Below are 72089 nucleotides of genomic sequence, written 5' to 3' on the forward strand. Positions count from 1 at the left end.
AATTATCTAACATATCTTTTGTTGCGTTGGTGGCATGTTTTGGGTCATTGCCATTCTGGAAGACCCAACTATCTTCAGTGTTCTGGCTGAGGAAAGGAGTTTCTCGTCCAAGGTTTTACAATACATAGCTTCGCCCATCACCCGAGGTAAAGTCCTCCTATACGCTTAGCAGATAAAAAGCCCCAATCATAATGTCTCCAACTCTGTGCTTGACTGTGGGGATGGTGTTCTTTGGGTCATAGTCATCATTTCTCTTCCTCCAAACACGGCAGGTAGAGCTGATGCCAAAATACTCAGTTTTGGTTTCATCTGACCACAGCAGTGTCTCGAAAATCTTCTCAAAATCATTTAGAGATTAAAAATTATGAAAGGCCTGTACCATGTTTAACCTATGTGGTCTAAAGAAGCAGAGAGCGTAGCATGTAAACTATGAAGTTGCTTCTTCTATCTCCAACAGATCAGTATTTTGCACAGCACCTGCTGCACCATCTGTGTTTTTACACGAGTTGAGAAAAGTCTGTTGCAAGACCGGATAAAAAAACATCTACTGAAGAATTGTTATAGATGTACAGTAAAAACACTGCTTTCTCGAGCCAAGTCAACCAAACACATCACATATACAGTAGAGTTGCGAGGATGTTCAGTCACAGACGCAAAACAATGACTCACTTCCTGTTTAGTGTACGGCCTGATCTGGTTCAGGGTTGTTGGTCAAACGGAAAGCAAGCCGTGAAAGTCAAAGTGGATATTTCTGGAAAAGTGAGTTTTTATGTTCCAAGAGGTTTTGATCAGTAAGTTAGGTTTGCATAGTAGAATGGCATAACTTTGGTATAATAGTCCATGAACCTAGTGAATCTAATGAAGGTGAGCCTCAAACAGTAAATATTTTATTCTAACCCTTGAGCTCAGGTGGATGTTCATGCCTTTGCCTACCTTCAAGTGTAACATTTCATATGTCTTATTACAGACAGGAAACTGTAGGTGATTGAAAACTATAGACATTCTGCCACTGTCATGGTATATAGAGAGAGTTGATTTTCTGGTCAGTTTATGTTCCTACTTTCATCTCAAGCCATGGGTGTTAACCGAAAGAAAAAGAGGAGTGTAACTGAGTTTTCTCTGAAGGCTTTCTAGGCTCTCCTTTAGGGATGGGTGGGGAACTTAGCCATTCAGAGTCACTGCTCCTCTACATCAGAAGGAGAAAGCTGAGGTGATCTGACTACGATGTTTCCTGGATGTTTCACTATTACATCATGTGAGAAGACCTCTGGGACATGTTAGAGAAATTCCGTCTCTTGGCTGGGCCAAGAATCCGTCTGTGTCAACACAGAGAGGAGATCTACCTAGACTACTGTTGCTACTCCTGGAACCTGTAAAAGTGGATGAAATGAATGGAGAGATAATTAGTCTTTTTTTAGTTTGTTTGCATTTAGAAACAATAATGAGTGGACAGATCAACAAGCCACAATTCAGATTCAGATCCAGTATCCATAATCCTGATTGACCAGAATCCATGTGCTAGCAGACCAGCCAATGGTTTTCCAGACTGTGGCCGACCTGGTTTAGAAATGATGCAGTTAATTCACTTTTTTGACAAATATCTTTAGGATTATGATTTCAGTTTTAAAGTTTAGCCTCCCATTAAGCCTTTCTATGTGTATTTGCCATGCTGAGTTTCTCTTTTATTAACTTAATTAAACATCATTATTCTACAATTCATGTAAGTTACAACTTTAATGCACAAAGGCACTTGTGCTCAGACAAATGTTGGCTATTTGGAACAAAGCTTGCCCTGGGATGAACTGTGATCTCTCCGGGGTGTACCCTCCCTCACCGTATGACAGCTGGGATGGACTCAAGTAATCTTTGACTAGATAAGCTGTTAAGAAAAACTATGGCTGGATGGATGAAATAAAGCCATTTTTTTTTACAATAACTCACACTCTTTAGTTTTGCACATGAAAAAAACTTGGATTTGCTCACTGATCCTCTAACGGGATGGTCAGATTATTTGGAAAAAGAAAAAAAAACAAACCTCTGATGTAATGTTTCAGAGCAGTGAAAGCTGAGGTCAGTCAGCTTTCCTGGAAGTTGCTCAGTGGAACCAAACCAGAGTGAAATATAATCTCCCAGTGTCTCGACCAGTGAGGTTCCCCAGCTAAGATTTTCCAAAAAAAAGCTCCTCCCACAAATGGAAACATACAGGCCAACATTCAGTCTGTCAAAATTATTATAAAGCTCTTCTTCTGCACTGACTGTACCAAATATTCACAATAATTTTATCAAACGCTTTGATCCTAAATTGAACCAAAAATCTCTCTAATGTAACTGAAATAATTGCTGATGTTTGCATTTTTTTTATCAACTTGCTATATATGATTTCCTAAGTAACCTATGAGAAGCAACAAAGGCTCCTCTCCTCCAGATTTGTTCATGTGCAGCTCTGTGTTCAAATGTTGCATAATGCATAATAAAAAGATGCTTGGAGACCAGACCAGTGTGAACATGCCCACACCTCACTGCCTCATCGGTTTTACCCAGTCAGAGCTGCTGTGGAAAGTGCCCACAAATTTCTTAGTTCTCTTTTTCAGTGGTCAGTCTTTTGCTTCATAATTCACCTTTACAAAGCAAAAGTTACATTGCAGGAAAGATTTTACAGATGAGCAGGATATTGATCCAGAATTTGTTTGGTTTCTTCCAGTATGTAGGTTTCTTTTTTTTGTTTTTTAATGTCTTAGTCTAACTTTGGTCTCAGTTACTTTCCCGGTCGGGTTTGTTCCAGTTCAGTTTAGTTTTTCTTGTTGAAAAAAAAAAGTTTTGTTTAGCTTTTTTAGGTTCAGGGGTTATTTCTTGTTGTTAAAAATGTATATGGTGTTTGTCAGGGGGTAACTTACAATACTAACCATACAATACTGTCTTGAGTCACCCCGTCCCATTTCTCCCTCACAGTGGAACACTCCCCAAAACCTGAAAATCAGCATTATTGTAGCAGTGAGGGATCTTCTTGACAGAGAACAAAACAAAAGGCAGCCAACAGTTAAAGAAGAACTTTGGGATATCATTAGGAAGCCTGGAGAACTATTCCTGAAGACTACATCAAGTAATTACAAGCAAGCAAAGAAAGATTGAGGACTTGAGGTGTGGCTCGTGACGTTTACACAGTGCTGTAGATGAAAAGACAAACACTTATTATTATGTCATGTGTCAGTAATCATCTAAATCAAAGCTTCCTCTGGCTTGTTGTCTACACTCTTTTGACCTGTGTTTGTTCAAAAGACAAAGTTTTTCCAGTTATTTGCTTCCAAAACAGGCTCGACGTCTGAGGTCAGCATTTATTGAACATTTCTAAATTAGTTCTAACTGAAATTCCAGCAGATCAGCTTATCTCAGCACCAGCTGATATATTTCTATACACCCTACTTGTATATAAGGTACGACATAAACTGCTTTAGCCTGCCTACAGTTGCTGTGTATCTATAAGCCACTGCTCCTTGGTGTTGTGTCTCAGTATATCTATTGCCATTAATGCCTGCTCTAATCTTTGGCTTCAATGTCTTTCCATTAAAGGTCCTTCAAGGAAAACAAGATTCCCATAACAGAACCGTGCCAACATCTATAACTCTGTGATTTTTTGTGTGAAGAATTTTGACCTGAGCTCTAAAAATAGTTGTGGAAAAGTGGAGCCAAGGTCAGAAGAGTTCTGTTTACCCACCAAAGTATGACTTTATGTCTGAACTTGCAGCCTGATAAGACACTGACTTATGACATAGTTTCATATCAAGTTTTGCCATTTACTGGTTGCAGCTCTTTCCCCTGTTTAACTATGGTAAACCGTTAAAGTCACTGATGATGAAGGACGATGGATGGTCCAACTTTAAGTGTTATCTATTAAACATTAAATAAATAAAACTCAATTCTTTGTTCTCTAAATAATAGCCTAGAACGAGGTGCACTCTGGAGTCAGTGCCCGAGGTTCATTTATAAATGAGTCTGAGTGCGTGACTTATTTCCCTGAAGTGGTAGGTAGTTGAGCTACATCTCTGACAACGTGAAGCAAGCTGCTCAGGATCATCGGGATTAAACAATTGTAGATTTGTGACAGTTGACAGTTAGGCAGTCCTGTAGCTGCAGTAACACTCTGCTCTTGGCCAGATGACAACCTTCAGTTCGATTTAGAGCAAGCTACAATAACGGTCACTAAAAATGTAATATGAGGAAAAAGAGACACTAACACCTGGCGCTCCATTGTCTGTTCCTTTCATGAATGACCAAACTCCTCACCATGTTTCTAAAAGCTGCTTGTGTCATAGATGTAGACAGAAGTGTAGTTGACAGATAAATCATCAGCTGGCATTCACACCTTCTCACCTGTCAACCACAACAGCCCAGTATAGCATTCAATACATTTTAAAAGCCTAAAAGTTTTTAAATATCCTATGAAATGTTCGATTGCATTAACATTAGTACTGCAATATCTATAAAACTAACAAAGTCTCAAAACTAAAAAAAAAGTTTGTTTTAGGCATTGATGCAAGAAAGAAATGACGAAAATGAAAAGATTCCTGAAAGTAAATATCAAAAAGAAGATTAAAACTTTCCATGAGATGCTTGCAAATGACGTGTGACATCTCTATGACCAGCTGAATGAGCACATATGGAAGAACTGCATGTAAACGGATCTACTGAGAGCTGTTTTGTTATTTTCAGCTGAGTCATCGTGATGTATTGTTACTCCTGCTGTGGTTCTTATTGCAGTTCTTCTGACTGGGGACTGTCTGACTAATGGGTTGTATCTGCTGAGGTTCACCCACATAAGATAACAACTCAATCGCATTGCATGTCTCCACAAAATCTACTGTTTACATCTCTGCAGACGCTCACACGCACACATTTGCCAACAGCCCACGTGCAATAAATGTGCAATAAACAGCAGCACAGACACACACATACAAATACATACAATGACACACGTGGATGAAGCATTGGCCTCAGTGGAAACTCTGCACTCTGCTTAACTGCGTGATCACTCCATAAACAACCAAACACACTTTATCCATCTCATTTCAGCGGCAGTCAGCGAGACCGTTTCATCTCGTGCTTGAAAACTTTTGTCTTTTCTTTTTTTTTTTTTTTTTTTTACAGAAATCTTTACAGGAAATCTTTATTTGCAGGATAAATAAAGCATGTTTAAAGTTTTGAGAGTTTTCAGCTGTTTAGCATAGTCTCGTGGCACTTCGTGAAATACTCCTGAGATGTAATCTGTTGAGAAAAATAGACCTATACCCCCTTAAAAACAACAGCTTTCACACAGTCTGAAGATGCTTCATGATATACTGCTGAAACTATCCATTCACTTAAGACTTTGCATTATTTAGAGCATTTCCCGCCAAATTTATGTAATATCCTGTAATGTCCAATGGGTTTCACCAAGAAGAATGTCTTCCTGATGGAAACCACTTAGCAATTACAGAAATTATACCCAAAGAAATCACCCTAATATACATAAATGTAAACTTGTGCATCAGTTGCTGCAACTCTAATATATTATTTTTGTATTGATTTTGTTCATTTTGCCATTTTTTCTTGACTTGTGTCATAATTTCACCCTCTAAATGAGTTACTGTTTACTTCAAGGAAGGAGCTGAGCGTGATTACAAGGGTTAAAGAAAAGAAGGCTGTCCTCCTACACTTCCCTTTTTTTCCCTCCATACCAACACAATGAGTCACAGTGGTAGGAAGTATCGAGAAACCTACCGGTTTGTACTGGAGTGGAGCAGAAAGGAGGGGCAGGGTGAGCACTGAGATCTTACAGAGAGAGAAGAGTGGAGGAAAGGACAGGGTAGGGTAAAGAAGAAAAAGGGAAGACAAGTATTCAGTGGGAGATTCCCCGGCTGTATCAGAGCGGAAGCAGAAGACCAAGTCAGGATTTCTCAACAAACTTTGGTCAATAGTGACGTTTCAACCGGAAAGAAAAATCTTACTAAGTAGATTTCAATATCACGCGATGGGTCAGCCTTAGGGTGAAGAAGCATCATGAAAGGGAAAGTCCTTAATACTTCTTTTATTGCAAAAGGTGTCTTCAACACCAGCAGTATAAAACAAAAGTAGTTCTCTATGTGGAGAGCTTGGGAGAGTTATATCATCAAGTAAACTTAAAAGGGACCAGACACCAAAGAGGTTAATAATTCTTTCAAAAAATACTACTTGTAAAATGATACAAATACATCAGGACCAGTGATGGGAATAAAGGCGTTACAAGTAACGGCAGCGTTACAAGTAACGGCGTTACTTTTTTCAGTAACGAGTAATCTAACTAATTACTATTTCTATTGTTACAACGCCGTTACTGTTACTAACAAGGGAATGCAATATGGTCGCGTTGCTATTTTTCAACAAACAGACGGTTGCAGCTGTGTTCAGCTTACCGCATTTTAGATCAGTTGCCGGAAGTATCTGTAAGTAATCTGGGCACTACAGCTTTAAGCAGCTGTGCGCGCTCCCGCGGACGGCAATCACTTTCTACCCGACAATCACTTTTTGGCACAACACCTGGAGCTAAGGGGGCAAAACAATGGCATGAGTGCTGCTGTTTGACTGAGGAAAAATATAGCAGTCGTGGTAAGCCAATCACACGACCACTTCAAGATGACCAAACAACAAGGTGATATATACCAGTTTTTGAATTGTGTCAATAGGCCACATAAAAACAGAGTCATGATAAACAATATATATTCCTCAATAGTTTCGTCACGTTTACTGGGGCGATCGTGGCTCAAGAGTTGGGAGTTCGCCTTGTAATCGGAAGGTTGCCGGTTCGAGCCCCGGCTTGGACAGTCTTGGTCGTTGTGTCCTTGGGCAAGACACTTCACCCGTTGCCTACTGGTGGTGGTCAGAGGGCCCGGTGGCGCCAGTGTCCGGCAGCCTCGCCTCTGTCAGTGCGCCCCAGGGTGGCTGTGGCTACAATGTAGCTTGCCATCACCAGTGTGTGAATGTGTGGATGACTGGATATGTAAAGCGCTTTGGGGTCCTTAGGGACTAGTAAAAGCGCTATATAAATACAGGCCATTTACCATTTACTGTCTAAGGACAGCGCTAGCAAGCACTCTCTGCTTATGACCAAAAAATTAAAAAACAAAACAAAAACCAGCCCGTTCGTGTTGATGGAAAAATGCACCATGTCGACCAATCAAAAACTGATATGGCAACATGACATTCGGTTGTTTAGGAAGAGGGGGAAGTTTTAGGAGTGACGACGAGAGGGAGAGCAGAAAAAGAGAGAGAGCGAGTTTTGAGATTTGTGACGTTTAGCATGTTTGTAGTGTGTAGTTAATGTGTTGTCTTGTGTAGTTAGTGTGTAGTGTTGTGGATAGTTTTGTGTTGTGTGTCAGAACAATAAGGTGACTGCTGTCTCCAGGTAGAAACAGGAGTGATACACCTGCTGCTGTCAGACCTGCAGGTATCAGGCTTGTGATGTTCTCCTTTATAATGGACAGAAATCTTTAGAGTGCGGCATCTTATTGAATGCAGAACACCTGATTGGGGTAAAAGGTAAATGGCTGCAAATAACTTTGTTGTTTGCAAAACTTGTGCCTATGATTGTAAAATTGACAATTTATATTTGAATAAAATTTATGAAATATGATGATGATTAAACATGTTTGTGGTTGTTACAGTAAAAAATATTACTTTTTCTACTCGGATTTAATGTCTCTGTAAAGCACTTTGAATCACCTTGTTGTTGAATTGTGCTATACAAATAAACTTGCCTTGCCTTGCCTTGCCTTTATGTTTTTTGACTGATTTTAGATCAATTGTGTTAATACAGTATGTCAAAATGAAAACATAACAGTAAATTAAGACACGTGAGGTTGTGCTGAAAAGAATGATACCAAACAAGGCAAATAAACAGTTTTTAAAGGTGAAACGTAGAGGAAACATCAAAAGTAGTTAAAAATGGCAAATTATAACCTAGACCCCAGAGGGTTAAACTTTTTTTTTTTAAATAACACAATAGTTACTTTTCAAGTAGTTAATTACTTTTAGAATCTTGTAACTCAGTTACTAACTCAGTTACTTTTTTGAAGTAACTAGTAACTATAAATAATTACTTTTTCAAAGTAACTTGCCCAACACTGATCAGGACACATTTTTGTCTTATAATTTACCTTTTTCCCTTTCTAAGAACATGCTAAAGTACACATACTTTCATTACAGTGTTTTGTTCAATGATGTTATGATGGGGGTTGGCTGTAGGGGTGTAGGAGGTGGGGTGGCAGCGGCCCTGGCATGCCCAGGCCCTATTTGTATTAAAAATGGATTGATGGGTGCCTGGAGCCTTCAGTGGTGTATACGTGCTCTCTGCATGATTGCTTGCATGACATCTAGGGGGTTAGGTGTGGCAAGGTCTGTAATTCCATTCACTTGCGTGTCACAGATAATTTGCTATTGGAGGGAGTTAACGTACTATGAAGGGGGGACAATAGAGGAGAGTGGGTTGCAAATTACTTCCACAGCAGAGAAGGTGTGGAGCAACACAAAGTGCTTTGCTTTTTCACAGTGAGTCTTTGTTCGCAGGTTTTTTGTCAGGGTTTATGTCACTGCACAACCTTTGTCGTGATCAAGGCTCAGTTTATTGTCCAGAGTGACTCACAGGCATTCAAAGCACTCACCTGTAAATGTCACAGGTACAAGAAACACTCAGCTATAAATAGTTACTGATGCAAGTAAGGCCTCCATAATTATTCCGAGTTATATTTAGCTGCAGGTAAAAGAAACAGAAAACGCCTCTAAAAAAATAAACTGTATTCTTAATTATATTTTGATGATGTTTTACTAGGTGATATTTATTATGCTTAACAAGTACATTTGACCCTGCTGCATTAAGAATAATACAGCAGGTCCCACACGTGGGAAATTTGTTGTGTTGCAGCAGAAAGTGGACAATACAAAGTTACAGCAGCAAAAATAAGGAAAACTAGAATAAGATCAAAAGAATAACATACTATATAAAATAGAATAAAATACTATATACAGTAGAATGTGTGTGGTCAATTTTGTTGAGGAGTCTGACAGCAGATGGAAGGAATCACCTGCGGAGTCTCTCTGTCCCACATCGTGGGTGCTGCAGCCTGCAGCTGAAGGAGCTGCTCAGTTCTCTCAGAGTCTTCTGCATTGGGTGGGAGATGCTGTCCAGCAGGGATGACAGCTTGTTTATGTACAGAGTGTATTTATGTACAAAGACCAAATATCTTCACCGAGGCTGAAAACTATCCTGACACTATCCCCAAAAGTTGATTCTATTCATCTGGACGCGACGTTTTCAGTGGGAGAAACATTTCGTCCCTCATCCAAGTGACTTCTTCAGTCTCAGCTTACTGCAGATATCCTGACACTATGCTCTGAACTGAATCCTGATTCGTTTGTGATATTTTCTGGAGAACATCAAGATAATTTCTCACAATTTTCCTTCTTTCAATTTTACTTTTGTAAAGATATGATCCAAAATAACTAATACCAGGCTAACTCACAATGATAGAGCTTACTCTAAAATTTCAGGAAGAAAAATTAAATCCAAAAACTATTTTTCTTTTCTTCTTTCTGGTGGAAATTTCTGTCATTGTTAGTTAAAACTTTTACTGTTTTATGCATGATGACATTGTATTCTTAAGCAGCAATCCTTCATGTTGAGTAACCGCTCCTTTAAATCCTTCGTTTATTTTTAAAGCTCATAACTAATTTTGCCTCAGAGCTTCATAAATCCAAGATTAGAAAACAATTTGAGGCATTTCCGAGGTGGGGAACGCCCACAGTCCATCTGACAGGCCCCTGGAAGTATGACTCTGCACTTAAATGCAGCTCCACCTGGTTTAGGTGGGGCTGCAGGGTGCAGAATCATACATCGGACACCTGTACTGTGGACTTTGGGATGTTGCTAATTTGATATTTCCCACACCTCCCACTTTCTCACCAATATCATTTGACAGTATAACTGACCAGTCAGGCAAGAGATTTAATCTGCACCCCATTCAATCCGAAATGTCACCATCATACCTCAGTCAATAGGTAGCAATGCTGCACATTCTGTGCCACCATGATGGTGCGGCGGCATTTATGAAACAACAAAAGAGGGTGCGGCCTGATGTCATTCAGTGCAACATACCTGAACGCAACAGCGACTGGTTTCACAGGATTACAGCAGCTTTCTTTGGTTTGTTTTTTGTTCTGTAGGACCAGTTCATGTGTGTGTTGTGCGTTAGTATTTAAAACGCTTCAGTTAATGTGCCTCCAATTTACGTGGTTGAAAAAAACGTGAGGGACAGAATTGTCTCAGTATTGCGTCACTGCACCGACATCAAAGGACAGCTTGGGTGTGTCTGCGAGATTCTAGCAGCTATGACGTAAGCGCAGCATTTGATGCAGCAGGAATTAGAATGAGCTTGGAATACCTATTCCACATCTCCCACTTCTTTATGCAGGCTTTATCACCCTCTCAAACAGGCTTGGTCTTGATATCTGCCAAAGCATCATGGTTTTGACTGGGATGAACAATTATACATTGTTAGGTACTGAAAACTGAGTAACCACAACAGTAGGATATACCTAGCAACATGGTTATGAATCCTGAAACTTGAGCTTCGTGCATCTGAATATCCCATGCGACCAACTCCCTTGCTTTTCTGTGTTGCACAAGAGAGTCACGCCTCTTGTAATCTCAAAAAAAAGAAAAGAAAAAAAGGGCACTGCATTAAAGAAATATTGCTCTAACGGTGTTTCCCACATTTAAAATATCATATTTGAGTCTTATATGATCAATAATAATGTAATATTGAAGCAAAGCCCCATGGCCTTTAATACACAAAAAAGCGTAGAAATGTGCTGTATAAAAATATCAGTCATGTGATTCAGGGCACATGACTCTTTTTTTGTCTTCCTCACACAGTTCAGCTCTGTGATCTTCCTCCAGGAAAACTTGTCAGAAATGTATCCACATTTAGAAAAGAGGGATGTTTCATTGTTAATTGTATTTAATTTAAAGTTGTTACAAAATATACTGCATGTTACCTTGAAGTAACATTGTATCTTTATCAATTTCCTCTGTATAATTTTGTTATTGTATATTTTTACAGAGGTCAGAAACATAAGAGGGGATGGGAACTGACAACTGTGCCAGTTTAGAGCTTTTCTCAGTTGCTCAGGTGAATCATGCATTTCCAGGTGGTTCGATTCCTTTATCCTGCCATATCTTTCTTGTGGAGTTGCAGTTCCAAAAGCATGACGTCAGACTGATGCATCTTTTCACACACCTGAGTCACATCCAAGCCTTTTATCTGCTCCATTTCTTTCCGGTTTTCAGCCATAAAATTTTTCATGTACAGACTTTCTTTTCTTCCACAGAGAAGTGACCAGAATTTGATAACAAAGGTACAAAGAAGATAACATGCATTAAATACAAAATTTAAAAAAACACACTGTTATCAATAGAATAATTACAAAACCCTAACATCATAATATTCATACTATCCCTACAAATCATATGATAATGTTAGCTGTAAAATGTCCATGCTAATGTACAGTCTACTGCAGTAGGGTATAGTACCAAAAATGGTCATGTTTTCTAAAACCTCATGTTAAAATGCACGTGTTTAACATGTAGAACAAAAAATGACTTTAGTCCATCCATCCAACCAGTTCAGTTCAATTTAATTCAATGAAATTTTATTTATAAAAGATTAAGAACAAACTTTATTATCCCACATGGGAAATTTGTTTTGGACAAGCTGTGCTAAGCAATATTTGCATAATAAAGCAATGCCAAAAAGCAATCAATAAATAAGTTAACTAATTAATAAAAATTTGTTTCCCATAATAAAACTCAATTTTTAAAAATTGTGATAAATCCTTTTTTTAAAAGTGCCATAGGGGAGGAAGACAGGACAAAAGATAGACTAGAGAGTGATTAAAAAAAGGTGAAGAAATATTCAGTGCATCATGGGAAGCGATTAGCAGCCCAGGCCTATTGAAGCATAACTAACGTAGGATTCAGTGTCTCTTGATCCAGCCCTAACTATATTCTTTATCAAAAAGGAAACTTTAAGCCTAATCTTAAATGAAGAGAGGGTGTCAGTCTCCCAAATCCAAACTGGGAGCTGGGTCCACAGAAGAAGGGCCTAAAATCTGAAGGCTCTGCCTCCCATTCTACTCTTAAACACACTAGGAACCACAAGGAAGCGAACAGTCTTAGAGCGAAGAGCTCTAAGGTCTTTAATATAACAAAAGTCATAGGATGAGTTTATTTAAGACCTTGCATGTGAGGAGAATGATTTTAAATGTGATTCTGGGTTTAACAGGGAGCCAGTGAAGAGAAGGCAATATGATGAATCCAGCCATCTTTTTTATTGTCACTTATCCAATCCAGAGAGTTAAAGCCTCTCACAAATGTCATAGGTCAAAGGACACGATACACCCTGAACAGGTCGCCAGTCTATCCATGCCTCACATCATCATTTAACCTTTGAACTGTGGCAGGAAGCTGGAGTGCTCGGAGACTAGCCCTCTCTGCACAGGAGGAACAAACTGTGCACACTTAGTTTGTTTCTTAGCACTAATTAGCAGACATGTGTCTTGCCAATCAAGTTTGCTAGTATTAGCAGCTAGCTTAGCCGTCAAGCTTTTTATCTAAATATGGTCATTGGCAACTCCAAAAAAGCAGTGGTGAAAATGCCAACAATGACGTTAACATTTTCTCAGAGCAGTGGGGAGCACTACAGTGTTTCTGTCATATGGCAGCACCTATTGTAAGGAGAAAAGTGCTGAAATGTGATTCGCTGATCTTGCTATGGCTATGATAACATTATTCAGTTCATTGTTATGTAAAATATGTTTAGACTATTTAAGGTATTCATTGCAATGGGTGGTTCCACACTGCAATCTCTAATCTTGCAAGGTAAGAGAGGAGCTTCCCTCTGTAATGGAAGGACATTTTGAAATAAAGACGGCTGCAACTCTTCCTTCTCTTTTTTTGACCTCCAGCGCACCTTTAGCGAACAAAGAAAAGCACAAATGAAAACAGGAATAAAATAAAATCTTTTGAACAAGTGTCTATTTGTGAATCACTGTATTATTTCATTTATTTGTTTCTGTTTATCTATGTTTTGAACTATCATAATATTTTCTCCAAACTTCTGATGATAGTAGAATTTGGATGTGAATCCAAAATATGACTATCCAATAAAACTAGTAAATGTGTATTTGTATCAGACATCATTTGGGTTCATTGCAATTTCAGAACAAATTCTTATTATTATTATTATTAGTAGTAGTAGTAGTAATAGTAGCAGTATAAACCTCTATTACAAATGTATTCTTTACCTGTCATTATAAATTTGCCATTGTATTGATTTGATTTATAAAATAAGCCAAATAAATTATTAATTTTACAACTGAGAGTCCTATGTGTATGTTTTGCCACCATCATGGCTCTCGTCAATGAACTATTTTTAGACATGCTGTAACTGTCATGTGCTCAAACGACTTTCTGTAAACACAATGAAGATTTCTATCCTTCCTGGTAAACTATTTGTGAAGTTTCAAGAACTTTGCTCCTCTGAAAAAACATCACTCAGAGGAATGTTGGCAGTGACTCAGAGAGACGATCCGACATGTAGAGCACCATATTTCATTCACCAGCAACAGCAGACAGCTGAATGGAAAAGTTCAAAGGTTTAAAACCACAACATTTGGAAATCCGGAGGATGTCATTTAATGTTGTGTCAGAGATAATTCCCCCCAAGTTATTAGTGAATATTTCATAATAGAAATGACCAGGTTTCCCTATTGACAAGGGTGTCATATTTGATACATGGGTTTTTGAGACCCTAACCTACTTATATGTTTTGTTTTGTTTTTTGCAGTTATTTAATTTTTTTTATATGACCGTCCTTGATTATTTTACTATCTTGTGTATTTTAAAATTTAAAAAAACTGACAGTGTAAGAGTCAAGGCAGGGATTACTGTCATAGAGCTTTGAAATTATTTAAACTAAGAAGGAAGGATCATAGTAAAATACACATTTAGAAGATGAAATGTTGAAATGTAAATCTGTAAATAACAATTTGTAATACCTTTATTATATTATCTTCTACATTTCCAGTTAATATTTAAAGCTCGGCTTGAATTTTGTCAAATTTATTTTTAACGTAAGTGACCTCTTGGGGGATTTTAAGGGTTCCAAGGAAGACAAGTAACTCGCTTAAACTGACATAATTATTGCATGTTTGCTGGAGTCAGCAAGCTGAAGACAAATTTGGATCTTACTGGAATCAGATCAGAGACATAACATCAGAAGTGGTGGGGAGGTTGGGAAATTCAGGAGACAGGAGGATAAAAACAAGCTCAGACATATCTGACGTTCAGTTCAAAGAACTCAATAAAACAGAAAAACTCTTTGGTGCAGTTCTTAGAAGCAAACGTGGGATGGGTTTCATCAGCAGGCAGGTTTCTTTCAAAATGAAACTACAGTTCAGATCAGACTCAGATCCATCTGTTCATTCACTTTCTACTGCTTTATTCAATTCAGGGTTGTGGTGGAGCTGGAGCCTGTCCCAGTTTCACAGGACGAGATGCAGGGGACACACCCTGAACAGGGTTGCCAGTCTGCCACAGGGCCAACAAAGAGAGACAGAGTCCTGCAGGAATGTGGGTTACTCGGTTTTGCCAAGAGAAAAGTATAGAATAGCCTGCCAGTCAGCAATTAACATATAACCACTCCAAGGTTCACCCAGTGCTATTTGAATATTAAATTTGCGCCAGAGGCTTTACAAAGCATTTCAAACAAACACTTAAAGTACCATATGCACAAAAATGGTAAAAGTTGAGTAAAAGTTAGGATATTGTATGTTAGAGAAGGATATTGTATGTTAGCATCGACTGCTATTTTAAGGTTAGCTAGCTATTTAGCTTAACTGTGCTCAAACTCAGAACTTCTCAAATAAAAATAATCTTTCTAAAAACTCCAAGTTTCCACAAAGCTGACATATTTTCATTACATTAAGCTAAGCTAGTAACGAATACTTACTGTAGGGTCTGAGAGTATTCCAGGCGAAGAAAGACCGCCACCTTCCCGCCACTAGTATTTCATGTTGCTGAACAGAATTTGATTCATTTTCCACCACGTGTATAATTTAGTTGACTAAAAACAGGCCAATACATAAATACTGAACTGCTTTTTAGGTTTTTAAAAATAACACACAAAATATGTCGAACTGTGTAACATATCAAGTGTGTTGACTTTTTTACACGTTTTAAATATTTACGCTGTTTTTTTTACACATGATACGTTAAATTAACTCATTAATGATTAATTAACACATGTTTTGTGTCATTTTTTAAACATCCTTTCTAAGAGTGCATGCGTCTGCATGTATCTCCTTAGCTAACCCGAACCACACTTTGTACAAACATTGATAATTTATTCTTATGATTTCTGTATTTTAATTTTATCATCCCCCTGCAAAGGTAATATTTTATTTTCCATTTGTTTTAGCACTGTAGGGTCACATAATGACACACATTTTCTAATTGTGTTCTTTACCATTTTATCTCTCTTCACACGTGTGGATCTTATTATAGTGTAAGAATAACAAAGCTATTTGGCCTTTCGTGTCTGATGAATGTTTTGGATGTTTTTTATTTGCCCTTTTTTTGACATTTTGACAGTCCTCTGTTACATTTGTCTCTGATCTACTCAACACAGCCTAGAAAATGTTTAAACCAAGCAGTCTGCCATGGCCTGTGTCTAGGGACCAAGGGCTCATGTATTTCTGTATTTATGTTTATGTTCCATGTGCAGGGCTTTGGTTGCTCTCTGTCCTTTTTCCTCTTGTCTCCCTGTGTGTATTCATTTACGTTCGTACTCCCAGATGTTTTGGGTCGCAGAGGGATTGCAACCCGGAAGTGTTCCTGCGCTGGAAGCTGCCACACCTGCCGCTCATCAGCCATCACCAGCTGCAGCTGATGGCCTCGTTTAGAGCGCCCTATTTAAGAGTGTGGTTGAGTCAAGCTCATTAGGACTGCCGTGGTAGCTGTCATAAAAGTGACATCACATGATATGAGGCAAAGTGTATTCTCATTGTTAATGATATACGTAGGTTTAGGGTTTAATTCATACAGGTAGCGTCATTTAAGAGTTTCTTTCTCATGCCTTAGCATAGACAGACAATGGGATTAGGCTGTGGACAATAGCTTATCTAATCTTTATAATACCTTTTGTACCTAAATGAGAATAGGGTGTGTTTTTTTTAACCATGTGAACGTAACTGTTATTAGGAGGAGAAGTTCTAAAGGTATAAAAAGTGAATTACATCAGTTTTACAAAACAGATAAAACCCACTCAAAATTATGATTATGCAAACGTTTTGAACTCTTGTTTGAACTTATTGTTTGTTTGTTTGTTTGTTTTTCGGTTTCTAATCCATCACATTGTTTTATGGATCATCTTATGCTTTTGATATTAACTGATGTTATTAAGCCACATGCTTCATGTGTGACAGCAGCCAACTGGAATGTGTCCAGATAGCTTTTGTCTGACCTCCTACTCCTCCTCCACTCTGCTTCTGTTTTTCTGAATGAATCACAATAAGTTTGTTTTCACGAGGATAAGAGTGTGTCGTAATTCAGTCAATGAAACCACAGGAAGCTCTCATGCATCCATTAGTGACGACTACTGCTCGGAGTCTCCTGGCTGATAACCCAAAAATAAGCACTCTGTCCTCCTCCTTGTTTTTATCAGGAGATATGGGGGTGACTAAACTGATTTTTTTTTTTAAATAGACACTTTGTGGGTGGCTGCATCTTGGAAAATCCAAAGGTGAATGTAATCACGCTTTTTGTGTCTCACTTTTAAAGTTGGAATTTTGTTTTATTGAAAGATACTCAACAATGTTTTAAAAAAATCAGTAATCTTCAGTTATTTGGAGTAAGCTGAATTTAATTGAAAGTAAGCAGTAGAGTAAATTAATCAGGTCGCCATGAATGAATCCGTATTTAATTTCTACTTGCAACTCCATTAAGGCAAATAAAACACTGGTTTCAGTGTGACACTTTCATGTGTTTCCTCTTCTAACACTGAAATAACTTCAACATATAGGCAGCATCCTCTTGTCTGTCTTGGCTGATCTGATTGCTGAGGTTTCTGTTAATATTATAGAGTCTTACCTCACAATAAAAAGCGTCTTGAGGGATAACATAAAAAACTGACTTATATCTTGCTGAAATTGAAGACTTCTTTTGAATCAGCTGTTGGGTGATCTGTGACAATTGGGGTTTTCCTGCATGCTTAGTTAGACTGGCATATTGGGAACTTAAAGACTGGGTTAATGCATTGGCCCCTTAAAGCATTAGACGATGCAAACTTCACTACTGGGATAGCTGCTGCCATCAGGATGTTTCTGGGAAAGTTTATGTGGTTGGTGCATGTCAAAGTTCAGTTCAAATGTATTTATGTAGCACAGCAATCACTTTAAGGCGCTTTATATTTTAAGGTAGCGACCCTACAATAGTAAAAAGTACACGTAAGTACCATCAACATTTCTCTCATTTAGTGTTTTAATGATATAGATGACCAATTTAAATCGCTGTGTTTGCGCTGATGTGACTGAATTAAAAGAGTAGGGTCCACTTGAGTCCAAATAATTTGAATTTTATCATTAGCGTGAACATATCCACATACACAAATTTGTTCCAGGACTTACAGACAGACAACATATAGCATAGATTTGTATTTCAAGCTGCTATGATTGGTGGTCTTTTTTTATGTAGAAAAAGTGCAAAGAGTGAAAACAAAACAAATCGGTGCATTTAAGAAAAAGCAGATTTAGACAAAACATCTTGTATTCCTCCTCTGACGGTGTCTATTTATTCAAACACTTTTAGGTTCATACACCGTTTTACTGAGAAACTGGATTTTTTTACTGTACATTTAACAAGAACATTTGTTCCTCTCCAGCATGAATTCTGCCTTTGTGCGAGGACCAGAAACAAGGACAAGAACTGTGTCAGTCGACAGCGAGCTGGACTGTGACCATCTGTTAGATAACCTGACGAGCATGACACCAGCATGTGGTCATACTTAACAAGTTTCTAATGTTGTTGTTAAACAGAGCTCAACTAACTTTGTTTCCTTTTCTTTCTTGTAATGTATTTTTAGTCATTGTAGTTCATGTATGAGCAAAAGAACGTTTAAAAAGCGCAAAACTAATTTTGTTCTGTGAAAAATTACCTTCTAATTAAAACTTTTTGTTTTAATTAATTTCATTAATAATTGTTTTATTTCTGATTCTGACCTTTAATGAAGTGATTTGCCTATATAAACGTAACTTTCCCAAGCTGTCGCAATTATAAAGGGACTCATACATTAAAAATAGCTGCTGGAATTTTTTTTGGGCTAACAAGATGGTGATAAGAATAAGATACACAACAAGCCAAAGAGCCAAAATGCAGCAAATATGAATTTGCTTTAGAAAGTACAGGAAACATGCCCATCAGTCTTATCTGTGGAAACTGTGAGTGTTTCCTGTCTGCAGCTGTGTGACCGAGCTGAGGCCATTAGCATGACTTGCACTGGATGGACTCTTAAATTTGAGGGGGAGGAGTAAACTCATGATGAAACAAACAAGTAATGACGATAATGTTTTACTGCATGGAGGACCGAGTTGCTCCTACAGCCAGATTTGGGAAAGTTTACATGCATGAGTCAGAGCAAGTAAATGTTTAGACAGTAAGATGAAGGCGGCTCTGCTCTGCTAAGTTGTGGTTATTAACAGCTGTTTGGCATTTCCTGCTCGCTGTGGATGACTTACAGGAGTTTCTGTCATCACCTGGACTCCGGTTTCAGTCTGTCTCTTGCCTATGGGTCCAAGAAAATATGAGGAAGCTGTTATTTTGTAACTGTTTTAAAGGGGTAGAGCAGACCAGCTACTGATTGGAAGGTTGGTGGTTCGATCCTTGACTTCCCCAGTCTGCATGTAAGCTACTAACCCCAAGTGGCTCTCCGATGCGTTCATCAAAGTGTGACCGTGTGTGAATGTTGGTTAGATTGCACTTGAGTTTATAAGTGCATGTATGAGTGGGTGTAAATGGTGGATGAGGCATGTTGTATACAGCGCTTTGAGTACTCCAGGAGAGTAGAAAAGCTCTATACAAGAATCAGTCCATTTACCACTCTTACAAGTAGATATATGGTAGTGCAAGACAAAACATAATATCAAAATTGCAATATTTTATACGCATATAACATTGCAACAGCAACAAATGTTGGAATTGTAGTTAAACATAAATTCCTCCTGCACATCATCAGGAAAGTGTTTGCTGGGGTTGTAGATCAAGTGAGCAGTAAGGCCCTTTTCTCATACACTTCTATCTTGTACAGCCGGAAGAGTCATCGATCAGTTGTTGCACCCAAGTCACAAAATCAGTGATTTTTAGTGATATGTTGGATATAAAAATTTTTTTTACTCATAAATAAGAACAAGCAGATTTATGTTGGAAATGAAACATAATTCACATAGACTAGGAAGCTCATGAATGTGAGACTAAGAGGTCCCTCCTTACTCTGCGTGTCATCAGGATGAGCTTCACTATGAGGAAACTGTGAATAATGTGGGGTTTTTGTCACTCATAACAGTGAATATTTCCTCTGAATAAGAATTTACATAGTTACATGGTTTGTTTTGGGTTTTAAGCATTTAAATATGTATTACCTTGTTAATATGAACTGGGTGGAAATATAATCAATTTAATGGCAAAGACCAAAAGAGGGGAGAATTTAGTTTCTAGTTTATTAAGAATTTGATCAGAAAAAAAAAATTCACAGTCATTGTCACACATTGTGACATATTACAGAGACAAAACCATGTCTACATAACAAACTTTTGTTACGTAGACATTACATTTAATATTTAATATATTATATTATAAATGCATGACTGTAAGGTTTAGGTATAAGGTTAAGAGAATTCACCTTAATGTAAGCGAACGTCCCCTGAAGTGACAGAAACAGGATAATGAGTGTGTGGCGGATTCCCCTCTAATTGCCATCTTTGTTGTAGTGTACACAGCTCTTGCGTCACGCCACACTGAGGGAACTCTTGTCAACACCGGGTGACCCACAGGGAGGAAGTGATGTGTGAAGTAATGCAAAACACGAGTTTAAGGAAAATAATGAAAAACAAGCAGCAGCTCCCCCAGCTGGATGTGCTGTTTAAAGAAAGACAAGCAGAGAATAAAACATAACCTACAGAAGATTTTTGTATCCATAAGTTATAAAGACCTAAAAAAAATGTTGTATTCTTGAATAAATTACTCAACAAAAAAGCTCAGAATAACATTAAACTATTTGCTGACAATTAAATGTTTATATGGAAGTTTTTTTATGCAAAGATGATGAAAAAACATAATGTCCTGGCTCCCCAGTGTGCTGGATTTAGTGTAAATGATGTCATTTTTTTATGGAAACATGCATCATATACCTGCGAGCACATGATACACAGATTTTTACCAATTATATATTTATTTTCTTTAAGAAACATTTCAACAAAAATCTTTCTAACTGTATTTTTAACTCATTTTTAACATTGTGTGTTTCTCTTTCCTGCTTCATGATATGTGTGCACATTTGACCTTTTCTGTGTGTATTGTTCAAGATTGAATAGAATATTTGCCAGTGAGAGGCTTCCACTTGTAACAGAGAATTTTAAAAGTTCAGTACGTTTGCTGATGCTGATAAGCAGGTCTCTGCTTCCACCTGCTGGCTAAAAGACACACACACACACACACACACACACACACACACATACAACAGGCGCGCACACACACACACACACACACACACACAGTGGTTTTAGAATAACTGCATATGTTTGTTAAAATACAGTCCTTATGTAGGATAACAACTTACTTTGCATGTTTACCATAAAAAAAGATTCAACTTTGTTTTTTAAGTGCTACAAAGTTGTGAGGCACAGGTGGGTCACAGAGTCCACTCAGATATAAAATGCTTCTGTGAACAGAGATGGGGGGCAAGAACGGTCAAGATTCTCACAGCTTCACAGCTTGAGGTATGAACCTGTTGAGGAACCGCAAGGTTTTTGGTTTTGGTTCATCTTCTATATCTTATCCCTGATGGTAGGAAGGTAAACAGGCTTTAATAAGGGTACGAGGGTGTCCTGGATGATGATGGAAGCCCTGCAGATGTAGTGGTGGTTAAAGATCTCCAGCATGGGAGAGAGGGTGGCAACAATGATCTTTGCTGTTCTCACGAGACTGTCTAGATATTTCTTTTCAGACATTGTAATGCTTTCAAACCACACAGCATTTGAGTTGAGAGTAACAACCTTTCTCATTAAACTGGAAACAGGATCCATGATGATCAAAGTCGATGGTCTTCTGGGCTATGTCATCATCAGCACAGCACAGAAGGTCCTCGGCTGTGCACTCCTGTCCTTACAGGAGCTCTGTAACAGCAAAGCCCACAGTATCCTGAAGGGAACATCCCATGCAGCACATCCCCTGTTTCAGCTCATGAAGGCAGTACAAGACCATAAAAGCCAAAACAGTCAGACTGAAAAAAAGCACACATTCCACGGTTGATGCAACTATAAATAAAATTATAAAACAACTGAATACAATAAGTAAACAATGGTATGTCCCCTTTCACTAAACCGTTCAATATCGGGCTAATAGCTTATATTAACTTCAAAAATCCAGGTGCATTAGTAAAATGCTCCTGATTAAGAACGACTTCCAAGAATATTAGAGCATATTTGAGACTTTTGAAAGTTTAAAATTGGGGTGATTATCAGCAAAAGTCTTGCAACTACCAGTCTGAATATTAAATTCAAATGAACAGAAAAGTAAACGTTTGTAAGGTAAGAATTGTTAAATTATTAATTATCCTTTATTTAGTGTAAACTAAAATGTTTTCTTCAAACAGTAAGTCCAGCAATGTTCAAGTAAATGTAACTAGGGGAGAAAACCATGAAGTACTTATAATCTAATGCATGTCATGTGGTAATTTAAGGCAGTTTTTTAACTGGTTGCTGAACTTCATTTGTTTTCAAGCGTTTAAAAATCAATAAATCGAATGAATGGATCTGTAAGGTTTTTAATGTGCGACCGAACAGTGAACTAAGCGTAATTCGGATATTTAGCGACATCTAGTAGCCATTGTGCCGCTAAATATGGCGCTATTCAACAGCAACCAGCTGAAAGTGCAGCTCTGTGTAAGTACTATGATAATAACACGTTGCACTTTACATCACGTTGATGTAAAAGCCCTATCTTCCCTCCGTAGTCCCCTTCATAGGGCTCTTGTGCGCATGTCCTCCAGGCTCAGATGTCAGACACTCAGGGGGCTCATTGCCTTCCTCCTCCTCCTCCTCCTCCTCCTCCGCCTCTTCGGAAACGGGATGTGATGTAAATACACAGAAACTTTTTTTCTGTCCCTCTCTCCTTGGTGTATGTCTTCTTCTTTCAACAAACTGCTGCGCTAAAAGTAGAATAAGAGCAAAAGAAGTAAAGTAAAAAGTCGCGTAAGTGAAGCATCCGGGAGGTAAAGCCACCGTTAGTTTTGTCCACCATGATCCTGTGAGCTCCTACGTCTGTCTCCGACAACAAACTCAAGAGGAGCCGGACTGCACTCCGAGAAAAACGAATCGAAGCGGAGAGAGGCTCGCTGCTGGTGTGGACCCGGAGGGAAACTGCGGACAGGTAAAACAGCTGACACTTTCTGTGGGTTTGAAAGGACTGAGAGCGGAGGATCCACGCTGCGGGAAAACTCGTGATGATGAAAGTGCATGATGGTAACAGGGCAGAAATCAGATTCTTTATATTGAGGCCTAGATGAGATGGGACATATCTCTGTTGTATTGAGAAAGATGCAGGAAAAATAATCAAGACATGATGCAACCAGCTGCAAATAGATATTTACTAATTGACCTACTAATCCTACCGTCCGAACAAGAGACATGTCAGAAAACAAAGGTGTGATTAGGTTTACAGAGAGGAAGAGTTTGAAAATTCTGGGAATACTGTAGAAAAATGTGTAGGAAATAAAATAGTCGGTGAATTACTATTAATCTTTTAGGACATAAAGGCAAAACTAAACTGTTTAACGTAAAACTTGAAGATGAAAAGTATGATATTGAAAAAGCCCACAAGGTTAGATGTTTTAGTTCAGTTGGTCATGATGTGTTTCAAGTTTCAAGGTATAGAAATGTTTTTTCCCTAAAAGAGAAGGTGATAGAAGTATAGTTCTGTCCTGTTTCACAATCATCCCTCTTCCAGATTATGTTTAACATCATGCGCTGTAGGGGTGCTCGATTGTTGTCTTCTGATTTGGTTAGATACTTATTCATTACATCTTTTTATGTTGTTGCGTTTTCAAATATTCCCTATGATTTGACAATAGGTTGCTTCACACAGACTGAAGGAGTTTTAACCTGGATGATGACTGATGAGTTCTTTAGTGATAGCTTTTTTTAAACAAACTGACCAACTTCATGGCTCACTTGTAGATTCGTGTTTGGACCTCATCTGGTTCTAGATGTTTATAAATTGTACTAGCACACTCTATAGGGGTGAGGGGACCCCAGGGTTAAAATATGTTACTGGTCTAATGCAAAATACCAACCAGTGGTGCAAACGACTTGATGATAGCGAAAAAAATACCAAAAACCTTTTGGCACCAGCCTCCCTGCAGCACCGGTTAGCGACTCCTTACCCTTTGATGAAGTAAATGGTAAAGTTCTATAGGCTGTTGATGGGGATGCACAATTTGTGTTGACTGAAATAAAGTATTGCAGGATGCAGACAAGTGCAGAACAGCTCGCTGTGCATTAGTTTGTGTTTGTATTTCTGTTGATAATATATATGCAGATGCATTACTGAACTAGAAAAGTCCTTTAATGGCAGAAGCTGTGAAGCCTTTTAAAGGAACAATGTGTAACAGGTTTAGCATCAAAGTGAAAAGTTAATCAAAGCCAGGTATTTACACCAAAGTGAGCATAAATCACAGAGCTTAAATACAGGAGTAAATGAGGTCTTCTGTATATTTTACTGTGAACTGCTGTGGTTATGTTGTTATCGTGTAAAGAGAGAGCTCATTATCATGTTTGTGTGCAAAGACATTGCATGTGTTTGCAGTTTACAGTAAGTTAATGTCACCAGTCAGACAGCAGACAGGTACTGTTGCCGTTTAATTTAGAACAGCTTGTTAACTGCTTCAAGTGAGCACACATAGGATTTGCCAATCAGAGAGCAGGACTTTCGGTTGCATTGTGAGAGTCCTGCATGCAGAGGTGCGTCTACAGAACTTTGGTGTAAAAGTTTGTAGTCTGCTGTGTTATTATAAGCTTTGCATGTACAGTGTATTTGCATGCAGGTCCATGTGTGCGTGCTGCTGCTGACCTCTTCACCTGCAGTGGGATCATGTTTGGTTTATTTTCATGTTCAGCACTGAGTCAGCTCACGTTACAAGGATGAACTTATGGCTCACAGCAGCAGACCTTGAAGTGCAAACCCCAGTACGTTTGTTTTCCGTATCGCTATGATCATCATCAAACCTTATTTCATCTGTGGCTCAAAAGTAAATATATGCAAAAGCAGAATGCAAACACAAATGAACAAATATGACCAAAAACATGCAGGTTGTGGACAAAAATGATGATGATACTACATTTACCAAGTATTTTTGCCACTTAATGTTGAAAATTAATAAATCAAGGTCATGGTGTTCTTATTTACTGCGCTGTTATCTTATTCCTTTAACCAGGAAGAGGTTTTAATATTAAGAATCATGTTTTGTGGGTGTGTTACTGGCTCACACAGGCAGCATTAACCTAACATGTTTTTCAATGGCAGTAGGGCAGGAGAAACTGGCGCTTCCAGAGAAAACCACAGGAAGAACATGCATACTGCCCACTCAAAGGCCCTGCCCAGGTTGGTTTGAACCCAGGACCCTGTTGCTGTCAGGCGACAGTCTTAAACACTGAGCCAGTGGTGCCAGGCTCAGCACAGTGGTCAAAAGTCTTCTTGAACAATATTGACACAGTTGTAATGGAAAAAACATGGTTTCCACATCAGTTATGGCTGTAACTTTTTTCCTTTCAAATTTTTAAGTTGTTAACAGCTCTCTTTTACTCATCTGACACATATTTTATATGTTCCCTGCCTGTAAATAATTCCAGGCTTTCATAATATCTAAGCTGTGTTATTGCCGGGGATGTGTTAGTATCTAAACTTAAGAAAGAGACATTTGAGGGTTTAGCAAAAGAACATCTGTTGACAGTTTAGTTTGATGTAGATTTAGAAATTCGATAAGCGTGACCTTTAGATGCATTTCCCCAACAGCCGATGTTTGGAATAATAAGAGAGTACAGAATACAAGAAAGAGGAGAGCGGTGCAAGGCTGAAAATCCCCTCCACACCATGCATGAACCGAGTCCAGAAGGATCTGGAGGTAGTTTATGAGATTTTCTTGAGCTCATCAAGATGATGTGTCCCAGTTTTTTGTTTTTGTTTTTTCAGTTTGATTTGTCCCTTTATTAAATTTGCTTTATCTCTCAGTAGTAAAGGAACCTTTCAAAAATGTGTAGATCTGGAACAAGTCCAAAAGTTAATCTGCCCTAAGCTGGGCCAAACCCCACCTCTGAAGAAGAAGAAAGAAATCCATCCATGACTTTTTGAGTAATCCTTCTAACAAACAGGCAAGTAAAAACCTATAGCACCAACCTACTTTGTAGTGGAAAAATATAGCTGTTCAGCTCACAGACACATTGCACAAGTTTCCAAAATTAGTGTCAAAATATTAATGAAGCAACTTTTTCTTTGCATTTTTTTAGGTACACTGATGCTAAAGTCCTAAAATACAGACTATTTATCGATGCCTTCATTTACTGATACTAACTAAACTTTCTATTGTCTGAAATATTCTGCTGAAAAGCTCTCGAAAGGGAGCAAAGTCATAGAATCGGACTCCCTTTAAAAGTCCCCAAATCAGTGTAATGATCAGCAAACCAACAAATAACCAGCAAACTGCAAAGAAGGTGACCACAAACGTTTGACACTAACGTTTAATACACAGCTTGGTTAGTTATGGTACTTAAAGCAAAACTCACTTCATCAGCCTGACTTACAACAAATATTATAAATTATACAGGCTTAAGTTGAGCCCACTGTGAGAAAGGGATTTAAATACTGCCAGTTTGTGAATATCTATGACTAACAGTAAATAATACAAGTGGTTTATTTGGAAACTACTTATCGACCAACAATGTGACGCAGTCTCTGCTTCCAGCTTCTCTAATGAGAGAACGTGCTGTTTAGATTACAGTGAACTGATATTTTAGGACACTTAGACACAAATGGAGACACTGTTTTCTGACATTTTGTAGATAAAGCGATTTCTCTAAAAAGTAATTAACAGTGAGAAGTACCCCACCCCCAAACAAAGAACAAGGTTATTTCTATCAGCCTGGAGTTGAGTCAGTGACTATCCGACCCCTGCAGGTATTTAAGTGGCTTCATGTTTATGACGTGAGATGGTAAAAATTTCATTTGTTGTTTCTTGAGGAGACTCTGAGAGCAGCCTGGAGCTACATGGAGAGAGTGATTGCACAAGAGCAGGAGCTCAGTGTTTGGCTCACACTGTGAGAGCTGACACCTCAGCTCACTCACAAAGAAAAGCAATGAAAGACGCTTCACTCTGCTCAACTTGATGATTCTTATACCAACTGTGCAGTATATTACTCTTATTAAAGAAGTATAGGTCATGTTTGAGTGTAGCAGCAGCCGAGAATATAACAAGCAGGATCCGATCTTGCACTGCTACTGCTGTCATCATAAGCTCATGATGCCTAAACCTTCACCTTAAATCACATGATACTGAGGTGATTCTTGGGGAGGTGGAAAAAAATTCAACTGAGACAAAGACCTGCAAAAGTTTTGTAGTCTCCACATGTAAAACTTTATTAACTCTGTTAACTGGGAAAATATTTGGCGAGAGCCCCATTTCTCAAGAAATATTGATGTTGCGGCGTTCTTCACCGATTTAGATTTCTTTTCTAGCAGAAAGGACTCTGCAAATGTTACACTGGCCACGTTCTTTGTGACAGTCAAGTAACAGATAGCAATGTAACCTGGTGCCTCTCCAGTGAGTCTCTCCAACTCCTCCGTCTTGTACTACAGCTGGCGACAGTCTCGGTTTTGCTCTGCAATCTTGGTGAGCTTGGCATAGAGGCATGTCTGTGCAGTGAGACCGTGGCTAGTTGTTTACCAGCAGCTGAACTTTCAAACTTATTTGTTCTCCCTTTGTATACAAAGAAACTGCTTAAATTAGTTGCCAAGTATACTTGGGTGGCTGTTAATATAGTGAAGTGTGGGAAAACACCGAGGGAGCATTGATGCAGAAGTCTGTACCTTAGCTCTGTGTAAAACTGTGACAAAAGTCAAATCTAATTGTTTACAGGAAGAAACTGTTTCTTGGGTGTCAAAAAACCCACCAAAGACAAGCTCATCTTATGAGCGCAATAGTAAACTAACCTTCATTATTCTTTGCTCCATTGTGAGTCAACAAAGGGCACCAAAAAAAGAGGAAAAAAGGTACGAAAATGCAGATATTTCCCATGTACAGAGCCTTGGTACAAAGTAAAGATCTTACATTGGTTTGCATTGTTTGAGTGATGAAACCTTGTGTTTTCAGTCAAACGTGAGAAGGTGTTGAAGGTGTTAAGAACATTTAAATAGCAAGTCTGGGTATCTATTTTGGTCTATCTGTTGGTAATGACCATTTCCCTCTCTTTTCAATTTTTATTTCCCTTTTTTAAAGAAGATATTGGTGCTGAGCCAAAGCGATTCACATTCATGCTAAAAGATGTAGCATGTTTGCTTTTACAGTTTTGCTACAGAGAAAGAATTGATACTGTCTGAGAGTCCCCAGATGGGAAGTGTGTAGTTGGACTCTGAGTGGCAACAAGCCACTGGCGGAAAGTGCTAAAGAGAAAGCAGAGAGATGCTGCGCAGACTTTCTTTTATCTGCATATACACTGATGTCTGTAAACCTTGGCGCGGTAACCTACACCGTCGATGTGTTGATAGAAAGCAGGGGATAGTCACTTTACAGCCAAATAGTCTTTGTTTTAATGCTTTGGCCTCTCTGCACTCTGAGCCTGGCTTTGAGCTGAACGTTAACAAGATGACGTCAAACCATCTTCAAGAATCTCGATGAACGCTCTGGCTTTCCCATAAAGGATCATCAGACTTACAATATGCACGGCATTGGAGTCGCATCTCTAAAATCTATCCAGCTCAATCTGGAGCCAATAAAGCCATCTATCTGTGGGAATCTAGGAAAAAGTAGACCTTTTTTTAGATTGTATCTCGCATGTTATATATTATATAATGCTATAATATATAATATGATATATCATCCTTCGCCCAACTAAATCTTTCACAAGTTTAGAAAAAGTTATCCAAAGTAATTTAACTTCAGGTCATTAAGTTACCACATAAATTCTTCGACCTTCTCGTCAGGTATTATTACGACATTCACGTAAAGCCTTTTTATAGAAATCCCACCACAGACGCCCTGAAAAACACAAACACTTACAGGAAACTTCCACAATAGTTTTTGGAGAAATGTGTGCAGATAGTAGCTGCGGTTGGAGCCGAAGGAACAGATTACAGATAAGTTTAAAGGAGCCCATGTTTAAGTGTATTGAGTTTCCACCAGCCAGGCTGCAGCCAGCAGCTCATTAAACCCTTAAGAAACCACAAGGAGGATCTGTTAGAGTGGATCTGTGCAAGGCACATGAAGAGCAGAAGAAGAACGGCCAACATGGCAGCTGCTGAGAGAAGATGATATTGACTGAAATCGTCCGTGCCTATCACAACTTTATATTAAAATTACATTTCTGTAAATTGCCAAAGGGATTCTCTGGTGGTTTGTGCACTGTCTGCTCTGAGACTGAGTCTTATCTGGTTTTAAAATAAGAAAAACAACTTGTCACTGCACTCTCAAATACTCTGTGTAGCTACTCTGCATTATTAGAAGTCTTATAGAAGGACTTTTCAACCGCCGACACTCCCATTCACAGCTTTTGTTCATATTTCTTGCAGTGTGGGATCCATTTCTTGCTCAATCATTTTCAAGTAACTCTCTCATAACAGTCCTTAATGGCTGGTTTAACTGTTGCTGCAAAGTACCCACATAAAAACATTGTTATTTTACAAGCTTCAATTTCCAAATGAACGACTTGCCACTGAAAAGTTTGCTGGAGAATCATGTGAAGTCACCAGTTACTGAATGTGTTTTGCTTCAGCTGTGGTTAATGTAGCGGTCATATTCCCACCCGTTTACTTCCAGTAAGATCATTGACACCTTTGTTAGTCCTGCGGGGTGAGGAAAGGGTGAACAATCCTCAGTGATGTATCACACCCTCCTTATGGTGACTATGAGACTGATTACGATCAGGACAGACCTTTCCTGACTTCCCCTCTTCAGTGATCTTTTAAACTTTCCTGTGTAGCTTTGTTAACTAAATCCAGATAATATGAGGTAAGTGTCCCTTGCATTTTGTCGAGCACACTGATTTTAATTATTTGTAGCATCTTGATTTTTGTAGTTGCATCTATCTGACTGTTGCCACAAACTTGATGAGGATTCTTTCTAAAGTCGCTACAATGTGGCTACAATGTAGCTTGCTATCGCCAGTGTGTGAATGTGTGTGTGAATGGGTGAAGGACTGAATGTAGTGTAAAGCGCTTTGGGGTCCTATGGACTAGAAAAGCGCTATACAAATGCAGGCCATTTACCATTTAATCAATTAGACCAATTGTTGACGACCCACCCTGAGACACCTTTTTGGATTTTGGTTTGGATTCTTGCAGCCGATTTGTGACAAGTGGGTTGGTAATTGGTTGATCTAATCTATTAGTCCAATCAGACAGGTAAATTAGTAGTTTGTTAGTACACTCCATTTTGGTGTATTACATCTTCTGGTAATCAAATTAAAGAATAAATACCTATACTTATGTATAAAAAATAACTTGTTTTTATGCATTTTTTACAATTTCCTAAATCAGTGCTGCTGTACTTTTGCTAAAAGTCTATAAGATGAGTTGAACTGCACATTTATGAGTCTGCTGAGTGGATTTGACTAGTTGATTTGCAGAAGGGTTTGGTTTGAATCCAAAGATGCCCTGAATGCACTTTGGGATGTTAGCTGTTGGTTTATAGCTTTTTGGCTCATTAAGAAATTTCTCTCCTGCCCATGCATGCAAGTCAGGCTGGTAAATATGCAGATAGGTATATTCAACAGTTAAGTCACTCTTTTTCAGTTCTCCTGAGTTCTCCTGAGTTTTTATTCAAGTCTTACTAGGGTTTATCCCCATAATAACCACCACCTGCTGACCCATCACTTCTCCAGAAAACAGCATCAACCATTTCTGAAAATCCCCGTCCTGTGTAGTGAGAGATTACATAGTTTTTAAAGAATGTCTGAAGTCTCTTACGTTCCGTGATAATCATCCATAAGGAGTATAGATTCTCATGAACAACTTGACTCATTGCAGTTTTCCCCTGTTGACTGAACAGTTAAAATGAGTAAGTAAACCTACAGACTTTTTCAAATTGTTTTTTTTTTTTTGTACTTGCTCACAGCTGGTTTAAAACCTCAGGAACTGGAGCTTGAAGAACACAAGGGAACATTGTCTTGCACTCCATGAGAATAGCTACCTTAATACAAGCAATGTGTCAGTTAAACTGAAGTCAGATCTTAGATAGGCTGCGTTTTTCTTTCTTGTGACATCTTACTTTCTTGGCTTTAAATGCCATGCTGCTACACATGGATCTGTACAAGTTTGTGACTGGTTATGTGCTGACAACACGGCCTCTTTCTTTTGAAGGGTTAAGGTTGACTTGAATGGTTTATCTGTATTTATCTGAGTTCCTAACCACTTTCATGTGACTGCTAAACCTGGTTTTTAGTGTTAGGGTCAGTAAAAGCAACCGAGGAAGGGCTGTACTGGGTATGTTGAATTTGCTTGTTAGCACAGGCCCCTGGTGAGTTTTTATCACCAGTAATGGATGAAATAAAGCAAATGAATGCCAGATTTACTTCAGCCCTTGAATATGCCAGTTGATCTTTAGCTCATGCAACTCTGTGGTCTGTGTAATCATCTGGTGACAGACTGGGTTTACTCTGCATCTCACCAAGTGCATCCTGGGATGTCTGTAGTCCACGTGTGCTAAACGAGACCTAGTTCTGCCATCTGCCTGGACCGTCACATTAAAGTTAATGTACTCTGTGCTGTAGAAATTTGTGCAAACAGTAAACTGTTGGGTATCAAAAACCAAACAGTGACCGTTTTTAAAGTGACAGGAGTCGTGAATAATGCTGTTTGATGTCAGAAACAGATTTTAGTTTACAGTTCTTCAGCGTCAACTTGTGTCTGCTCAGTGATAACTTCACTGAGCCTCCTGAGAGAGATGAGTCGTCTGCTCCCTCCACCTCCAACCACTCCTGACAGAATTATGATACCCTGCATACCTGTGTGTGTATATCTGTGTGTGTACTGCTTGCATGTAGGTGCATGCATGTGTATAAACCTGCAGTGCTTTAAGGATGTATGGTCCTGAGTGTGTTTTAAATGGCTCCAGGTGTGTGCTTGCTTGCATGTGTTTTGTCGTGTCTCCAGGGTTTGTATTCAGACTTAAGCAACAGTCTTGAGTGACATTTTGATATCAGAGTAGTTACAAATTCTCCATCTGATTTCCAGAAGAGCAGCACTGAATCAATTAAAAAGAAGATGTGAATGAAGCAACACTTGCAAAACAAAACATTGAAGAGTTTTATGTAATCTTTTACTCAGAACTGCTTCAAGGCCAGTTCTGAGTAATTGTTTGAAAACTGTGATGGTTTACTCACTGAAAGTTTTAGCAGTTACTCAGCAATGCTAGACGAAACAGTTAAAAAGGAAGATGTACTACAAATATTGTCAATAAAATGCGTCTTGCAGAAGGTTTGACTATTTGCCAATCATAGGGCTGCATCTATCGTCAATTTCTTGGTGGATACTACATGTGTTTAAAATACAGTTGGGCTTATTCCCAATACCAGTAAAAGTAACTGTACAGTGTTTTCTATTAGTGGTAAAATAGTTTATCTGTTATTGCAGGTTGTGAGGATTTTGTCTTGCGAGGAGATCTCGAGGCTTGCATGCATGGGCCTTTCTTTTTGGGACTCGTTACCTCTTTGGTTCTCAACCCAGAAGTTAGAAGGAAAATGCCAGATGTCACAAGATGAGTAAAGATAAGAAAAAAGACCCAATTTTGGTCTTTGCTTTCATTTCCTGGCATCAGCTGCACATTTCACACACCTTTTAGCTCTAATTAAAACTATGTGACTCTTGAATGCAAACATTTCCAGAGGTGATGTTAGCAAATCAGTTAAGATCGGGTAAAATATGTCTTTGAAATTTGGAGTTAGCAGGAATTTCCCAGTTTTAGGCTTAGCATGTCCCCCATTCATACTTTTCGGTGTATTTAATTGTGTTTAACTTGGCTTTGGTCTTTGCTGTCAGTTCAAAGCTTTACATGTTAAATCAAGCGCTCCTCACATTCTTCAAATGCCAGCAGCTTTTTCTAAACCAGCTGCTTCTCGCCTCGAGTTCAGACCTCGCAACCATCACCTGCTCCAGGGTTACATTTGCATCTTAAACGTTTTTCTGACTCCCAAGAGCAGTTTCACTCCGTGAGAAAAGTTAATAAAAGAACATAAACATGGACCTCAAAGCGCTGAACAGAGACAGCAGTCTATAGCAGACAACAATAAATGACCACAAAGTTTTGCACAGACTGAACAGGCACTGTTTCTGCTCATAGCTGTGCTTGTTTATGAAATGAACTTAAGAAAGGACTCCACAGATTTTACAGTTGATTTGCACAGCATGGTCAGCACTGTGAAAGCTGTGTATAGCTTCTTTTGTGTGTGTGTGTTTTAGCCCAGTTTGAACTTGAAGTCTAGACATCTTGTGACCTGAGTATCACCAAACTTAACTCACACTGCTGTGGATAGAAAATAAAAGCGGCAGATTTTCTGTGAATGTAGCCTAAAGCGAGGGTTTTATGGATGGCCATGAGTCTATGTTTATCACAACCCACAAACAGATGAAAAAACCCTCTTTTGGCTTTCGATATGTCTACAGCGCTATTTGAAGGAAAACACTGGGAAGAAGGATGGCGCAAAATGTTTTGACGGTGAGCACACATCTGAATTTGGCTGCTCTCGGTCGTGTGGTACGGTTTTGATAAGAGAATCTCTTCATGAGTCTAATTATGGAAGTTTTATTTCTCGTGCAATTGCTCTGTTGTTTCTGTTGATAAGCAGCTGGGAGTCTTTACCGTCTAACAACTTGATGGTGTGTTCCATTACAATCTGGACCCAACAGGCCTCTATGATTGTGTGAGCGCAGCCTCATTTATTGTGTTGCATAATCAGGCAGACATTGCTGCAGTGACAGAAAGGCTTTACAGCAGATTTTGATTCATATTGACTTGATAGCATCGCACAGCTGCTACAGATTTGTCAGTTGCACATACATGATGCAAAGCTCCCATTCCAATACATCCCAAAGGTGCTCTGCTGGAGATCTGGTGACTGTGGAGGCCATTTGATTACCAGCTACTACAAATCACTGGCTTATTTCAAGAAACCAGTTTGAGATGATTTAAGCTTTGTGACATGGCACATTATCCTGGCTGAAGCAGCCATCAGAAGAATACTCAGACTGTGGTGTTCATACCATGCTAAAGTGGTACTAAGGGACCCAAAGGATGCTAAAAAATGGAAAGTATCACTCAAACCATTATACTGTTGATGCAGGAGAAGATGAATTCATGCTTTCATGTTGTTTACACCAAATTTTGACCATGTCAGAATGTCGCAGCAAAAATTGAGAAACATCAGACCAGGCAACATTTTTTCCAAACTTCTGTTTAGACCCTGACTGCTATATCAACATGGTATTGGCATTTTAATGGCCAATTAAAAGCTAAAGGAGAAATGCCCTTCAGACATGTCATGAGTTTTAATGTTCCACAGGTAACTTTCCTACTGGCAACTTGTGTTTTGAACGACATGTCAGATTTTTGAATCACCAAGTATCGGCATGAGTATTGGTCTTAAAATCCTATATCAGTATATACATCAGTCTCTACTTCCATTGTTTCTGTTTTTGTGAACCCGTGTGTGCCAAGTGGCACACGGTGTGGTCTTCTGCTAATGTAGCCCATCTGCTTTAAGGTTCAATGTGTTGCACATTCAGAGATACTTTCTTGCATACCTTAGAGATGGTTGTGTGGGAAAATCCCAGTAGATCAGAAGTTTTTGAAATATGCAGCACCAACCAACAACCATGCTGCGTTCAGATTCTTGCCAAACGTTTTTTTCCTCGGTCTGATACTTGGTTTGAGCTTCAGCAGATCTTAAATGCATTGACTTGGTTCCATGTAATTGGCAAATTAGAAATGTGCATAAGCAAGCAGTTGAACATGGGTACATAATATAGTGCTAGTGAGAATACACAGAAAGATGTTTTTGTTCATTAGAATGGTGATTTGATGGAGAGCGATACAGACCAGCTAACATGGCTCTGGGATTCATAGAAGCAATCACAATTGAAAAAATCATTTTTAATTAACACATTTATGCATTTAAAGGCTTTAAACTACAGAAACTCATCATAAAGACAATTAAAACATTGTGTCCATAGTCCTTGACAAAAGAGTGGGATTGTGGTATCACCTAGAATATGTGTGTGTGTGTGTGTGTGTGTGTGTGTTTGATTGGTTTATAATAAAGTCTTGCTCAAAGATCCCTTTTCCCTAAAGTGAAGTCAGGCATAACGACAGATAATTTTAGGTCAGTGTTTGTTACTAATGGTTTCTATTGTGTTCTCGGTGGGTCTGTTCAGTTTTGCTCTCAGTGAACTCTGTCTCATTCACCCCATCAACCAGAGAGAGAGAGAGAGAGAGAGAGAGAGATGTAGATTCCTGTGTGTAGCTGTAAGCGAGAGAGAGAGCCTTGGAGAAAGGCATGTGGATTCCTGTGTGTTTGTGTGAGCGAGAGACACAGAAGGAGAGAAAGACAGAAAGAGAGCGAGAGAGAGAGAGGTCTGGGTTGCGTTGAATGTTTGGAATGTTGAGGCTTTTGGCTTCAGTTTGTTCTGACGGGAGGAGGGAGGAGAGAGAAATGAGGGACAGAGGGAGAGGAAAAGAAAAATAGGGAGAGAGGATTAAGTAAGGGGAATTAGAGAAGGACAATGACGGTTTACTCTGTATAATAAGGAAAATGTACTTGAAGTAAAAGTAAAGGTATGAATGCGTTCTAATGGCCATGCCCATTTATGAACATAATTGTAGTTTGTTAGTATTTTGTGACTATTTTTGGCGGCAGTCAACTTTTTCATACTGGTTTAAACTGATGATCGTTTCTTTTTCCTTTGGGTGGTTCCAGTTACTTTATAAAATCCCATTCCCACGTGGCTGCCATTCTAACCTTTTTAAACACCTGTTGGTCACGTTTGCATTAAAAATGTTTACTACTTTTCTGAACTGTGGCTTTAGCAATCATGGTGTAGTGTGTGAACTGTAAATACCAATGCCCAAAACCACTGGAAATGAGGATAATATTTTTACTTTAGTTACCGTATTTTTTGGACCATAAGGCGCACTGTCGATGAACGGGTCTTTTTTCATACATAAGGATTATATGGAATATAAGGTGCATTAAGCAAAACAAAACAGTCAGTCAAACTCCCACCTCCACTTCTGTACCATTGATTCATTAATGTTGAATTCTCTTGCAGCTACTCTATTCCCATGTTGTTGCAGTATATTATTGACTAACCTCGTATTGTGGATGGATTATCTCAGTTGTTCTCCTGACTGAAGTTTGGTCCGTTTACAGCATCCTGCCATGCAATTGCATTTGTCCCTAAACATCAGGAACCCTCATGTATGGCTGGGTCATATCATACCATTCACAGTAATACCAGTATAATATTAGGCAATGATAAAAAAATTTAAATATCGCGATAGAATATGGGTAAAAAGTGCATACCCAGTGCCTTTGTTTTCATACGCACATGGCAGAAGAAGCATGACGACGACGGAGAATGAGAAGGGCGAAAGCGGATCGTTGAATGACAGATGAACCAGAATTGGTTTGTAAAAATGCTGCAACTTCAGTGGTGTGGAACTGATTTGGCTTTCGTCTGTTAACTTTTATCGAGTGGAAAAAAGTTACTATTCATCCTCTAGCTTCACTGTGTTTAACATAGCTAACATAGCTGTGTCACTAGCTATCATGTCGCATCGTTATATAACAGCTAGTCCAACTTCAACAACCCTACAAACGTCACTGCTGTTTAGTTTTCTGTCTTCATTTATGTTGGAAGTGATAGAAAAGCTGTACATTTTAATTTTTTCAGAAATCTCAGTCAGAACATGCTATATCATGTTTAGGTAGAAACTAGCGAGCTAACTAACTTCTAACTCCGTTAAATTTAATAAATTCTGTTTTCATGGATCCATGGATGTTAAACGTAACTGTTACACCTGGTAAAGCAGCAACGCTGAACATTTTATTACAGATGAAAGAATGTAAACAGTTTTTAACTCTCAGTGATGCCGCAAAGTTCGTTTGACTTTGGAACCTGAAGCGCTAGCCGTAATGCTCTGACTATCCATCAAGCGGTGCGGCTTCGTAGCTTACCAAAGTTGTACTAAAACATTTTTTGACAGATTTTTGAGTGCCGTGTACCACATAAGATCGGTTCATGGTCAGTAAGCACAACCAGAATTCATACATAAGGCGCACGGGATTGTAAGGTGCACTGTCGATTTTTGGGAAAATTAAAGGATTTTAACTGCACCTTATAGTGCGAAAAATGCAGTACTTTAAATTAGGGCTGCCACGATTAGTCGACCAGTCACGATTACGTCGACTATCAAAATCGTCGACAACTAATTTAATAGTCGACGCATCATTTGAAGCTTTGTAAGATCCCAAAAGACGCAGGAATAAGTAGTAGGATTTAAGAGTGTAATAACGGACAGAAACAGAAGATGGCAGCACAGCATGTACAAGGATACCAGCTGCCGTTAAATCCCGAAGAAGAAGAAACTGTGCCCCAGAATTCATAGCGCGGCCCAGCTCAGTTTCCAACAATGGCGGCAGCTAGTTAGTTTTAGTATTACTTGTATTATTCTTTCTCGGTCACAAAATAAACGTTTAACATATTTTCAGACGAGAATGTAGCTGTGTAAACCTCAAATATCTGCTCAGTTTATCGAGACACCACATATTTTAAAAAGCGCTCCGACGTTTTCGGAGACATCTGTTACCCACTAGCTCGATAGCTAGCCGGGGTTCAAGGCTAACTACAGCCCGTGAGAACACCGGACTCCCGGCAAATCGTTTTCAAACCCACCGCCGTCTTTCGCTACTCAGGTTAAACATATATAAGTCACTTAGATAACTTACAAATGTTATTGTTTGGCTTTTTTTTGTATTTTATTTGTTCCTGAGTAAATCGGTTTGAGATTAAAGTTATAGTTTCTACGCAGCTGAATAAACGTCAAGCAGACAACTGATTATCAGAAGTGTGAGATGGTCGAGAATATACTCCGGTGTCCCGTTATATTTTAGATAGCAGGGAGCAGACGGCTGAGTTTAGCTCCACCGAAACAATCTGCAAATTTCATTAAAATTTAATAAACTATCATCTTGTCTTTGTGTTTAGTTAGCACATACCTTAAACACTTAAAGCTGTAAGCTAATGGTAGTTATATAAGAGCAGATGCTGCTGGTGCAATAAGCTGTACGTTTTACGTCCAATGGATGCATGATCTGATTAGTCGACTAATTGCAAAAATAATCGGTGACTAGTCGATTATCAAAATAATCGTTTGTGGCAGCCCTACTTTAAATATATTTTTATGCTGAACTTTTGTACTAACAGCAAATAGTCTGAGTACATAGCTATTCTTCTATATATCTATAGTTTATCTGTTACAAAATAACATTGTCTTTTTTTATGTAATGCAAAAGTGCACATAAGCTGGACATGAGCCTGAGCATCCTGCACAATGGTTTCTATACTGGAAACACCCATGTTCAAACAATGGTTTGTCAGAGTGACTGTGACTAAGCAGTGATGTAATCATTTAAAGCACACATAGCTGGGCTAGGCAAAGAATCTCAAAGTGCAAGTTCTGCATAATTGAAACAAAGACAGTTTGTATGCATCCATATAATGTGACTCTGATTTTAATAAGATTTAAAGTTATTGAATAAATGCCCCACAGACCAGAGTGCGCTGAACAAAACTAGTCTTTCTGTACTTTTCTTTTATGATAACATACTTGTTTGATGCAAACTATCTTCAGCTATATTGTGTGTTAATTTATTACACAATAATCTCTGTATTGATGCACAACGGAAATGCTTTTAAAAAATATCAAACTATTTAATGAATCCAGTTTTTTAAATGCGTAAATTTCCTTTCACTAGTTTCGATCATGTTCTTTTTAGGCTTTGTGATGGTGTCAGTTTTGATCACTGTTTTCTATTACACTCAGGTGGGTACATAGACCTGCTAAACCCATTTGTGCTTTCTGTCAGTGCTGCAGATTTACAGTTCGGAGGTTTTTGGTCAAAAGAAGGTTGTTATTTCCATCTGCAATAATTTATATTTGGCAGTAAGGCTCTGCTCTGGAAAAGCAGCAGCAAGACCCCTCTACAGAACAGGTCAGGCATCAATAACTTGTGGCTCCTAGAGTTTCCAAAAGAAGAATGGGAAGCAGAATCCAGCCCCTCTCCTGTGGAACCAGCTCCCAGTGTGCACTCAGAGACGCGCACCCTCTCTAATGTTAAGAGCGGTTTAAATGTTCTTTTTGGATAATGCTTATAGTTAGGACTGGATCAGGTTACCTTGAGCCATCACTTAGTTGTGCTGCTGTCGGCTCAGACTGCTGGGGGACTTTCCCAGGTTGCACTGAACATTTCTTCTCCTCTCACCTCTTTTCACTGGCATTGCATTTATTGTACAGCTATTGCATGTTACTAACTTTTGCCTGCTCTTTCCTGCAGTGTTTTTCTTTTTTCATTTTGTTTGTTGTGTGTGATCTCTCTATGCTCCTGTTTTTTTCCCGTCTCTTTCCCCTCAAACCCCAGCGGGTCGAGACAGATGGCTGCCCCTCCCCGAGCCTCGTTCTGCCAGAGGTTTCTTCCTCTTTAAAAGGATGTTCATCCACATAGATGATTGTTGTCGGTTCTCCACTCAAATATTATTTGAAATTGAACTGAATCAAACTGAATTAATTTTTAAAAGTCTCTTATCTGTGTAAATTGCTGGACCCACATGTCTTCGTTCACTCAGGTCAGCAGACCAAATACTTTTGCTGATTCTGAAGAGAAAACTCAGACGTGACAGTTGCTTTTTCATTTGTGGCACAATTTGCCACTGCACACCAGGCAGACTTAAATCTCATTTAAAAATACACCTTTGCTCCCTAGCCTTTGTCCCATTGTGAGATACTGACTGTGATTTTAAGTCATCTTTTAATTGTGATGGTTCTTGTGTGTCTCCCCGTTGCTGCTTTAAAAGTAAAAGTGGCAAAAGTATTTTATAGATAGTGAATGTGGTTTGGTATGAATTGAACAGATCATGACATTGAAAGCAGGATGCAGATCTGCATCAACTGTGGACATGCTAGAGCGATTTAGATGAGATTTGCCAATTGGATCCATAGAGCAGTATCAGTAAAGCGATCGGGTAATGTAGGCTGATCCCAGCTGATCTGCTGCGATTTTCTGGACTTTGTAGCCTGCTTGAGCTAACCCTAAACTTGATTTATGCTGCTCTCAGCAGCAGAGAAGTTTGAAAAAAACACAAAAGGCCCTTTGCCAAGTCCACAATTGACCCATTTACTGTATCGCTCTCATGTTGCACACTCATCTAGAACAGTGGTCTAAAGCGAACACAGACCTTTAAAGTAGTTCAGATCTAAACAAAGACGTGGATGATGCATAGACACTGACAAACAATCTCCTGTGTTGTTTAGAGAGCAGGACCTAGTTACATAATGTGCACACTTTGGTAAGGCATGTAATTGCAAGGCTTGATGCCCCAAAGTTGTTTTACGGCGATTTAATTTCCAGAAATCTGGTTTATTTATAGCAAGCCTGAAAAAACTAAATGGTCTGTTTGTCATGGTGGCTCGAGAGGTCAAGAAATACTCCAGGAAGTTATTTATAATTTGCTTATAATGAAGCAGAATTTTTTTCATCACTTATTTGTTACAAAAACAGTTCAGTATCGGTCTTCATTAGATTCTTCCAAGGGTTACTTTTTTGTTTCTCTCTGACTTCTCTTTGTCTCTTTTACTGTCTTTTTCTCTCTGTTATTTTCTCTCTCTCACTCTCTCGTCATGTGATTTTGCTGTAGAGATGAGCAACAGAGCAGGAATCTGAGGTTCAGCCAACGCATTACATAAAGCTCCCTCCTTCTCCCCCAGTCGTTGCTAGAAAACAAACGTGAACCACTTCTTCTTCAGCTCGGCTAAAGTGAATGAACTCACTTCCTGAAGGCAGAGCAGGGAGTTTTTCATTAGGGAAAAAAAGAGAGCGAGAGGGAGAACGATTGTTTCAGGAACAGACTGGATTCTCTGGTATTTAAGAACAGTCAGTATGTGCAGAAAAACATGCAAGTCTGTCTGAAGCGGGCTGCTGCAGCCTGTTGTGTCTACAGACCGAAACATTCACATCCATGTCAAGATGGCAAGGCTTCCCGTCTTTAACTCCTGTTAGCGCTGAGCTGGATGTTTGCCACAAGGACAGACAGCAAAGGTTTTGATTCATGGTCACTTTCAGATTTTGCCTGTTGAAGTCATCACGACACAAACTGGACGCATCAGACGTGATTCTTCTTTGTGTTTTTCATTTCATTGTAGAGCAGAGGGTCTTGAATCTGAAGCTCCCTGTGGCTTTGACAAAAAAAGGAGAAACTAAACTTAACTACAGTAACTTTTCTATATTTTATAAGTGAGGTCTGGTACCAGAACTGTGCTGCAAGAGAAGTTTGTGTCTCCCCCTGGTCTCAAGTCAGACAGAGCCACTGTGATTGTTCTGCAGATGGAGTTTACTTTCTTTTTTACTTTTAACCTCCTAAGACCTGAACTCTTTCATGGCATGCATTTTCAGTTTCTCTTGGGACCTGATGAATGTAAAAGCAAAGAATTACCTGATTTTTTTTTTTTTTTTTTTTAACCTGATTTTTGTTTCTGAGAGAAATTAGACTGACATATGAGGACATTTGCTTTACATTTCGATAGAACAGTGGCAGTATAGTGTCCTCGGAAGTGGATATCAGGCCCTTGTAGAGCAAAATTTAGTATTTTGGTCTAGACCAGCGGTCCCCAACCCCCTGCCCACGGACCGGTACCAGTCCGTGAGTTGTTTGGTACTGGGCCCGCGAGTTCAGGCACAGGTGTAAAATTTAGGGTTTTTATCGGTTTTTAGTGTTATTTTTTTAATTGTTTTTATCATTAACTCTGTTTCCCTGGGTCTTTTCCTGTGTGTTATGAATTAATCTTCTTTTTTGGTACCAGTACTGGTTTTATTTTGTTGTATTTATCTGCGACACCTTAAAGGCCGGTGTGTGAAAATAGTGTCGGACATAAACTGGTCCGTGGTGCACCTTTACTGGGTTAGCATCAGGGTCAAATTCCGCTCTGATCCCAAAAGAGTTTAAAAAACCTGGAAGTTCGTGTTTGACTTTAACGCTGTCCTCTCTCTCTTTGCTTCTCCCTTCCACCCATTGTTGTCCTCCCCACCGTGCTCACCTCCCTCCCTCCTCCTCCTCTCTTTGTGTTTCTCTCCTTTTCTTCATTTTCTTATCGGCCCTCGGCCTCAAACCGCTGTCTGCGTTCTTTCTTCCTCTCTTTGTCTTTTTTCCTGTCTATTTTCTTTTACTGTCCTCCTGTCTCTCTATCACCCCGTCTTTCTCGCCTGCCCAGCTGTTCTGACCCCGAGAACTTTACACAGAGTGAATGTAGAGAACAAGACAATACGAGTAGACAGCGGTTGTAGTTTTTCTATATGTGTCTATGTATTTATGCTTGAAATGCTTTGTGTGCAACAATAGGGGTGTGTTCGTGTGCGTGTGTATGTATGTGTGTGTTCTTTAGTGTTGCGTAACCTCTGTGAGTGGGATGCTGTTTGCGTCCAGTGTTTATAAACTACTCCGCTCCAACAGCAATAACGTTGCGAAATCAAACACACACACACACACACACACACACACACGCACAGTCCTCTCGTAAATGACGGTAGGAGTCATTCAGACTCCTCCTCGTCCATCCATCCTGCTGCAGTTGTGTAAAACAGTGACCGCTGGAGACAGTCGACTTCCTACAGCGAAAACAAAGATTTTGTTTGTTTTGTTTGGAGGAAATTGCAGTTTTCAATGTTTTAATGTCAGATAATCAGTTAAATTACTCTTAATGTGCACAATGGAACACCTAAATCTCCAGAGTTCTGCTTGAATGAGGGATTCACGTCTATTCAAGCCTCAAACGAGAGATATGATAGCTGAAAGACTCTTTAGATTTTATAGTAAACCGTAGAATGATTCTTTAAACGTAGATAAATTAGAAACAGATGAAAATATGTTGCTGGATAAAATGGGATTAGAGGGAATAAATCATTTTAAGGAGGGAATAAGGATAGGAGCAGCAAAAAACAACAAAAGCAGAATTCTTCAAAAATTCATCATCACACAGGAGACGTCAAAAATTCGTTCATGTACTATAATTGTCAACTGTGGGTGACGATGGCGGGCAAAATCAAAAACTTAAACATCTATTCTAGTTATGTGTTTATAGGACCTTTTTTATTTTACAATGGCAGTAATGGTCTTTGTTTACTGTAACACTTTATTCCCTTGTTGCCTGAGCCGTCATTCGCTGTCAGCTGCAGATGTTCATGTTGTTTTTTCTGTGTCTCGCAGAGATGTAGCATGTGTGTTGGTGTGATCGGCGGACCATCATGCACCTCTTCTTGCTGCTGATCCTTCAAGCTACAGCAGCCATCGGACAGATTGATCCCGGTACACAGGCACACACACACACAAACCCCACTTTACCCCATCTTGATTTTAAATCTAAATCCGTCCTCTGCAACGAGCCAATTTAAACAGTTACAACTTAATAAAATGTTTCATTTGTAAAGGTCTAAAATCCGTCCTTGCAAAACACATAAAAATAAAATTGTGAATGTGTTTTTCCAGCACACTGTCGCTACCCCTTGGGCATGGAGGATCGACGGATCAAAGATGATGCGCTCAAAGCATCCAGCCAATGGCACGAAACAACAGGACCACAGTACGCCAGGTAAGTGTGGCTTAAAGGTTAAGTCGACTGGTTTTAAAAAAGTGTCTTTTATTGTTTTTAACTCTTGAATAAAGAAAAAAAGAAAAACCTGAAATGGAATTGTGAGATACAAAAAATGATGAAATATGCTTTAGAATGAAGTCAAATAAAAATTTGAAGATTTTAGAACTCCATCTTTTGGTTAAACTTGTGCAAGTGTGGTTTATGTGTTTGTGTGTGTGCGTGTGCAGGTTGAATCGTGAGGAGGGAGACGGCGCCTGGTGTCCTGCAGCGCTGCCATCAGTCAGTCAGTACCTCGAGGTTTGTATCTGAAGCGTGCTCAGTCATGTCCGGGTACCTGCATTTGTTATGTGGCGAAGTTCTACTCCATAAGTAAGAAGGTGTCGTGCATGCAGGAGAAAGTGGCGCTGCGCAGTCAGTGTAACATGAGAACGGGTGAAAAGATCACAGTGGATCAGAATCTGAGGTTTCAGAGTGTAACACAATATTTAAGTGCTTTGCAAAGCAGCTAAATTCAGTACATTCTGATTTAAAGGTGAAGTCTGTGTGTGGTCTACAAAGTTATTCTTTGGATAAATCTAGAAGCTCATGTGTTACCCAGAGAAGGCTGTTATTACAAACTGGCATATAAACCTAAATCTGTGTATAACAGCTGACTTGTGGGACAAGTGGAAGACAAAGAAATACTTACCTTCAGAACTGAGCGATCTTTTAATAAAGTTGGTGGTATCGATACTGCGCCACATGTGTGAATGCTGCAGTGTGAAGCTGTAGGTATTTAAATATCAAAGGAGAGAATCTGAGTCACAGTCATCTGTGGACATCAAAGACTGTATGGAAAATCCTCAGTTTCACATGAGCTGCATATTTATGCGATTCAGACATTCTTACACTTCACATCTGTTTAAGTCGCTTTAACATCTGTATATTGACATACGTTTAATATGTTAAAATGAGGAAAGTAATTAAAAAATCTAAAACCTGAAAATAATTTTGTGATGTTGCAGAGGTTTTTGTGTGCACACTGTTGAGTAAAGGCACACAGAGCATCTTTAGTTTTTACAGTTTTCTTTATGGGCCGATTTCTGTAGAAATGCAACAAAAATCCTGAGACGCTGCAAACACTCAGCTCACGATAAAAACCAACTTTGAAGCCTGTTATAGATCTCTGACTTAAATGCATCTCGTATTTGGAAGCTGCATGCCTCTTGACATTAAAATTGCAGGATTAACAACCAGATGTGTGGACGGCTTGCCTCTATACTTTTGGGGTGAACCATTTTCCCACGTTAATGATACAATATTATCTTTAAATGCAGCCTTTAGTTTTTAGGTTACTCCCATGTTACAAGATTTGACCGAAAGCCTTTTGCTGGAATTTTCTTTTTAGGTGGATCTCGGCAGACTCACCTTTCTGACGGTTATTGGTACTCAGGGACGATATATCAGGAACTCTGGGAATGAGTTTGCCCGAGAGTATCGCGTAAACTACAGCAGGGACGGCAAGCTGTGGAAGTCCTGGAGGAATCGGCAGGGGAACGAGGTGAGTGACCCAAATATCTTACAAAAAGGACTTAATGAGAGGAGAGAGGAAACAGACTGAAAAATGGGACATGAGAAGGGTCTGAGCCGAAGGAAGAATAGGAGGAAATACGTGAGGACTGATGGAGGGAAGACTGGAGAAAGAGGAAGAAAAAAAGAAACGAACAGGATTTTTTTCCTCTCGTTTTTCACTCTAAGCTGCTTCTGGTCATTCATATTCATATCAGAGGAAATTACATTTACACGCCAGCTTCCTGTTGGCATTCGAGATCCCCGCAGCTACGCAACACTGTTAGAACAATTTAAAACACCAGAATCATGTTTTTGATCTGAGGCTCCTCCCTCACATTCACATGGGGAACTTCCCAGAGTCTGTGCAGATTTCTGGTTATTTTGTGCCCAGCAGCACAAAGATTCACATTCCAAATTTCTCAGGGTGCTTTTTTTCACTTTAGGAAATGAAGCCCGGAAACATCCGCTGAGGAGTAACTGATGCATGCCGTCAGCAGAAACTCTCAAGCTTGTCTTCTTTGCTTTGAATGTTCGGCTGCTTATTTCTACACGTGCAGTTGTTGTGCAGGGGCACTGTGTGAGAGGCAGTGAATATTAAAAAATATATATATTATTTTCTTGTGAACATAAATTTGGCATCATCCTCACCGTCCTTTTGCATCTATTTGTGATTATTTTTGTGGTTTTTGTCACTTTGTTCGATAATTCTGCTCATTTAGGGTGTGTTTGCGTTTTGTATTTGTTTAGCATAGCTTTGCTTGTCTTTTTAAAGAGATTTTCCTGCATCATTATAATAATGTTGGTCCAGGATCTACGTTGCAACTGACCAATCAGCTTTCAGTTTGCACTGGCCAAGAAGTTAGTTAATTATTTTAAAAGTATCACTAGCAAACTTACATGAGCAAACTAAATTTGGCTAACAGAAGCTAACCTGATAATATTTTTATTCGATTGTATAGATTAATAAAGAAAACAGAGCGTTTCTTATAAACATAGCCTTTTTTTTTCTTTTTTACCCCATAATACAAAGCTGTGACATCACAACAATGTGACTGGTCACTTTCAATGTTGATCCTGGACACACATTGTTATGATGATGCAGAAAAAACACCAACACAGGGATATCAGATGCACCAATCGTTGGTCGCTGCCCCTCCCTGATCTTGATTTTGTCGGTGGTCTCTATTGCCAAGCGCTGCTCATAGCAGGTTGTTTGCTCACTGGGGCTCTCTCTCTAATATTGCAGCATATTTAACTCCCTATTGTCAGGCACAAATTTTCCTCTAGACACCATCACAGTGGATTTTAATCAAGCAATCAAAATGTGACTGAAATGCACACCTTCTGGTCTAAATCAAGGGATTTAACAAAAGTAACACAAAACCTATAAAAGTGGCTAGATAGCAACGTTTCTATCTCTTTAATCAGCCCATTCTCACTCCCAATGCCTAATATACCGACGATTTGTCAAATCCTGAGGTGTTCCATGGGAATGTGAAAGGTGACCTTCTGCGTTCCTATGCTACGCGCTGGATTGTGGATGAAATCGAATAGAATGAAGCTCCCACGGTAAGACATGTTCCAGCCGTGTATTCCAGCCCTAACCCTAACCTTATCCCTAATCGTAACCGACACCTTAATCGTGTTAAATAGTGTTTTCCAAAGCAATTTAAGTAAAATAAACGTACATGTGTGGATTCGTTCCAACGGTTCTCATTTTCCGAACTCGTAATATAGCGTTGGGTGGCTGAAATCGTAATATACCAACTATTTGTCACCTAGCATAAAATGTTACACTTTGGGAGTGGGAACGTGTTGCTTTAATAGCTTTATTGTTTGTTTGTTTTTCAGCCTAAAAAAAATCCCTCCTTCACTTGCACCAATGTCTCTTTGGGAGGTCCAATGCACACCTTCCAAACACAGGTTCAGCACTTGGAATCAACTCCAGATCTCTTGTCTGGTTCATTTGTCACTGAATAATGAGGACACAGGCCTCACCTGGCCAGGACACTGTCAAGCAATTCTCTGAAAATCAATGGACTGTATAAAGATGGCTATAAAGTCAAAACATGTCACATGACAACTTGTAACAACACTATTAACCTACTGATTGAACAGATGTTCCAGGGGTTTAATCTTTCTGTACTCCTGGTGTGATGGTCTTCTTTGTATCCCTGATATCTGTGTACAGATTATTGAGGGAAACAAAGACGCCTACACCTCTGTCATAAAGGACCTCCGCCCTCCGATAGTCACCCGCTACGTCCGGCTGCTCCCCGTGACCAGACTGTCCACCACCGTCTGCATGAGAGTGGAGCTGTACGGCTGTTCATGGGACGGTAGGACACATAAACACACAGTTTCCTTGTTAATGTGCGTTTTCGTCAGCTCAACTGCCATTAGAGACTGTTTACGCTTCCTCAGAGACAAGTAAACCTCTTCATGTCAACATAAAAGCTTTTAATGTCCATAAACAACAGTTTTTCATCCACAAGCAACACTTTTATTTAACAAACACTGCTGTTTATCAGATCCTTATATCGAGCAAAAACAGGAATTTGAATGATGTGAGTGCGATCCTCACACTGTTGTCATGAAGGTTGAAAGTTTGCTGTTCTGAGTGCAGCTGTGGGATCTTATTGTGGTGAGATAACAGTGAAATGGGATGAACTGCACCTTTAACTTTCCACTCCTCCTGGTTTCAGATGGGCTGATATCCTACAGCGCTCCAGAGGGTCAGCGGATGCAACCGCCAGGTTATCCCATCGCCAACCTCAATGACTCCACATATGATGGAGTACACGAAAGGGGGTGGGTCTCTCTTTGCTGCACTCGTACACACATCACATATCAGCGTTTCCTGTTTACTGACTGCTTTGTCATCCGATAGGAAGCTTTTCGGCGGCCTGGGTCAGCTGACGGACGGCGTGATCGGCCAAGATGACTTCACACGGACCCACGAGTACAGCGTGTGGCCTGGCTACGACTACCTGGGCTGGAAAAACGACTCGCTGGAATACGTGGAGATGGAGTTCGTGTTCGACAGGCAGAGAAACTTCACCTCGATGAAGGTTTTTCATTTTTGCTTCCTCTACCTCATCAGTACTATGAACTCACCACAAACTTTGTCATAGCAGTAGTGGTTGACAGCACTTTTACATGTGCTTTTGCAATTACCAGACTTACTCAGAGCCTAGAAATTGCCTCTGGTTCAGATCCAGTGTCGGGTTTCTCTAGTTTGCTCGGCACCATGTCAGCGTCAGCCTAGGCTGATGGCAGGGGACATGTTTAAACATCTTTGTGAGGACAGTAAATTGCATGCTACTATACTTGTGGGGGCCAGCAGTCACTTATGGGGACAAAATACCCGTCCCCACGAGTTTGAAGGCATTTTGGAGATTCAAAATGTGGTTTTAGTGTCAGTGTTACAATTAGGTTATGGTTAGGTTTAGGCTCAGGGTTAGGCATTCATTTTTGATGGTTAAGCTTAGGGTAAGGGTATGGTTAGGCTAGGGAAAGCATTATGTCAATGAGATGTCCTCACTAACATATGAAAACGTGTGTGTGTGTGTGTGTGTGTGTGTGTGTGTGTGTGTGTGTGTGTGTGTGTGTGTGTGTGTGTAAAAACGTACAAAGTAACTTAACTTTGTACGTTTTCAGGAGCATGCACAGTATTGTCGCATAATAAAAGAGATTGAAAAGTATTTTCTGCCTACCTTTATATGTGGTCAAGCTTTTTAACCAGTTGCTTTCAGCTCTCCTTCATCACTGTGTAACTGATTTAACTGCAAACGTACTTTCCATCCAGCATTTGCTCTTCCTGTAATATGGAGCGCAGCCAGCAAGTGCTCCAGCAATGTTCAGTGGAGTCATGTGTTTACTTTTAAGTCACGCATCAGCAGCTGCTAGCATCTCCTCCTACTGTGCCATCATTGCCACTTTGTCTGAGTCCATTATAAATGAGCTTTAGATCCCCGTGGAACTCCCTCACGCTTTACAAACAATAGCAGATGTTCTGCTACTTACTCTTACTTTCATTCTCCATCCAGGTCCACAGTAACAACATGTTCTCCCGCGATGTGAAGATCTTCTCCTCGGTCTCCTGTTGGTTTAAGCCCCACTTTGTATGGGAGGCGGAGCCTGTGGAGTTCAGGACGGTGCTGGATGACCGGAATCCAAGTGCTCGCTACGTCACCGTGGATCTGAACCACCGCACTGCCAAATCCCTCCGCTGCCACTTTTACTTTGCTGACGTCTGGATGATGTTTAGCGAGATTTCCTTTCAGTCAGGTAACAAACACGCACGTGCAAACAAAAGTGCAGGACAGTAAAAGAAGGAAAAATAAGTGACTTCCTGTTTTTTTTGTTTTTCAGTGGATACCATATTCCTGACCCAAATGACATCTCCTCTACCCACTAAGGACACCATCACAACACCTGCACAGAAGACAGGTGTGACAATTAATTGTTTCACGTTTTAAAGTCGCCACTTCAAAACTGCGCCAGATAGAGGGCGCTGTTTTGTCAGTTTGTGCTCAGGTCATTTTTTTTTCCTTTTTCTTAATTTTTGAGGACATATATCTTTTTTAGCATTTCTGTCATACTTAGTGGAGCCCACTAACAAATGTATTTGCAGAAACAAATGATAAAATCTTTGGTATATGGTATTCTAACCTTTCTTCTCAGCCGCTGCTCCATCAGCTAGTGCCACACCAGATGATGGGAAAACACCCATCCTTATCGGCTGCCTGGTAACCATCATCCTTTTGTTGGTCATCATCATCTTCCTCATCCTATGGTGTCAGTACGTCTGCAAGGTATTAGAGAAGGTGAGGATACAAATAAATGAATTACCTTTGTTTTTCTGAGTAGAAGTGGGGGTTTCTTAATAAAGTACCTTTATTTTGTTAACTTCCTGTCATGTCCGTTGGTGTTAAACATGCTGTAATCACTTAATCGCTTTAGGTTTTAAAAAAATGTTCCTGTAAACAGCTGCATTCTCTGCTGAAATGCAAACCGTTTCCTAATAGATGTCCACCAGGAGGTCCCTGCTTCCATTTTATGGTCTTTAAGTCACCTCACACATTTGTTTTGATTTTCAAACAGAGGTTAAAAGCTGCAGTTTAGATCCCAAACTCACGTGGGAGATGGGAGGCATTTCTTTTTCTTTTTAGGAAATAAGATTATAGCTTATGTTTGTGGCTAAATCAGGACTATTAAGCATTAAATCAGATTAAAGAACGAATAAGAATGAACTGACTGACTCTTTACAGGCATCTGTGACCCCATGTTTTTTCTTTCTTCCATCCTAATCTAGGGTCCACGTCGGATTCTTGATGAGGAGGTGACGGTCCGGCTGTCGTCCTGCAGTGACACCATCATTTTACAGACTCCACCTGTGCCCCCGCGCTCTGGACGCGCCCCGACTGGTACTCTTCTTTTACTTGTATCGTTTAAAACATGCCTTTGTTTACCATTATTATTCATGCAGAAAGAATTGGTGAAAGTTAAGGTGTTAAATTTCGTGTTTGTAGGAGAGATATTCTAAAGAAAATCTCTCTATGTGCATTTATTCTTGACTGATTCCTGCTGTTTTCCTCAGGTCCTGTGAACACTGACCCTCACTATGAGAGAATTTTCCTGTTGGACCCTCAGTACCAGAACCCAGCGGTGCTGAGAAACAAACTTCCAGAGCTGTCACAGAGCGCAGAGGCATCTGGTAAACACCTTCAACGATGAAGTCGATGCAGGCGTTCATTTAAGAATTAGTGAAAAAGACACAAGTTGAGAAATAGCAGAAAGTCCTTTGAACGCTGCGTCATGATGTTTGTCTTTGAGTGACCGCTTCATAACCGTGTGTTTAGGCTTGTAGTAGGAATTTGTGTTAAGAATCATTGATGCCTCAGAGATGTTCCAGATCTATCCAATATGACATGATTAATCACAGCTGTAGAGGAAAAAAGGTCGAAAGCCTTTCAATAAGAGAGTCTGCTGCCTCCTGGTGGCGATGTCAGTAATTTCAAACAAACTCTACAAACTTCAAGCATCCATCAAAGTTCTGATCTTCTGTCACTCATTAACAGCTCCTCAACCTGTTTCTCTCCAGTTTATTTACTTCAGAACGTGTTAAATAAGCTCTTTTTTTCTCCTTTTTCTCTCTATTTAAGTTTCCCAGATGAAGTTGAACATGCATGCTCATTCATACTTATTCTGCAGTGCTTCTCTCCTTTTTCTCTCGGCTCTCTACGCCTCTTTTCCAAGTTTCCTCTTCTTCCAGCTCTCCTCCTTGGTAATCCTCTCTATGACCTCCTCCTGCTGACTTCCTGTCATATGACATCAGGATGGCTTCGTGGTAAGAGTTGAAAGGTGTGACTTCATGCAGTTAATCAGATCACATATACTTAAGTGAAATCAAGTGAAGTTTGGAATTTTATTTTATTTTTATTTTTCAATTCTTTTCCTTCTATGAATCATCTTATGATCTCTCATGACCTACTGGAGGGGACCTAACCCTGAGAGGTTGGGATATCCTGGATTGAAAAAACTTCTGTAAAAAACAAATTCAAACTAGTAAAACTTCAGTCAGCAAGTAGACTAATGGTACTAGTAAAATGATAAAGATGTACTGCTTTTACTTTAGATAGAAAACTAGAAAATACCAGTAATTTAATGTTTTTACTATAATCTTGTGCTGTTGGTACTTTTCAGTAAGCTTCACTTCATTTTTTATTTATATTAGACATTAATTAAACAAGCGCTTGTCTTTCCAACAGCATGTGGAGGTGGCTATGCTGAGCCAGACATCACCCAGTGCACGCCGCACCAGTGTTTCCATAGCAATGCGCCACACTACGCTGAGACGGACATCGTGCGGCTGCAGGGCGTCACTGGCAGCAACATGTACGCCGTCCCCGCCCTCACCGTGGACTCTCTCACCAGGAAGGACATCTCCGCTGCTGAGTTTCCTCGGCAACAGCTGATCTTCAGGGAGAAGCTGGGGGAGGGGCAGTTTGGCGAGGTGAGCTTGTGGGAGGTTTCGTGGGCTTCAAAGTTATCCTGGAAAAATCTTATTTCATCCCTATTTCATCTTCTTCCCTTGCAGGTCCACCTGTGTGAGGCGGAGGGACTCCCAGAATTTCTTGGGGAAGGCTCGCCCCTCCCTGACCGAGACGGTCACTCTGTGCTTGTGGCTGTTAAACAGCTGAGGGCCGACGCTACCAGCCAAGCCAGGTACTCTTTATGAGTGTGTATATGAATCGCGACAATGTCAAACTATATAAATTTGGAGCTGAGGTGGTTAAAGGTTCATCTCCTGGAGAGCATATATTGGTTAAAATCAGTGTATTCATTGCTTTAATGTGTTCATATGATGAGAATGTTTCACTATTTATACACTAAAAACAAAAATATAGTCCATAACTAGTCAAATGAATAACGTGCAGGACCGAAAGCTCCAAACTGCATTTCCTGGTTGACTATTTTTTGCAGAGAAAGCCCTCCTACCTACAAATGCAGACCATGTTGTTTGAAGTGAGAGCAGTACTTGACTCCGTAGATGAGAATATATTAGGATAAACTGGTGTAAGAGCTTCAAGGGATGTGCAGGATCTAAGATCTGTGCATCAGGCTTCACTGTAACACTGAGAAATACATACCTGTAGTTGGTTCCTTTGAGTTGAAGAACAGATCTGGAAATACTTCCTCTCCTTTATCTGTCCGTCGATCAGGAACGACTTCCTGAAGGAAATAAAGATTATGTCTCGTCTGAATGACCCCAACATCATCCGACTGCTGTGTGTGTGTGTGTCGTCCGACCCACTGTGCATGGTTACTGAGTACATGGAGAACGGAGACCTCAACATGTTCCTGTCGCAGCGGGAGATCGAGAGCACTCTAACACATGCCAACAACATCCCTTCAGTCAGGTTAACCATGCACACAGTTCGCACAGGTCATACATGAAAACAATCGAGCGTCAGGTTTCTAAACTATCTTCTTAGTGCACTTTTGATTCTCACCACTTTGAATCGCTTTCTGCTTCTCCACTTCAGCCTGTCTGACCTCCTCCATATGGCGGTGCAGATCTCGTCGGGGATGAAGTACTTGGCATCTCTGAACTTTGTGCACCGTGACCTGGCCACAAGAAACTGCCTGCTGGACCGCCGCCTCACCATCAAGATTGCCGACTTCGGTATGAGCCGAAACCTGTACAGCAGCGACTACTACCGTATCCAGGGCCGGGCGGTGCTGCCTATACGATGGATGGCCTGGGAGAGCATTTTGTTGGTAAGGTTTGGACGAAGGGAGTTGATTTAAGATACGATCTTTATTTTGCTCCTTTTAAACTTTACACCCCTGTCATGTGTTACTTTTTGGTGGAAGTTCTGCGGTTATTCTGCTGCTGCATTCAAAATCTTCAGATACTTGAATGAATGTTACCCTGATGATACTTTCCTCTGTATTAGAGAGCTGAGAGCTGCTGTCATATGTCATATACGTTTTCACAGGATTCTGTCTGTAAGCACTAATCATGATTCAGTAGCTTGAAGAACCATCTTTAGCAGAAATAACTGTCAGTAAATTTTTTGCTGTATGACTTTATTAGTCTAATATAATTGTGGAGGAATTTTAGCCCACTGTTGTAGTTCTTAGGTCTTTTTTTTCCAAACTGGGAAAACATCTGCTGGTAAATAGGTGGTCAGATATTATTGTATGTTTTTCACATGTTCGTACAGGATATTGTATTTGTTTTAAATGTTATGCACTTGTGTGGTACATGTATTTTGACTTTTGTTGCTATGATGCCAGGTCTCTCTTGGAAATGAGATTTTTAATCTCAATGAGATTTTTTACCTGGATAAATAAAGGACTAATAAATAATAATAATAATGATACTAATAGTAAAAAAATTGCTGATTATGCTACTTAGCCTATTTTAACCCCCAATACTTCACACATACTACCAGCCAAGCCAGACTCTATGCAATGCTATAAATAGTCTTTTTCAAATGACTGGTAGTCTATAAATGTCTTTAATATTCAAAAGAAGAAGAGCTAAAAGTTCCAGAAGTTTATATAGGCTTGTAATTGTATTCAAACCCTGGGGACATTTGCCTAGATCAGTTCAGCGACTTATAAAAAACATGTACGTTCCCCTCACATCTTCTTTTTTAAAAATCAACAGCTGAAAGCAGTAAAACAGTTTTCCACAAAACAAATAACAAACTCTTTACAGTTGCTTGTCTTTAAAATTGCTAGATGCATAAATGCAAATGCAAAATGTTTCACTAAAGGAAGTTTAGCTAAGAGTTCTTCAAAAGCTTCCTGCCCTCCAGAGGAAGCACCAGTAGCGGTTTGCACACTAAAACAATGAAACATCTTTTTTGCTGCAGTGTTTTCTTTCAATAACTTTCCTGTTCTGCATTATGAATGTGGTTGCATAAGTTTAATGTCTTTTGCAGCTGTAAAGTTAAGCGAAAAAACAATGGATCCAAGCGGACCCAAACCAGGTCTAAAGCAGAAGCTTTTACGTTTTTATCGTATCGTATTTTTTTGTAAGTCTCACAAAGTATCGCAATCAACATTTCATCAGCAGCTGTCTTCAGAGAGTCACTGAAAATAAGACAAAGTATTTTAAAGTTGGAGTGTTAAACTTTCAGATGTGATTATTCTCCTCAGGGTAAATTCACCACAGCCAGTGACGTGTGGGCCTTTGGAGTCACCCTGTGGGAGATCTTCACTCTGTGTAAGGAGCAGCCCTACAGCCTGCTGTCTGATGAACAGGTCATAGAGAACACTGGCGAGTTCTTCAGGAACCAGGGCAGACAGGTGAGGCGAAACACAGGACAGAGTCACAGATTATTATCTTCTGTCACTTCTGAGAGTAATACTGCAAACATTTAATTTAATTGCAACTGGATCCAAGACAGCTCATAGCAGTCTTTACAAACCTGGAAATCAGGACCCTTGTAAGTGCCTGCAGGATAAATTTGAGGGGCTACTAAACCTAAACCAACATTTGTCTTTTTTAACTAATCACTGGACTCTGTCATCACTCTTAATTCTCCCGTGTCCCTCACTAGATCTTCCTCTATGCCCCTCCACTCTGCCCACCTTCTCTCTTTGAGCTGATGATGCGTTGCTGGAGTCGCGATATCCCTGACCGACCCACCTTCGAGGGACTTTACCAAGCCCTGAAGCCCCACGTCAACCAGTGAGTCAAGGCTGCTGGGATCTGCTGGTTGGGATTTCCGTGGCGGTGGGACTCTTATAAGAAGACAGACTGACACAAGAGCACAGAGGACTGGAATTACAGTGCAGAGGGATTGTTGGTTTGCTTCACGGCACTAGCGACTCCCTTTTCTGAAAGACCAGGTGATGATGGAGGGAGACGTGACTAGTCAGCTCAGAGGAGAAAATATGGCAAGCTTCAGACCTTTTGGTCCATAGTGAACAAACCATTGGCAGTTTCATAGCTTCTTCTGTTTTTTTACAGCCGCTTTACCCCAAGCCTTTTGACTTGTTTGTGCCAAAAGTTGCCTTAAACCATTTGTTTCCTTCTCTTTGACTTTTAGAGATTACAAAAAACTGGATAGTCCTTGTAGTTTCTCCTTTCCCTGTGGGTTTTTATTATTATTATCATTATTATTATTATTATTGTTATTATTATTATTGTAAAGCACTGTGTCTGTGTCTCTCAGTTATTCATGTTCATATATTAATCCACACTGGAGCTAGGGCTATAGGGTCAGATTTTAGTGTAGGATTTTATTTTTTAGATTTATTCTATTTTAAAATTTTGTTGTTTTGTGGAGTTTCACAATCGTTGGTCTTTTTTTTTTGTGGATATGAATGTTGGTCAGCTGAGGTTCACGTCACAGTGCCAAGAAGCTGAAGAAACCTGTGTGGCTCACAGACTGAAAATCAGTCGGTGGGTATCTGTGGGAAATTTTGAAAAAAAAGAACTTAAAGCCACATGAGAAAAAAGCTGAATCATGCCACTTTTGTTCCCTAAGAGACAAAAAAAAATGTTGAAATGCAGTTTTAAAATAAAAACAGAATTGTAAGCATCTTTGTGAAGATGGGCATGATGGTCAAAATCCTTTTATTCAAAGTGCTTTGCATATGTAGCAAAATCGGTACCAGAGGGAAAGGTCATGGACGCCTGACCCTCAGATGCTGGTCGCAGGGAGATTAACCAAGTGTCGAATACCAAGGTGTCATTTAACCTGTCGGTGTTTGTCTTTGGGGACCTGCAAAATACACATTTTGTGGATAAAAAAATCAAAAGGCATACCTGATTTAAACGTGGGCACCACGTGGTCAGAGTTTAGTGCACACCAGCATGTAAAACATTAAAAAAGCAGGATTTTCACTCAGCACTTGGTTTGTCCTCTCAAAATGAAATTCAGGTTCATTGGTCACACACGTCAGTGACACACAAATGCAAATCTGATAGTTATGAGCCCTGCTTAGGCAGCCCATCTCTGTGGGGAGATTTAAAACAGGTATCCTTTTTGATTTTTGATGGGCATTGTGGAACTTTATGAATGCACCTTGCATATCTCCTTATTTGAACTCACAAAGCTGAAGGTGTTAAGCTCTTCTCTGGCTTCATGTAGTCGGTTTTATTCACAGAAATAAACTGCAGTAATACTTACTGCATTGCTGCACATGTAGATGTCTCACCATTTGATATGTCTAGTCTTCTGTAGTCTGAATTTGCTAGAATTTGAACTCCAGACAAGGCATTTTGTCTTGACTTAATGTACCATCTACATTTGGGGCTGTGAGTTCCCAAACTACTGGGTTACAACAAGGTTCACTGATGAGTGAAAGCTGATAGACTGTGGGCAAATGGAGGCCTTACACCAAGGCTGGATTTCCAACTAGGCAAAGCAGGAAACTGGGAAAAAGCCATTTGTCTGTCACCACTGGTTGTAGCTAAAAAATGTTTAAGTGCTTCCAACACTGAGCAGGTATTTAACCGAAGAGCGCCCTGCAATAATAGTTCATTTTCTGACCCTGTGTAGTGGAATAACCCTGTGGCAGATTGTACCATTTTAGTTTAGTTTGTCCGTAGCGGAGCCTGTTCCTGAAGTTATATTTAATCAAATGTAGGTGTAAAGACTAATGTTTCAGCTCAGAGGATCTGATTACACGGTTCATATTCAAAGGCACACTGGTCAGGAGATCAGTGTTAGCTATCAGTGTATGTTTTACATGGGGGCCACTTAACAGGTTCATGCATTAGAGAAGTCACTGCATCCAATCACTGCAGCACCTTTACTGAAAAAACCATAAAGATTTTTACGTTTAAAAAGCAATTCATTCATTCTGACTTTGTTTTGCATAGCATTCAGATGAGTCTTGTTTACAGAACTAATGCTGGATCGATGCAGACTGTAGACTGGATTTATTGTTCTTCTGTCAGGATGTCTTAGGAGTAATAAACTTTTAACAAAAAAAACCCCCGAAACAATAAATGTTTCATGTCCAAATGTTTCACAATGATTTCAGCTTCAGCCAAAACTGACAAACGATACGAGCGTTGGAATTTTCATGATTCTGTCTCATCTTCAAAGTGTTGGCATTAACTTTAATCCAAGTATCAGTCCTCACCTTCCTTCTTGCAAGATTGAAAATTTATAACCGATAAGGAAGTTCATGTCGACAGTGCAACGATTTAAGCGAGCAGTTACAGATATAAGGCCATACAGATTCATATAGATAGGTGACCATAGCCAGTGAGTATTTTGCACAACCTGACAAGGGAGGGATGGATCTGACTATGAAACTGAGGGATGGGTCGTAAGGAAGGCCCATTTGCTTAAGCAAAGCATACCCTGCTTTAAGTCCAGTTAACTCTAAATGAACCGTAGTTTACAAAATAAAATTTGTGCTGAATTAGGTCAGACTAGAAACTATTGAATAAGACTATAAACTACCTGGGAAAGTCTTTACTTCACAAATGAAGTTAGCTGAAGAGAGATTCTCATAGACTTCTGTACAATCAGACTTTTTGCCACTAATGGAGTTTCCTCTGGCTGGCGATTAGAGAAATGGGAGGTTTCAGGTACTTCTGTGTTCTGTGCCTCATTTTTCAGACACAGAGACTCTTTCTGTCTTTTCTACAGTCTGTGGATGGTAGCGGACGGTGCAGCCTTTTGACTAACTAACTCAAGTGATGCTGATAGTGGCTATCATGTTAGTAGTAACAAGAGCCGCTTTGCCCCCATGCTTCCTGCACCATTCATTTTAACATGACTCAATAAACTTCTGATGTGTCTGTTTTCAGAGTTCTTGTCTAATGTATAAAGGTGGTAAAGCATAATTTAATGTCTGTTTTTTTTTTTTTTACTGTTTAGGTCACTCAGTTAATATCAGTGTGTATTATTTGTATGCAGTACACATTTGCAGTATTTTAAATCCTCCCTGAGAACAAATCGTATAAAATTAAAAATGGCGCAAACGGAGAAAGACCAAACATGTAGATTTTTGAGTACATTTTTCTGTGTTTTGTTGTTGTTGCAGTAGTGTTTTGTTATCTGTACTGTATCTTACATTTCTTTCAGCGTGTTTGTGCGAGTGTTTAAGAGAAAGTGAGATACTGAGTGAGTCTTTTCAACATTCCCTTGAGCACTGGGAGCTAGTTGAGGTTAAAGTGGTTAACTGGATTTGCTCGGTTGTGCCAAATTATGTTAACTAAGCAAAAGAGGGAGTTGGGTTTTGTTGTTGTTGTTGTTGTTGTTGTTTTCAAGGCAAGAGGAAAGATGGACAGAAGGAAACCACTAAACTCAATCTCCCAGAGTCCTTTGCTACAGTGAGCCTGTGTATTTTGTTTTGGTTCCATTTGAGAAATCTTTTAGTTTGATAGTGTACAGTATAATTGGTCTATAATATCTCAGTGTGTGAATGCAGATTAGGTGTGGTAATTTTTATTAATAATTAATTGTCTATCTGAATTTATAGCTATTTCTGTTTGTTTCCCCCTTTTTTTTACACAGGAATTCAGCATTTATGGACATTTTTCTGAACAAGATGTTCTGTTTTGTTTCCCTGTTGTGTTCACAGTAATTTCTCATCCACACTGTTTAATCTTTGCTCCCATCTTCAGTATGTTTCAGACACATATTGTACATAGGCTAGTAGCTGTTTATATTAATATATTGGGAGGAGGAAGCTTGGTGTTCTCTGGTCCCAAGTGGTTTTCACTCTGTACTTTATCTCACTTTGGTTTGTTTTCCTATAATAAACAGTAAATGTGTCAAAGATGGGGTTTTTTCTTTTGTCTTTGTTTATTTGTTTGTTTGTTTGTTTGTTTCATGAGTAGAGAAAACACTGCAAATTGAAATCTAAGCTTTTCAACAGTTGACGTTACAGTTTTCAGTCTAGACCACATCGATGTTCTGTACAGCAGGGGGCAGCAGAGAGATTTAAAACACACACGTATACAGGACAGCCTATATGTGGAAATGAGTCCTAGAGAAGCTTTGTTGTTCTGAAGGAACACTGAAGGCCTGATTTCTGCACATTTTTATGCCTTTTGTTTCAGGTTTGAATGTTCTGTGAGGATTTACGCCTTTTTGTTTTTTTTTTTCCCAAGAAAAATAAAGGTTAGCAGGGATCCAACACAACAAGAGGGTCCGTGGTGGGCAGGAACTTTTTTGTGAATTAAGGCACTGGTAATAAAACGTAACAGCCAATGATTAAAAATGACAAATTTCAGGCTCTTTAAGCTCTACTTTGGTCTCAACCTCCTCGGGAAAATATGTCTAGAGTAACCGTGGGTTTACCAAACTGTGAAGCTGCTCCTACAGCCTTATATGTGGGTTACATTATTAGGCCAAGATTGTTGCATCACTCGCTCCCTGTTCAATGTAGAATTGAATTAAATCCTTCTCTTCATAAACAAGGTCTTGAATAATCAGGCCTCATCTTGTCTTAAAGACCTTAAGTAATGCATTACTGGGATATTTAAAAGTAGAATGGGAGCTTTCATGCCTCTCATTTGTGGCACTAACTCTCAGTTTGGATTCGGGAGACAAACACCCTCTCTCGTAATGTGTTAAAGGTTTTCAGTTGGCTGGACTGCAGGCAGGGCAGTTTAGTACCTGGACTCTTCTACTACTTCTTCTACTATAGGTGCTGTGTGCGGTTTAGTATTGTCATGTTTAAATATGCAAGGACTTCCCTGGAATAAGACATCATCTGGATGGAAACATGTGTTGCTCTAAATCTTGTATATACCTTTCAGCATTGATGATGCCTTTTAATGTGTGCAAAACACCAGTATAGGCACTAATGCAACCTCATACCATCAGAAATCAAACAGCTTTCCCATTTGGATTTCTCTGACTACAGAACAGTTTTTCCACTTTGCCTCAGTCCATTTTAATGAGCTTTAGCCCGGAGAAGACGCCACCGTTTCTGTTTTCAGACATTGCTTCTTCTTTGCATGGTAGCACTTAAACCTGGATTTTAGGACTGGAACAGGGAATTGTGTTCACAGACTCACAGACGATGATTTGTGGAAGTTTTCCTGAGCATGCAGTGATTTCCATGACAGATGCATCCCTGTTTTCAATGCAGTGCCCCCTGCAGTTCTAAAGATTACAAACATCCAATACTGATTTTTAGCCTTGTCTCTAGCACACAGAGATTTCTCCAGATTCTCTTAATCTCTTGATGATATTATGTACTGTAGATATTAGATATTCAAAATCAATTTTTTTACAGATTGGTGAACCTCTGCTTTTCTTTACTTCTGAGAAATGATGCCTCCCTAAAGATGATCTTTTCCCCCCTTTCTAGCCTTCTGATGCCCCATTTGACTTTTTTTTTTTTTTAAAAAATAGGGATTGCTGCCATCAAATTAAAAATGACTTGTTTCAGTTTTCCCATTTGAAACATTTGATATGTTTTCCATGTTCAATTGTGAATAAAATATGACTTTATGAGATTTGCAAGTCATCTCATTGTGTTTTTATTTCCATTTTACTCAACATTGCAACTTTTCTGGAATTGGGTTTTGGTCTCTTTTAGTTGAGATGTTTCTTTTGTATCTAGGATTTATCATGCATCATAATCAATCAGTTAGTTTCCGTACTAACTGCACGAATTGAGTAATGAAAGAGAAGTGTTATAAAACCTTTGCAGGTTGCTCATGAACTCTGCAGGAATCCTGACAATCACAGATTTTGTAACTGTCCTAAATTTGGCAAAGAAGCCAAAGGCAGAGGTTTGCCTGCATGTGTGGGCTCAGTGCCGGCAGATTTCATAAGGGTGGTTCACGGCCAAAAAGCACGGCGCAGGTTTTACTTTGATGGAAGTTTGTTTAAAGTTGCCATGTCTCTCTGTAGGTATGAAGTGTAAATGTCGCTTGGTTGATAAATTGACAGCCTAAAAATGTGCTGTAAGTTTAAAAAGCACTAAAAACCTTCCACACGTGTGAAGGTTTACACAACACTGGGCAAGGTGACAACAGCTTTTATACAAGTGGTATGATGCTAGAGTAGATCCAGCCAAACCCAACCTGACTGTAATTGTTGGTGCTCTGCTCCCTGCTGTCCTTCCAAATGTGCGAGTAGGACTGGTCACAGTAGGGACTATTTTTGTCTCTTTAGTGTGAGAGCTGTCACGTACACCAAAAGCTTCATAGAGGACTGAGAATAGCTTGAGCCATTTCATTTTTGAACATTTACTTTCCTTTCACTTTAAAGGCCGTCAGTGACAGAATGACAATTAGCAAGTGGAGTACGCGAACATTTGGAAGTTCAGAAAAGGTTTACAAAGCAAGTTAGAGCAAAATTATAACCACAGTCGTTACTGCTGAATGACTACGGCAGTGTTTTGACTTAGTTTAAAGGCTGCTTAAGAATTTGTCTTCATTAACAAAAAACAAAAAACAACCAACCGATCAAATCCATGAACAATGTCTGTTTTTGCCCAATCAAGACGTAAAGCCTAATTGTGCAACATTAATAATCTCTATCTAAGCTATAAAGATAATTTAGTGGCTCTCCACAAAGTTTTTTTATTAACTTAGTTCTAAATTCTGGATTCTGCTGAAAAGAAAAACTTACCAAGTTTCATTCACTTTTCCAGCATTTTGTTGACCTACATCCAACTTTTTGAGATGTTTTGCTGCCCCAAAATTTAAAATTCTGCATTTTCTCACTTGAACTCAAATTTGATTCACTTTTTCAGTTGTGAAGAAAATATGGGTTAATGAATATGAGTTGTAGATAAAACATTTAAAGTGAATAGATTAAGTAGAATATAAAACAGAGTAAAATAGAGTGAAGTACTGTGTGAACATGTGTTGTGTCTTCTCGTAACCATAGAAATAAAAAACACAACACAAAACGTGTCAACAAGACTCTGCACAGTAAATTATTAACCTGGTTGAATTTAAAGAAATATTTAAACACAACAGCATTCGAAGTAGTTGTATTTATTCATGATTTATAGTTGTCATCCTTTCTAAGTGTAACGGCAAATGATGTTAGTATTTAATACAAACTATGGGCAACCGCAGCAATCTGCCAGTGACCACAACAATCAAAACAATTTTCGATGCTGTCACGGCACCGAACACCGAACTCTCTGACCCAGTGTTTGTGTCTTTGGTTAAGTTATACTCTTTAAATTGTGGTTTTCTATTTGTATTATATTTATAGTTCCTGGTTTCTAGGTTTCTGTGCCTCATCTGTGTTCTTGGTGAAGGTTTAATTCTGTTCTCCGTACGTTGGATGTTCATTCTTTTCTGTCTCTATGGGTTGCATGTGTCCACGTCTTGTTGATTCAAGTTCCTTCTGTTCCAGAGTCTGTCATGTTTCCACATCTCTGTCTTTATGAATGCTTTGTGCTTCCTGTTTTACTTTGACAGTCTGTGTCCTATTATCACTGTATTCTGCTTTGTTTCCTTGTCTCATTATGTCAGATTAGCCCCAGCTGTGCTTCCCTCCTGTTTTCCATTCCCTCGTCATGCCCCGGTGACGAGGGAATGGAAATGCCTTTAAGTTTCATTCTGTGTCCAAGTCCTGCGTTTGGGTCCGTATCCTGCCACAGTACACACCTTGACAGGTGCAGCACTGTGTACCTATTTTGTATACCTATTTCACCTTGAGACTGCCACCAACATTTTGCAAACTGGCTGAGAAATATACATTTTTCCATAGTGATCTGTGGTTACCAGATGGTCTCCACGCCTGTATGACTGGGACCTTATGTTACCTGTGCATTTCCATGACTCTGCTACTTTCAGCTGCTCCCTTAATCCCAAGAGCTCACACAGCAAGCACCTCGGCACAGATTTACACCAGATAAACTTCCTGACAAAACCCCAAATGGGTTTTGGGTCTCCATCTATAATCGGACCAAACCAAACCTTACAGTTTTAAGGTGAATGTGTAAACCACTACACTATGGAGTCTCTTGCTTCTCCTTACTGATTCTTCTTCCCACCCTTCTTCACCTCATAAGGTTTTCTACTGTGGTGAAGAAAAGGTAACAAGGAAAATGTTGTAGGGAATATGTTTTTTTAGCTTTTCCACTGAACCCTCAGTCTTTGTTAGGTTGTCATTTAATCTCCCTTCTGTTTCTCAGTTTTCCATTTTTCTGGCTCCCAAATTTTGATTTGCTTCTAAATAAATAGATCCTTTCATATTTACTGCCAACCATCAGTCCCATCCAAAAACCTTTATATTTAAATTTGCAGGTAAATTGATATAATCTACATCAGTTAAACTTAAATAGTTATAAAACCAGAACTCTTCTAACTCTGGTTTTTGCATTATGTTCACTCGTGGAAGAATCTGGATGTCTGTATAAACTCTCACAGCTCCTACGGGGCAAACAGCAGGATGCTATGAGCCAGTCATGAATGAATCGAAGCAACAGCACAATCTTTAATCTTTAACTGAATAAAATATGATACACAGAGGAATGTTAAGCCTTGTGTGCACAGATAAAGGATTTGGGTCATTCATTAAATAATGCCACGGTTGTATTTTGATGCAGGTAAGTGCCAATGTGCCATTTTAAGAACTCGGTTTTAATTCTTATTTTGCCAAAAAAAAATATATCATGAGACCCTAAGAATCTGGAAAATAATAATTGTTTTCGAGTTCAAACATCTGGCTGAATAAAGCCTCATTAGTTTGTGTCGATTAAAGATTTAATGGTCCATGTCAGGAAACGGGGTCCCTGCAGGAGTTATAATAGGAAAGACCACAGAATAAAAAGGATGGAAAGAAGGAACCAGCAAATTTGTCCTAAATGGGCCAAATCACGCACAAGATTAAGGTCTTGGTGTTATTTTTCTCTAACATCACTTCAAAGAATAAAATTATATTATTTAAAATTGATTAGCTTAGGTGCTGAAATGTATGGATGACCATGAACAAAACGTTTTATTTCCTTTCCCTTTGTGAAAGTAAATTACATTTTAGAATGATTTATATTTTAAATGTTTGTTACTTTGGGAGTGTTAATTGATATTTCCACCTTTAAAACTGCTCTCAGGGGTTTTGACACAGTTAGTGCTCTGAGGAATTTTACAAAAGCCTTTTGCTTTGCTTTGATTTGTTTTATTTAAATGGAGCTTTTCTAGAGGTCTCTGTTTGAGTGTAACAATCAGATTACTACAAGCGAGCAGGTGGCAGATACTGAACTGTACATGGAGAGCAGAGACCACCAGATGAAAGTACCAATGCCAACAACGTGCAGCCCTGCCCATACAGGTTGATTGACAGGTTCTCTCGTCAAAGTAACTGCACAGAAATGACAACCCCCACGCTCTGCTGTTTATGGGTGCTATCTGTCCCCCAGCTGTTTGACCTCAGGATAGAGGAAGGGGCCAGCTAGTTGATGTGTTTTTCATGAGTTTCTCAGCAACTTTACAAGCAGATCAGCAGCAATGAAGTGAAAGCAATGCTCTGGATGGATGGATGGAAGGATGGGAAGACTAGTTAACTGCCTATATTTTGATTCCAAATTTTTCACCTTTTATATAACATTTTTTGGTTTTGGTAGCATGGTAGCTTTTTCAAATTTCCAAAAATTTCAGAGGACAAAGATGGAAATAACTACAGACAAATACAATAAAGATCACAGTGAAAGAGTGTCTGAAGGCCTGACTGATTTACAGCTTCACTTGTTGACTTGTTGCCTTTTAACCATAATCAGTAGACACACACACACACACCGGGGAAAACCTGCTGTTTGGTTTCTTGACCTATGGATGGATGGCATGTGCTGGGGCTGGAAATAAAACCCACAAAGCTGCAATTAGACAACCACTTTTTTTTTTAAATTCGTCCAAGTTTAATTTGTCACCAATTATTTGATGACACTTTTGGAACAGCACCATAAGCCACTGACTCAACCAGCTCAACTCGCAGAAAGTCATACTAACACATTAGCACCTGAAGCCTCCCTTTGAGGGTGAAAAAAACACTTTTTCTTTTAAAAATGATTCATTATGATATTTTTTTTTTTATTCTGATGATTAAGAGTGATTTTTCAGAAAACAGTCTCTTTTTTGGTTGTTTAAATATCACATGTTAAATTGTGACACACAAGCTTGTGAATGTATCTGGTGTGATATAATCAGTGTTTTCACACGAAATTGATGGAGGGATGTAACTGCAGCTTTGTACTGACCAGGTAAATAAGAATGTTTTTAACCCATTCAGCCATGCACACTGCAGTTTACTGCCACCCAAAGTCTCATGAATATGGTTTCTATTAGAAAAAATACACAAATGAGGGATTGGTAATGCTTTTGTACTTCATCTTAAATTGATTCTTTAAAGAAATTTACCATGGGGTGCAAGGCGTGACCTTACTTCTGAAGTGGGTGCCAAAAGACATTTGAGACCCCCTACTGTAGTTTAACACATGGTTAGAATGAAGTGCTGTCACGTGCCTCACGTGTCTAAGTTGTTGAATGCAGGTGTGCCACTGACTAACATCAAACCTTAAACGTGGTTTAAGACGGGGAGCTGACAACACAATCATGTTGTTGTTTTTTTCAATTTCGTGGCTTTGTTATGGATCTCTTGTTTCATCCACTGTTTTCTACACATACCAAAGGTGATGATGATGTTTGTAATGATGAAGGTACTGCTATTGTGCCTGGTTTCCATGGGTTGTTATGTGTCCCGTGTGCAGTAGGCACCCTCCAGGTAGCCAGCCCTCATTATGAGGCTGTTTAAAGTGCTCAGATCAGGCCGACACCTGCTTCTCATTGGGAACAGCCTTGTATTGCTGAAAGGGAAGTGCAGTGAGCTGTGATAAAATCCGCCCTCCTTTGATCTTCACACAAATGTTGTAAAAAGCGGCTCTTGTTCAGGCAGTTCACTTTTTCCTTTAGCAGTGAAGGAATCAGTTAAAATTTGTACACGTGTTTGTGGCTGAAGCGGCTACCTGCAGCTACTCACCAAAACACCATGCAAAAGCATTTCTGCTCCAACACAAAACCCCAAAAGGTAACCTGGTGTGCTTCTTTGAATTTAAGACAAAAGGAATCAGTATGATTTTCATGCATATCTGGTGTAGATTGATGATTTCTTAGAGAAATATTCTAAGTATTTGTTTTCCTGTGCAGATAAACTCTGCAGCAGACAAGACAAGAACACATTTCACATGTAGTCAAAAATGCATAATTACAACAATATAACAGCAGTATTTACACTGCATCATATTTCTGTTACAAACCACAGATAAATCAAACAAAGTCTACGACCGCTCCAAGTCCTGCAAGCCTCCAAGTCTACGACAAGCAAGTCAGACAAGCAGGCTGCAGCAAGGCCATGAAGCATTGTATTGAGAAGTAAAAGAACTGTAAAATCATTATGGAAACCTACAGGCAGCAGGTAGTTATAAAGTTATGTTTTCACCTTCTAGTCTACTGTGTCTGATATTTGAAGCCAGAAAGAAAAAAAGTGGCAACCACAAGAGCTGAATGGGTTGATTTTAGTTGCACAAGCTTGGAGTGCTGCATTTGTGCTGCCTGCAACTTTATACATGTCCTGAGGTAATGAGCAAAAAGTACCTGCCTTGTAATATGGGCAGGGCTTGGAGCAAACCTTTGTAGAAAGTAGATGACCCCATCAACCCCATCAACAATCTGAAATTCAGTGCTTGATAATGAGCTTGTTTAGATTTTTTTCTCTTTACTTTACCCCACTTCTTTAATTATAATTTATAATCTTTAAATGCATATGGCAAATCCCCAAGCTTTACCATCTGAAGCCCTGAATTAACATTGCTGAACAGGGTTTTCTTCACAAACAAACAAACATGTTGATTGGACAATTTCAGTGCCAGTTTCAGGTATCAGTATTAACAGGAATTAATCAGTTAAAAGGAATAAATTAGGAACTGAGAGAGAAATATACTTAACATTTTGAGCACTGATTAGTCTTGAGACAGTTTCTGGGTACCAACATATTTAAAATCTATTTTCCTTCTCTGAGCTTCTTCCAAACAATGACTGCAGAGCTGGTGAGACTCCTGTCATTACAGTAGATGAAGCAGCTGATCATTTGCAGATGCTCCACTGTTCCTCCGGGGAACAATGAACAGGTTCATTATCAAACTGTGGATACCAAAATAAGTACTTTGCACATTAAGCGACATGAAAACAAGGACAACAAACTGTAAACAACATTTTCAAGGTCTCAAACAAGAGCAAGCAGATTTTTTACCATCTCATTAAAGGAAATATACAAGGACCAAGGTAAGGATACAGGTTAGGTTCTCCTTAAAGTGTGTAAAGACCACTCCGGATGGAAACATAACTCACTGACATGTTAAACAGAAAATGTATAGTGTAACCTAAAGCATTTGAAGTGATTTATCTGGATTGGTTTAAAGGGAAGGAGCTGTGGCTCTGTGGGTGGCAGGTTGTGTTTTACTGTGCACTCAGAGGAGGAAACTTCTCAGTTGGTAAGTGCTTCAATTTCAGCTTTTTTTCTAAAGCATCCTGAGCGCTCAGCATGAGAGGAGCTTATTATTTTCCAATAAAGCCAGACAAAACCTGTAGGTGTCGAGTCACTGGAGCTCACCTTATTATGATTAAAGATATGTTTAAAAAAAGATGATATATGTATTTTTAATACCATAAATACCCACAAAATATAAGCCTCTAGTTTTGGGCCACAAATAACTGGAAAACTGGAGCATACTGGACTCCTTTTTTACCCTGAGAGGTCTTTTTTCTTCTTTTTAAATGAAGGGTGGACACGCTAAAGCAATAGTGAGTCAGAAATCAGTATCTTTAGATCTCTGAGTAAAGTTGAGCAGCTCTGGCCACAGACATAATTCGACTAAGACAGGACTGCTGTGAAGTCAAAGCATCACCCTAATTACGCCTCATCCTGTGAAGAGGAGACAATAGCCTGGAATTTAAAAGTGAAAAAGAAGGAGCTGTTTTTGGTGCCGTCTTTTCTAGTAAAGCTTGATAAGATTTTAGTTTCGAAATGTCTCAAACCAACTCCTTCTGACATGCAGCGGTTTGCGTTCTTTTTTTCTTGTTCATAAACATCAAACTTTCTGAATCACAGTCAAAATTACTTTACCATGCTTCATGGAGAAATCCATCCACAGCATTGAAATCTGGAATTTAAAGGTTTTCATGCATTGCTGTCATGATCCATTTTAAATCACAAATCTCCCCTGATGATATTTTCCATTTGCCACATTTGGGTAAAGCTGCAGTTTCATGATATCTGGTGCTCCTGAGCTGCATCTGCAGTTTGGGTTTGGCTGGGATATGAACTATAATTGTGAGGCCTGTGGGAAAGCCTCAATGAAAACAAATAGGACAATGTGTGAAACTGCTGGTCAAGCCTTCCACATGTTTAGTGTAAAAATCAGGAGCCTCTTTCAAACATGTAAACCAAGACAATAAACTTCACATTGTGTGTGTGTGTGAAAGAGACAGAGAGCATCTGTATTTTTTTGTAAAGTCTCTAAATGCAGTACTGTACTTTCAGCAGCACAAAGGCTTGTCATTGGTATCATAACCTCTAAGGTACTGCCTCTGTACCCTTGTAGTTTGTGCCTTACATAGACTGTTCGTGAACCTCTACTAACATTTTTTCATCTTGATGTAATAGCACCAAACTGGACATTTTAAAAAGTCATCAAACTTCAGAACTATTAATAATTCATTGTATGGTACTCTTCTGACCTTAATAAACACTCAAAGCTTTATTATTTCTGCACTTATGACCAGTTTTAGAAGCACCAATTAATGTAATATGCATGTGTTTAGACTGAGAGACTAAACAGTTGCTACAACAGGGAGAACGGAGGCCTCATGCTGTCAAACCCAAAACCTTCTTGCTGTGAAATGTCAGTGCTAAATTCTTCCTCATACTGCAATTAGGAAAGAAAGATAAACATAAAATAAACCTGACAGCAGCACGGTGGCACGGTGGTTAGCACTGTTGCCGCACAGCAAGAAGGTCCTGAGTTCAATTCCAACATCAGGCCGGGGTCTTTCTGTGTGGAGTTTGCATGTTCTCCCCGTGTTTGCGTGGGTTCGCTCCGGGTACTCCGGCTTCCTCCCACCGTCCAAAGACATGCAGCTTGAGGGGATAGGTTAATTGATTAATCCAAATTGCCACTAGGTGTGAATGTGCGAATGAGTGTGAATGGTTGTCTGTCCCTGTGTGTTGGCCTGCGACAGACTGGCGACCTGTCCAGGGTGTACCCTGCCTCTCGCCCTATGACAGCTGGGATAGGCTCCAGCGCCCCCCGCGACCCTGAAAAGGATAAGCGGAAGCGAATGGATGGATGGATAAACCTGACAGAATGCATGAAATACATTCAGTCAACTTACAAGAAAATACAGTAAAAGCTTAATATTTTAGAGAAAAATGCATATTTTACCTGATTTCTTTTCATACTTAGCTAAGTTGAAATTGCCTCCTGTTATCACACCTTAAACTCTATCAGACATGGTGTCAATATGCAACTTTGGCTACTTTAAAACATAAACTTGCAAAAAGGTACATGTAGTTACGGTGAGGTCCAGTAACTGGCTCCCAGGGTAGTTTTGTGAGATTGTACTTGCAGTGGAAGGGCCTGACTTTAACTCTAATTTCTACAGTGCACTTGTGAACTTGGTAAAAATAATTCCCATTTGATAGCACACAGCTGGAGACTGCTGGGAAACTTACTGGACATCTACAAAACTCAGTTTCAACTGTATGCTTTTTCATTTTTTGAGTTGAAGAGAGAATAAAGAAGTTACAATTACACCAAATGAGAGTCTGAAGCCACATCTGATACTTAAACCAAAACCACCTCTCTCTCTCTCTCTCTCTCTCTCTCACTCTCTCACTCTCTCAGGAGAAGTTGCGCTCAAACATTTGAGAGGAAGTCCTTGAATCAGCAGCTGTGTGGCTGGAAAAAGAGCAACTCTCATTAAAAACTCAAGAGATTTACTATTAATAATGAAGGAGCTCTCCCCCATCGTTTTGCTGATTTCTTTTGCACACATTTGTTTCCTCTGTGCTTTTCTGGATGGAGCTCGCGCCCAGGAAGGTCCTGCTGCTGATTCACTTCGTCGGGGGTTGACATGGCAACATAACGGGCAGGTTTTCAGCATCCTGAGCCGTGGCTCTCAGTACAGGCCCTCCGCAAGGAGGCAAAGCGGATCACCCAGCCAGGGGAACCCCGTGGTTGTCCTCAGCAGTGCTAACGATACAGCCCGGGGCTCCCCGAGGGTCCCTGCGGCTAGCAGCTCGGCGCAATTACGCGCCATGACGCACCAGCGGCGGCAGCGACCTGACTCCGGCGCGGTTGGACGGGAGGACGTGATGGTGGGAGATGATCCCTACAACCCGTACAAGCCTTCCAACTATGACCCTTACTATAACTACTACAACTCGTACTACAGACCTAGACCTCGGGTTCAACCCCGACCCGGTTATGGCACCAGCTACCACCAGAATGGTAAGAAAACTAGCTTGCTTATTCATTAGGACGTCACTGACAAACCATCACAAAACAAGCTGGCATGATTAAAATCAGTAAAATTACACAAACGTAGGTTTTTTTTTTTCATAAGACTGTGAGCTTACCATATATTTAAACACCTCACATCGCTTGTGTTAAGTGTTGGCTCATAACCTCATGTTATTTTGTCTACATGCAGCTTTTTATAGGCTCAGTGTTCATGCTCAACCAATAACCCTTTAAATGTTGACTTGAAATAAGGTAGATTTGCAGTTTCTACAGCCTTCCTCCATGTACACAATGTTTGCAGGTGTTTCAGTGTAAAGATCCTGTAACAGCCCATTTCAGCTTTGACTATTTGGCACGACCAGTTTATAAGTTTTTCCTAAGCACATTTATAATATGCCTTAAGGGGCTGATCTTAAAGCTAAATGTTGCTGGCTTTCAACTTAGACCTACATGTTAAACTACACGGTATCTCAGTAGTATACTGAGCCAAGGTGTCACTTTTAAAGTTTAGTTTAAAGGTTTTACTTTCTGATGTCATAATGTCATGTGAGTGAAAGTGGAAAGGGACGAAAACAGTATAAATCTGCCGTGTCTTGTTTGCAGGACTCCCTGATCTGGTTCCTGATCCATACTACATCCAGCTCGCTACCTACGTCCAGAGAGTGCCCATGTACAACCTGCGCTGTGCTGCAGAGGAGAACTGCCTTGCCACGTAAGATAACACACAGCTGACTGCAGGCCTCGGTTCTGCTGCCTGTTATCAGATATATTTTATTTTCACACTGTGCGTTTTAAAATTCACCAATCAGCTGTAACTTCACTTTGATGTGAGTATGAGTGACTGATTGAACGAAAAACTAATGTGTGAATGGACAAAATAGTTTTTTTTAGTTTCAGATGTGAAACAGTATAAAAGCAGAGGGACAGATGCCTTCACTAATAACTAGCTGCACAGTCAGACAAATGCTGGTGTCCTTTTTTTACTCCCATTGAGATCATTTCTGTGTATGACATAAAAATGTGAAGCTAGGACTGACCAAAATT

The 72089-nt window shown here is 39.5% G+C and overlaps 2 protein-coding genes across 3 annotated transcripts in view; both read left to right on the forward strand.

Annotated features, from left to right (window-relative positions):
* The first annotated feature begins 22439 nt into the window (after window positions 1-22439).
* ddr2l (discoidin domain receptor family, member 2, like) lies at window positions 22440-59330 on the forward strand. Of its 2 annotated transcripts, XM_042227228.1 has the most exons (20): window positions 22440-22762; window positions 43124-43222; window positions 43403-43505; window positions 43736-43805; window positions 44896-45048; window positions 47251-47398; window positions 47765-47870; window positions 47950-48130; window positions 49109-49349; window positions 49434-49511; window positions 49746-49888; window positions 50377-50488; window positions 50662-50778; window positions 51337-51411; window positions 51833-52077; window positions 52162-52289; window positions 52787-52984; window positions 53111-53345; window positions 54738-54887; window positions 55142-59330. In XM_042227228.1, exons 2-20 carry the CDS (start codon window positions 43162-43164, stop codon window positions 55274-55276), a joined length of 2679 nt encoding a protein of 892 aa, XP_042083162.1. In that variant the 5' UTR covers window positions 22440-22762; window positions 43124-43161; the 3' UTR covers window positions 55277-59330. The 2 variants fall into 2 exon arrangements, with proteins under 2 accessions (XP_042083162.1, XP_005938692.1); XM_005938630.3 differs by lacking the exon at window positions 51337-51411.
* An 11082-nt stretch (window positions 59331-70412) lies between these two features.
* The window catches only part of LOC102288599 (protein-lysine 6-oxidase), a 6549-nt gene continuing 4872 nt past the window's right edge, over window positions 70413-72089 (forward strand). Inside the window, exons 1-2 of the mRNA XM_005938632.3 lie at window positions 70413-71033; window positions 71649-71757. Coding sequence (XP_005938694.1) covers window positions 70532-71033; window positions 71649-71757 — 611 coding nt within the window. The 5' untranslated portion in view covers window positions 70413-70531. The remainder of the gene's footprint in view (window positions 71034-71648; window positions 71758-72089) is intronic.

Source organism: Haplochromis burtoni, unplaced genomic scaffold (assembly GCF_018398535.1).
Source record: "Haplochromis burtoni strain Fernald_Lab_line unplaced genomic scaffold, NCSU_Asbu1 Contig_250, whole genome shotgun sequence".
In the NCBI taxonomy this organism is placed as follows: domain Eukaryota; kingdom Metazoa; phylum Chordata; class Actinopteri; order Cichliformes; family Cichlidae; genus Haplochromis; species Haplochromis burtoni.

Excerpts from the sequence above, each read along its gene's own strand:
- ddr2l (XM_042227228.1), top strand. The coding sequence starts at position 43,162 with ATGCACCTCTTCTTGCTGCTGATCCTTCAAGCTACAGCAGCCATCGGA. Across the intron at positions 48,131-49,108 it reads GAAACTTCACCTCGATGAAG|GTCCACAGTAACAACATGTT; the intron begins GTTTTTCATTTT and ends TTCTCCATCCAG. Across the intron at positions 54,888-55,141 it reads TCAGGAACCAGGGCAGACAG|ATCTTCCTCTATGCCCCTCC; the intron begins GTGAGGCGAAAC and ends GTCCCTCACTAG.